This window comes from Dendrobates tinctorius, unplaced genomic scaffold (genome assembly GCF_039654945.1).
Source record: "Dendrobates tinctorius isolate UK_male_01 unplaced genomic scaffold, ASM3965494v1 ptg000019l, whole genome shotgun sequence".
Classification (NCBI taxonomy): domain Eukaryota; kingdom Metazoa; phylum Chordata; class Amphibia; order Anura; family Dendrobatidae; genus Dendrobates; species Dendrobates tinctorius.
In genome coordinates, this window is record NW_027361687.1 from 65,812,197 (window position 1) to 65,884,285 (window position 72,089).

At 46.8% G+C, this 72,089-nt stretch overlaps 1 long non-coding RNA gene across 1 annotated transcript; it reads right to left on the reverse strand.

Moving 5' to 3' along the window:
• Window positions 1–5,770: 5,770 nt before the first annotated feature.
• On the reverse strand, window positions 5,771–54,681 carry LOC141082723 (uncharacterized). Its single transcript, XR_012230559.1, has 2 exons — window positions 54,623–54,681; window positions 5,771–6,142 (listed from the first exon to the last, which is right to left on the reverse strand). It is a non-coding gene; the product is annotated as an uncharacterized lncRNA (long non-coding RNA).
• Between the last annotated feature and the right edge of the window lie 17,408 nt (window positions 54,682–72,089).

A 72,089-nucleotide genomic window follows, 5' to 3' on the forward strand; every position in this document is an offset into this window, starting at 1 on the left:
GAAACATGATTGCGGATAAGTACAGAGATATCCTGGATGAAAACCTCTTCCAGAGTGCTCTGGACCTCAGACTTGGCCGATGGTTCACCTTCAAACAAGACAATGACCCCTAAGCACACAGCTAAAATAACAAAGGAGTGGCTTCAGAACAACTCTGTGACCATTCTTGATTGGCCCAGCCAGAGCCCTGACCTAAACCCAATTGAGCATCTCTGGAGAGACCTGAAAATGGCTGTCCACCAACAATCACCATCCAACCTGATGGAACTGGAGAGGATCTGCAAGGAAGAATGGCAGAGGATCCCCAAATCCAGGTGTGAAAAACTTGTTGCTTCATTCCCAAGAATTCTCATGACTGTACTAGCTCAAAAGGGTGTTTCTACTTAATACTGAGCAAAGGGTCTGAACACTCATACCATACTTACGGGCAGCACAGTGGCTCAGTGGTTAGCACTGCAGCCTTTCAGCACTGGAGTCCTGGATTTGAATCCCACCAAGGACAACATCTGCAAGGAGTTTGTATGTTCTCCCCGTGTTTGTGTGGGTTTCCTCTGGGTACTCCGGTTTCCTCCCACATTCCAAAGACATTAGTGATAGGCAATTTAGATTGTGAGCCCCATCGGGGACTGATGATAATGTGTGCAAACTGTAAAGCGCTGCGGAATATGTTAGTGCTGTATAAAAATAAAGATTATTATGTGATATTTCAATTTTTCTTTTTTATTAAATTTGCTAAACTTTCTACATTTGTGGCTTTTTTCAGTCAAGATGGGGTGCAGAGACATTAATGAGAAAAAAGTGAACTTTTGAACTTTTTTGAATTTACCAAATGGCTGCAATGCAACAAAGAGTGAAAAATTTAAAGGGGTCTGAATACTTTCCGTACCCACTGTAAGGTAACTGTCATGCCATACAATTTGTTTCTGCTCAGCCTTGAGAACAATTCCAGGTGGATCTGCCCTTTAAGAAATAATGTCTGAACGTTATAAACTCCATGCAGCATCTATAAATTTTCATCATGATCTTTTAAGTTTGATTAATGGAAAGCCTCATTTCGCAGACAGACCACCATGTCACCACCACTTTTTTTTTTTCCATTTTTCTCATCAAGAAACCTTCTCCGAAACATCAGGATTTATGTCCTGGTGGAAAAATGAGGCGAAAGTGCATGAATATTCCAGTCCCAGGAATGAGATCTCACGTCTGTACATGTTTTATGACTTCTGTGAACAATATGAAGAGGTACAGAAGGATGATTATACATCTCAGGACCTTGAGATTTGAATATATAGTGCAGTTAAAGTGCGAGATCATGGAAACCACCAAAAGAGTACAGGAAAAGATGGTAAATGCCAAGTAGAATTATTCCGCTGATTCCTGAGTTAACCCTTTCATCCTTGCGAAGTGACACATTATCCAGATGCTATTTGAGCGGTATTATGTTACATAGGCTTATCACATGAGAGACTGAAATTTGTGCCATAAGCCCCAGGTACTGCTGCTGGAAGCTGTATTTTGGAAGTGAATTATGGGAGGCCTAGTTTTGACTCTTCATCTGAAGCAATCGCTAGAGTGTCCAACAGCAACTTTTTTTTATATTCTGAGATTAGATTTGATTCACTAATCCTGTCCATGAACCTTAACAATGGACCTGTCACCAGGAAAAAGTGGACTATTTTTGCTCTTATTTTATTCATGCTGCTCCTCTGAGTATTCCTTTATTTAAAATCCACCACAAGGGTACAGAGCTTATGGGCCTTATTTAACCCTCCGTCAGGAACAATGGATCTGACAGGCGCAGCTCTTCTACTTTCATTTCTCCCTTGTCACCAGATTTTCAGGAAACCCCCTCCCTCTAGATAGTCTCCTGGCTCTAGCTGCTGTGTGAAACCTGATACCACAGTTGGTCTGCAGAGCTTCAGGAAGGAAGATATAGCTGTGCTGGCTTCTCAGGCTCATTGGACCCGTACACATCACACTTTATAAGGTTGGTATGTAATGTTTTTAGTCATTACTATTGTTTATTTAGCTTGTATTATGAATGGATAGAGAAAGGTTTGTGGATATTTCATATAAATAAGGCAGATTATCTTACAAATGAAAATGTACTTCTCAGGAGTTTTGAAATTTGTGTATATCAAAGTTATTACTTTTATGTTGAGTAAATGGGTTTGTTTTGCACCTGATAATGTGTAGTCTCTTTTATTACATCCCTATGAAGGTCTCTGATCACTTTTAGATCACTGAAATTGAGAAAATTAGATATTCTAGGCATTTTTCTAGCCTGCGTTTGACAGGCACATTGTTCCATTACGAGTTAGTGCGAATATTGTTCCTGACGGAGGGTTAATGATCTTTACCAAGATGTGTGGCTCAGAGGGTAACAATACAAATCAGCAAAAAGCCTCGCCCCCAAAAACTACTGTGCCCAACTCTTCATGCGTAGAGACCTTACAAATTAGCATACTAAACATAAAAGCTCATCTCTTTGGAACCGTATGGCAGATTTAAAAAAAGAAAAATAGTGGAATACTCAGTCGATACAGCACAGAAAGAGGACTTGAAAATCCACCAATAATATAAAACAGCAGAGAGGTTTACCCGTCCAGGCCTCCAGACAAATGCACTATCAGGATGCAGTGGACCCATATAATTAAGATGACAACACAGGTGCAAGAATACCGATAAAACAACCGCTCGCAGCCTACCAATACATGGAGGGGGCGGTTGCCTGGTATGTTAATGCACAATTTCAGTGTTAGGATTTAGTGTTAGGTACCCGTAAACGTGGAGACCTTTGGCGCAGGTTACTGGCTCACGTATTTTGGCCAAAATATCAGCTAATACTCCACATTTTTTTAATGTGTTTTTTGCACTTTTTATCCAGGGTGCAGTTGGGCCCATTTGGTCTTGCAAACTGCGGCGTCTGTTCACATGGCATGCATTTTGATAGCGCTGGGCCAGCCCGCCTGAGCTAATAGAAGGGTGTCACTACTAGGCTGGCCTGGATGCTGTGCGGGCCATAGCGTGAACAGTGCCGCATACAAGTGTTTTGTTGTGCATTAACATACCAGGCAACCGCCCCCTCCATGTATTGGTAGGCTGCGAGCGGTTGTTTTATCGGTATTCTTGCACCTGTGTTGCCATCTTAATTATATGGGTCCGCTGCATCCTTATAGTGCATTTGTGTGGAGGCCTGGACAGGTAAAGCTCTTTGCTCTTTTGCTGTTTTATATTATTGGTGAATTTTCAAGTCCTCTTTCTGTGCTGTATCAGTGTTAGGATTTAGTGTTAGGTAGCCGTAAACGTGGAGATCTTTGACGCAGGTTACGGGCTCACGTATTTTGGCCAAAATATCAGCTAATACTCCACATTTTTTTAATGTGTTTTTTTGCACTTTTTATTCAGGATGCAGTTGGGCTTATTTGGTCTTGTAAACTGCAGCGTCTGTTCACATGGCATGCATTTTGATAGCGCTGGGCCAGCCCGCCTGAGCTAATAGAAGGGTGTCACTACTAGGCTGGCCTGGATACTGTGCATGGCCATAGTGTGAACAGCACCGCATACAAGTGTATTGTTATGCATTAACATACCAGGCAACCGCCCCCTCCATGTATTGGTAGGCTGCGAACGGTTGTTTCATCGGTATTCTTGCACCTGTGTTGTCTTCTTAATTATATGGGTCCACTGCATCCTGATAGTGCATTTGTCTGGAGGCCTGTACGGGTAAACCTCTTTGCTCTTTTGCTGGAATCACTGCATGGCTTCCCATCTCCCATCTTACTCACCACTGCGGGCCATGCTGTGAATTCTGTCCTCTGCTGGCTCCATGCTCTGGGCCTCATGTTCTTGCTTGCTGCATACTTCCTGGCTGTATACTTAGGGGGGCAGTGCCGGCTCTCCCTGACTCTTATAGAGACAGCGTGCACCTTCCTATGTGTCCCCAGCCAATTGTCAAGAGGCCTCAGATACTTAAGGCATCCCTGCCCATAGGGGGATGCCTGAGCAACTATTTCCCTGAGTCAGTGTCTTACTACTGAGGTGCCAGTTGCTGTCCTGTTCCGCCTTCTCTGAGTGCTGCATACCCAGACCTGTCTCTGTGCTTTGAGTGTCTTGTTTCCTGCCTTCCTGAGGGCTTCATGCTCAGTCTTGTATCCTAGATCCTGTCCTTTTTCCTGTACCTAACTTTGTCTGAAATAAGTCCTAACCTGTACCTGTTTCTATCCTTGTCTGTGCCTTCCTTTCCCTGCTGTGTGTATCCTTGTGTTTACTCCGTCTGCTTTGCTCTCGCTCCGCACCTTGCGGTTCTGCTTTGCTCTCGCTCCGCACCTTGCGGTTCTGCTTTGCTCTCGCTCCGTACCTTGCGGTTCTGCTTTGCTCTCGCTCCGCACCTTGTGGTTCTGCGTTGCTCTCGTTCCGCACCTTGCGGTTCTGCTTTGCTCTCGTTCCGCACCTTGCGGTTCTGCTTTTCTCGCTCCACACCTTGCGGTTTGGCTTTGCTCTCGCTCCGTACCTTGCGGTTCTGCTTTGCTCTCGCTCTGCACCTTGTGGCTCTGCTTTGCTCTCACTCCGCACCTTGCAGTTCTGCTTTGCTTTCGCTCAGCACCTTGCGGTTCTGCTCTTGCTCCACTATCCTGCAGTTCTGCTCTTGCTCCGCAACCCTGCAGTTCTGCTCTTGCTCCACAATCCTGCGGTTCTGATCTTCCTCCGAAATCCTGCAGTTCTGCTCTTTCGCCGCAATCCTGAGGTTCTGCTCTTGCTCCGCAACCCTGAGGTTCTGCTCTTGCTCCGCAATCCTGCGGTTCTGCTCTTGCTCCGCAATCCTGCGGTCCCATTCTTGCTCTGCAATCCTGCGGAACTGCTCTGCTTCCGTTCCGCATCCTACGGGGCTTTATCTCTCCTGTCTGAACTATTTCCTAACAGTTCCTGTCCCTCCTGTCTGAATTGGCTTCTAACTTTTCCCACACACTATTCATACCTGTCTGTTTACCTGTCCTTCCTGAATCAGTTCCGGTCTGAACAGGTCTCTATCTGTTACCATATACCCTCCAGTCTGAACAGGCCCCTAACTGTTTCCATATATTACTCATACCTGCCTGCGTTCCTGTCCCTACCAAGTCAGTACCTGTCCCGCCTGTCCTGCCAGAGTGCCAGCCTTGCCCGCCTGTCCTGCCAGAGTGCCAGCCGTGCCCGCCTGTCCAGCCAGATTGCCAGCAGTGCCCGCCTGTCCTGCCAGAGTGCCAGCCGTGCCTGCCAGAGTACCAGTCATACCTGTCTGTACTTGCCCACAACTGCTATCAGTGTTCAGTCCCTCAGTGGGATCAGCTGCTACAGCCAGACACTGCCATGGAGTGGTACCTGGCAGCTATCTGCCACACAAGCCTGACCTCACCATCAGAGGCTCTAGTGAACACTTAGGTAGCTGCTTAGTTTCGCCCCATCCAGGGTAGTCTGGTTTGTGGCACAGTGGAGCCACAGTCCCACGCTCGTGCCAACCAGTCAGGGCGCGAGCATATCAATGAGAATGAAATAAGAGCAAAAACTGGCCACTTTTGTTGGGCTGACAGGTTCTCTTTAGGTTGCCCACATTATAAAAGAAAACAACATTTTTCTTGACCAGGGAACAATTACATAGAATTTCCTGTCCTACATTACACAGACAACCAACTATTTTGACTAGGCTCTGTGTAATACTTAACTTCCCCAGTGGTGGCGCTGCAGGGAAACTGAGGAAACTGAGTGTAACGAATGGAAGCGGAGGCAGAGATGGTGAAGTTCACATTAGTTTTTTATTTTTAAAGTGGAACCTTGGGACCACGGTCCGGAGGGCTCCGAAGGGGGTGTAACTAGTGAGCCCCGGGTACCCGTAGTAAAGTCCCTCAGACAGGACCAGAGTGGATTACCCGGAGTGCTACCTCCAGTTAGACCCCGGATACATGGCAGCTGTCCCAGCGGGACCAAAAGGGATTACATAAGTAATTCAGAGTCCGTAATGAGACGGGTCCTAGATCCGGGTAGTTGGTAGATAGCAGGCTCCAGTAACCTTTGCACAGTCCTTGGACTCGGATGGCTGTTGGCGGAACGGGACAGCTTTTGCACAGATGATAGCTGAGATAGCCAGGGTAATCAGGATACAGATATTCTGTGGAGACAGACAGCATGAGAGAATGCACAGAGACTGCAAACGCAGCGCAGACAGGTTAGCAACATAACCGGATGTAGCAATGATTGCTACTCGTTGCTCCGGTGCTCTCCCTATGGAGGAGGCATGAGGTGAGTGCCCTGAACAGGGAGCAGCGGCAGACCGGGGCGCAGAGCCAGGACAGGGACCGGATGTAACACTGTGCACCTTCAGCCAAGTTTTCCTATTTAGATTACAAATCATTGTGGTGCTAGAGGAGGGACGTTAGGTTATCAATTATTTTACTAGTGACCTTCTAGCAGAACCTTCTAAACCCACTTCAATGGGGTTTTCCAAGTTATCTCCTATCCATATATAGGAAACGGGTCCAGAGCCACATGTTGAATAGATTGATGGTATGCCTACTTGACCTTCACTCCATTCATCATCTATGGGACTGCCAAAGAAAGCCAAATGCAGCACTAGGCTGTTTCCAGAAGTATCACTGATAATGAATAGAGTGGAGGCCAAGTGTGGTGCCCCTGAGGCTCAGTCGCCACAGAGGTACTGCACCTCCTCCTGAGGTGTGGTATCCCACCATCCAGGTAAGATGGAGACACCTGACCACACTCCAACACCTGCACCCCACACCACAAAGTAGTGTAGCAATGCACCTTCGGCGGCTCCCTGCTTGGAGTATAGCAAAGCACCCATTGGTGGCTCCCTGCTTGGAACACGAAACGTGCTGGGGTGGGTGGAGTTTAGTTGACACTAAAAGAGCAGGAAGAGTTTAGGATAGAGAGTCAGTTGGTTAGGGAGTTGGAGAGAAGATCCCTGGAGAGAGGGATAGATCGATGGAAGTGCTGCAGCAGATCCCAGTGACCTGGGTCTGCTGGCACAGGAAAGGAAGAGAGAGAGAGCAACATAGACTGAAAGCCTGATTTTCCATAGAAAGAAGGATTAGTACGGAACGTGAGGAGTAAAAGGGAACAGAGGACGTGGGTTAGAAGAGAACCCTTCCTAGAAGTTCCAAGCGCAAGGCCGCTGCCCGGTCCCCGAGGTTGTATGGATACTAATGGTTCTGCAGCAGACACCGGAGGAATAGAAGTAGTGACCACTTTATTCCCACACAAGACTTGGGGGCACAACAGCAACTGGATAGTGAGCCGGGACATAGCAAGAAGTCCCCGAAGCAGGCTACAGCTGTCTGCCATACAAGTAGAGTTCATAAGAACATCGAATAGGAGGAACTCCAGTGTAAATTAGTACTAGGAGTACTTCATTTAAAGGCGCTTTAAGAGGAGACGTTCAGAAAGGCACATGTTGGCGGAGTGTTGGAGAGGAGTATTCCATCTGGCCTGGAGGTTGACTGAGTCCCTGACCCGGAGGACATGGCACGGAGGCAGGCACCTGTTGTACAACAGACTGTGAGTAAAGCTTTGGAACTACATGACCTGGTGTCCTCCACTTATTCCCTTCGCCATCCCGCCTAGCACAGCTGCCACCTCTGCGCCTGACACTACACCATCTACGTGTCACTTCACCTACACTGCCCTGGGACTCCAGCCCTGTCTGTGGAGGGCTATAACATCACTGCTGCACCACACCATCTGTCCCAGAGGATCAGTCTGCAGCGTCGGCTTACATCTTCATTGCCGAACACCACAGGTGGCGTCACGAATCACTTATAAACTTTCATCACCATAAGCATACTGAAACAACCCCTTTTACAATGGGCGCCCAGGGCCACGGGCCGGGTCACAGCTGCCGTGACATCTCCCGTTGAAGCTCATCGGACCCGGTACCGAGTACCCCACAGCCCTGGGTGTGAGGGCGACCCACAAGCAGGTGAACCTCAGCTCGGGCCACATTTTCAGGTATCCAGGAATCAAATGATTGATGGAGTCCCAGCAAACGAACCATGAGTGAACAGCAAGTTATCCCCTATCCTGTGGAGTGAAACTCTTTTGAATTCACAGAGACAACAATCCATCTAGTTCAACCTACGCCCCTGGGTCGCCCCCGTCCCAGGGCTGTGGGGTACTCGGTACCGGGCCGGTGTCAGTGGGATGTGTCACGGCAGCTGTGACCTGGTCCGTGGCCCTGGGCGCCCAAATCAATGGTGGTTTGTAATATAGTTTATGTGATAGTTTGTGACTCCACCTGTGGTGTTTGGCAAGCAAGATGTTAAGCCAACGCTGCGTGCAGATCCTCTGGGGCTGATGGTGTGTTACAGCATAGATGGGGTAGCTCCCCACAGGTGAAGCTGTAACCCCAGGGCAGTGTATAGGCGCAGGCGGTGTGAGGAGTGTTGGTATCCAGATGTAGCAGTGCTGACGGTGTTGGCACACAAATGAATAGAAGACACCAGGGCCTGCAGTTCCAAAGCTTTACTCACAGTTCATGGTACACACTGGTGCCTGCCTCCGTGCCGTGTCCTCCGGGGTAGAGACTCAATCAACCTCCCGGGCAAGTCAGGAGTCTCCTCTCCAACACTCCGCCAACATGTACCTTTCCTGAACGACTCCTCTATTGCGCTTTTTAGTGTGAAGAGCTCCAGTACCATGGTACTCTGAAGTTCCTCCTGTCAGATGTTCCTAACAACTCTACTTGTATGACAGACAGCTGTAGCCTCTCTCGGGGACTCCCTTCTCCGGAGTCCTGGCTCTCTATTCAGTTGCTGTTGTGCCCCAAGTCTTAGATGGGAGTAGTGCATTTACAGCCAACTACTCCACCGGTGTCTGCTGCAGAACCATAAGTGTCCATACAACCTCGGGGACCGGGCCCCGGCCTTGCGCTGAGAACCTATAGGCAGGGTTCCTCTTCCGACCCACAACTCCTTTATGTTCTCCTACTCCTTCGTTCCGCGCTGTTCCTTCTCTCTCTTATGGAAGCTTAGGTTGCAGTTCTATGTCTTCCTCCTTCTGTTCTTTTCCCGTGCCAGCTGGCTCAGGTCACTGAGGCAGCTGCAGCACTCCTTCCTCCATCCCTCTTCCAGGGATCCCCACTCCTCCCGAGTGGCCTCCTCTGACTGACCTCCAGACTGATCTGTAATTCTAAACCTTCCAACCCTTTATATATCTCAACTCCACACACCTCCCAGCACATCTCGTGTTACGAAGCAAGGACTCACGAAAGGTGCTCTGCTACCCTCTAAGCATGGAGCCGCAATGTGGTCAGTGCTGAGCTATCCTGTGTGTGGGGTGCAGGTGTTGGAGCGTGGAAAGGAGTTCACAACTTACCTAGTTGGTGGGGCACTACACCTTAGGAGAAGGTGCAGTACCTCTGTGGCGACTGAGCCTCAGGGGCGCCACACCCCTGATCCAAAGAACAGCAAAGTGATCATTATGAGACCATTTGCTTTCTTTTCTTATCATGACTAGGCCTTGGGGCCATAAAGCCTGAAACCCGGCAAAGAAAGAAAATTCCCAAAAATGACATTGCATGATTGAGGAAGAAGGAAAGACCCTAGACAAAGCAGTGGACCGCAGCATGACAGGTAATTGGCAAATTAACGGAGGTTGGAGGGGGTTCACCCCTTTTTCTGGCCCTCTACAATTCAGGCTTCAGGAGAGCAACTTTTTGTGAAATTTGTAGCGAATTTAATATTCTTCATGCAAATCCACTCATCTCTAGTGTCCATATAAACTAAGTATCAGTTTGTGCAGAGGTGTGTCCAGAAAGGTTAAGCATGGGTGTGTCCAATCAATAGACACACCTCTAAAGAGCCAGGGATAAAAAAAATCTAAAAAACAAAGCTTAATGTGTATAAAGCTTTCTAATTAAAATGTATTGTGCCTACAGGAGAAGGAGCTGTCACCACCAATATTACATAAGTTTCCGTGACATGGGTCATGCCAAACTATTCCACCTCCACATCCCTTTACTCTGAACTGTCATCTGCCCACCAGGCACACGCATCACTCATTCATTCAGTGTCCTCTGCCTGTTTAGTTAATTTTCACAAAAGTAACTGAGACATGAGATGCTGGATCAGCGATGAGAATGGTCTCCCGGGACTTCAAAGACTCTGTTACCCGCGTGCCTGAGCTGTTGATGGCCCACGATAACTGAGATTTTCAGCGTCTTTGCCAAGAAATTGTTATTTTAGTGGAAAATCTGCTACTTCAAACAGGACGACGTGACTGGAAACTATTTCACAGATATTACTTGCCATATTACAAAACAAATCCACCCTTAAGTTAAACCAACACCGTACATGTTAAAAGGGAATGCTTCCTTAAAGGGGTTGTGAGGAATTAGAAAAACGTGTGCTTTCTTCTAGGAATAGCTTGCCATCTGTCCACTTGTTAGGTATATTACAACTCGGCTCTAATGAAGATAATGAAGTTGAGCCGCAATGCCACAAAGAAGCTGTGGACTGGCATGGCACTTTTGTTGGAGCTATGGAGGAGCAGAGGTAAAAGTCACACCCGACCCTGTTGTCTGTGAGGGCCCTAAAGTCTTTTTGCCACATAAGTAGATATCAGTGTTAGGTTGGGGCCCTTTTACTAATTTTCTTTAGGGCCAAACATTTTTTGCCATTGATGCCATTGCTTCATAAATTATTGCCACTTTGGGTTTGGCGGCGTAATAATGCACCCTTTGACACTATATAGGCTTTGTAGGGCATCATATACAAGACCTAATGACCAATGCCCCCCATGGGAAAATCCTATGTATGGTCACATGATTAGCCATCTACACATTCCTCATACGTTTAGAAAAATGTACATAATTTGCATGGCCTCCAACGCTACTGCCCAGATGCTCCGAGCAGTGGAATCCAGCGGCTTCAAAGTGACTCAGATTAATACCAGAGCAGCAACAAGGGCTGCAGGAGGAGATGAAACCTCATATATGCGCCGTACACATTTGTGGACTGGTTGGAGTAGAAGGAGTGTGTGATTTATGCCAAGAAAGTGAGAAGAAAGTCATAGTTTCTATATTTGTGCCCGCTTCAAACATCTAACCTTGGAACCAGCAGTTTAAAGGAACAGAATGTGAATATACACTGTTGTGTGATTCTCTTTGACTGTAGATTCATAGCACACCAGATATGCTTAGATACACTGGCTCAGAAGGCTGAGCAGGCATATAATACACTTACAGTGTGTACGGAAAGTATTAAGACCTCTTTAAATTTTTCACTCTGTTTCATTGCAGCCATTTGGTAAATTCAAAAAAGTTTACTTTTTTCTTATTAATATACACTCTGCACCCCATCTTGACTGAAAAAAGCCACAAATGTAGAAATTTTTGCAAATTTATTAAAAAAGAAAAACTGAAATATCACATGGTCATAAGTATTCAGACCGTTTGCTCAGTATTGAGTTGAAGCTCCCTTTTGAGCTAGTACAGCCATGAGTCTTCTTGGTTTTCATCCAGGATATATCTTTACTTGGACACATGCATGTTTCCTTCAATTGCAACCAGTCGTCCTGTCCCTGCAGCTAAAAAATACCCCCATAGCATGATGCTGCCACCACCATGTTTCACTGTTGGGATTGTATTGGGCAGGTGATGAGCAGTGCCAGGTTTTCTGCACACATACCGCTTAGAATTATCACCAAAAAGTTCTATCTTCATCTCATCACACCAAAGAATCTTATTTCTCATAGTCTGGGAGTCCTTCACGTGTTTTTTTGAGCAAACTCTATGCGGGTTTTCATATGTCTGGCACTGAGGAGAGGCTTCCGTCGGGCCACTCTGCCATAAAGACCCGACTGGTGGAGGGCTGCAGTGATAGTTGACTTTGTGGAACTTTCTTCCATCTCCCTACTGCATCTGTGGAGCTCAGCCACAGTGATCTTGGGGTTCTTCTTTACCCTCTCCCACCAAGGCTCTTCTCCCACGATAGCTCAGTTTGGCTGGATGGTCAGGTCTAGAAAGACTTCTGGTGGTCCCAAACTTCTTCCATTTAAGGATTATGGAGGCCACTGTGCTCTTAGGAACCTTGAGTACTGCAGAAATTCTTTTGTATCCTTGGCCCGATCTGTGCCACAGTTCGGTCTCTGAGCTCTTTGGCCGGTTCCTTTGACCTCATGATCCTCATTTAGTCTGACATGCACTGTGAGCTGTGAGATCTTATATAGACAGGTGTGTGCCTTTACAAATCAAGTCCTATCAGTTTAATTAAACACAGCTGGACTCCAATGAAGGAATAGAACCATCTCAAGGAGGATCACAAGGAAAGCATGTGACTTAAATATGAGTGTCTGAGCAAAGGGTCTGAATACTTATGACCATGTGATATTTCAGTTTTTCTTTTTTAATAAATTTGCAAAAATTTCTACATTTGTTTTTTTTCAGTCAAAATCGGGTGCAGAGTGTACATTAATGAGAAAAAAATGAACTTTTTTGAATTTACCAATGAAACAGAGTGAAAAATGTAAAGGGCTCTGAATACTTTCAGTACCCACATATAATACATAAGGCATAACACATATATTACATAAGGCATATAATACACTTAATATAATACATAAGACATATATATATAATATAATAATAGGCATATAATACATAAGGCATATAATACACTTAGACTTGGATCCAGACATCTTCTGCAAAGACAGCAAACCTGCACTTGGAGCCTGAGTGATAAATACTCTGGCAGCTGAGCCATATAGAGGGATAAGCCCTCCTAGAGCCTTGTGTTTATCCGCCCCCACAATCTCATACTTTAAATGTATCCCAAATCTCCTTGTGACGCTGCATCCTAGATGAGCTTCTCATTTCCACATATTTAAAACCCAGAGTCAGCTGCATCTCTCTCTATTAAGCAAAATCCCCTCAACTTCCAGAATAAGAAAAGAGGGTTTATCGAGAAGAAAGGAAAGAATTCAGGAATGCTTTCCAGATGTGTTGTCCCCTGTGCTCAACACGCTGGACAATTTTATTATTACTAGATGGTGGCCCGATTCTAACACATCGGGTATTCTAGTATATGTATGTAGTTTATTTAAAGGGAATCTGTCACCCCATTTTTGCCCCATAAGCTGGGGCCACCGCCATCAGGGGCTTATCTACAGCATTCTGTAATGCTGTAGATAAGCCCCCGATGAAACCTGAAAAATAAGAAAAACACGTTAGATTATACTCACCGGGGGGCGGGGGCGGGAGCGGTGGGTGTCGCGGTCCGGTCCGGCGCCCCCTATCTTCATACGATGATGTCCTCCTCCTTGCTTCTCCCTGGTCTCCTGCGCACGCATACTTTATCTGCCCTGTTGAGGACAGAGTAAAGTACTGCAGTGCGCAGGCGCCGGCAAAGGTCAGAGAGGTCTGGCGCCTGCGCACTGCAGTACTCTGCTCTGCCCTCAACAGGGCAGATAAAGTATGCGTGCGCAGGAGCTGAGTGAGAAGCAAGGAGGAGGACGTGATCGTATGAAGATGGGAGGTGCCCGACGGGACGGCGACACCCATCGGACCGGACCGAACACCGGGGTGAGTATAATCTAACTCTTTTTTCTTATCTTTCAGGTTTCATCGGGGGCTTAGCTACAGCATTACGAATGCATTACAGAATGCTGTAGATAAGCCCCTGATGGCGGTGGCTGCAGCTGATAGGCCAAAAATTCCACGCCAATATCGCTGATTGCGGCAAATCCGTGCGGCAGGAGATGACCCGCGGCAACCGTCGGGAGATCAGCAGCTAGCACCGCAGATCTTCCGACGGTAGCGGTGGCGTGCTTCGTTCGAATTCCGCGCCAATTCAAGACCAGACTGCGCCTGTCGCTGATTGGTCACGCCCAGCCGGCCGCAACCAATCAGCGAAGCGGGATTTCCGTTACAAAGAGACAGACAGAATTAGACTATTATATAGTAGATAATGACCAGTTATATGGGACAGAGCGAATCCATTGCACACTGATCCACTGGGGCTCACTATTTAAATTCTAAACTATCTATCTATTCAATATCTATCTTCTATGTGTTAGTACTCACCTGGTGAGATATATTTATGAAGTCACAGGTTAGGTGAATACATGGACCCAGCATGTTGGCACAGCAGGCCGTAAAGCAAGTGGAAAGGATCCAAATGACAGGCTATGTTAGATGGCAAGAAAACAAGTAAAGCAAGGCACACCATAAACCACAGAACCAGGAGGGAAGATAAGAGCAGGAAAGGAGATGACAAAGGAAACCAGTAGGTCTGAAGCAGATTTTAGAAACTACAGGAGTCTACGGAAAAGTGCCGACAGTGTAATATGAAAAGTCTATGAATTGTAGTTCGTAATGCTTACAATAAATGATAGGTTAACCAGCAGGTCTCGGAAGAAGTAGATATAGATTGTAAAATCAACAGTAAATTGTATTGTAATGTGAAAAATCTCTAGCAACAGTTCCTAATGCTTACAGAAAATGATGGATTTACCAGCAGGTCTCAGAAAGCAGTTTACACCTAAGATGAAGCTGAAGGAACTGGATGGTGGCTAGTCCAAGACGTTTAGTAACTGAACACAACACTAATGGTATGTTTCCAAGTTGGCGTATTGGCAGCGCTTTGTATGCAGCTCCACCCAAAGTGCTGCCCCATTTTATATGTGTAGGCGGCAGCCAGGGTCGTAGTCATGGCCCGCTATGATGTCTGCTTTAGCGCAACCTAGCCACCCGCACCACATACAAACAGTCCCACTGACTTACTGGCCTGGTTCCCAGAGTACTCCCCAAGACGCAGAGACACTTCTTCCTTTGATCTGGCACATAAAGAGACAGAGTTCAATTCGCAGCAAGTCCACATCAGTTACAGCATCAACGCAGAGTTCTGCACAGTTCACATCCCTTACTTTCCCTGTGCTCTTCCCTATGTCCTTCAGTTTGTGCCCGGGTCGTACCGTCTCGACCAGTACTGCAGCGTCCTCCCTGCTCAGCTTCACTACGTTCAGGATTTCCCTTGTCCGTTTCACCCCAGACATGAGGGCATCTGCCCATGTAGTAAGCTGACACATATTAGAGTGACCTGTGTGTCACTACTGCTTCACTTCTGGCCCAAGGGCCTTAGACAGCTGGGCTTCCCACTTCCCAATGTGATGGAGCTAACCGCCCTGTCCGGGCTATGCAGCCCTACTAACTAGGAAAAGGAAAACCCTCTATCTTATCCACAGTTCACTCCTCCTATGTAAACTATGTACACTATTGTACCCCATCTAGTGTCCACCTTGAAGTACTGTACTTTCCCTATCTACACAACATATCTAATATATAAAGCTCAATGTGTGTGTGTGTGTATGTATGTATGTGTGTATGTCTGGGATTGGCATCTGCACCGTCGCAGCTACAGCCACAAAATTTTGCACAGTCACACGTCTGGACCCCAAGAGCGTCATAGGCTATGTTGTGAGGCAAAATTTTAACCCTGTGCATTCCAATTCACCAAACAATTTTGCCCCTAGGTACATAATGGGGAAAAAGTGTATGTATGTATGTATGTTTGTATGTCCAGGAATGGCATGTGCACCATCGCAGCTACAGCCACAAAATTTTGCACAGTCACACGTCTGGACCCCGAGAGCGTCATAGGCTATTTTGTAAGATGAAATTTTAACACCGCGCGTTCCAATTCAAACGATTTTGCCTAGTATTCTTATCATTTCTATGGCATTATCGTCCCTCTGTAAAGCTAGAAATAACACAATTTATTACCGTGCCAACACAGACCACCCTCTGTCACAGACTGCAGGGGGAGCCCAGTATCACACAGGATAGGATTAGATACATGGCTCAGCAGTCAGTATCACACAGGATAGGATTAGATACACAGCTCACCAGTCAGTATCACACAGGAGATGATTAGACACATGGATCAGCAGTCAGTATCACACAGGATATGATTAGATACACAGCTCAGCAGTCAGTATAACACAGGATAGGATTAGATACACAGCTCAGCAGTCAGTATCACACAGGGTAGGAATAGATACACGGCTCAGCAGACAGTATCACACAGAATAGGATTAGATACACAGCTCAGCACACAGTATCACACAGAATAGTATTAGATAGACGGCTCAGGAGACAGTACCACCCAGGATAGGATTAGATACATGGTTCAGCAGTCAGTATCACACAGGATAGGATTAGACACATGGCTGAGCAGTCAGTAACACACAGGATAGGATTAGATACACTGCTCAGCAGTCAGTATCACTCAGGATCGGATTAGATACACTGCTCAGCAGTCAGTATCACACAGGATAGGATAAGATACACGGCTGAGCAGTCAGTAACACACGATAGGATTAGATACACAGCTCAGCAGAAAGTATCGCACAGGAGAGGATTAGGTACACAGCTCAGCAGACATTATCACACAGGATAGAGTTAGATACACAGCTCAGAAACAGGATGTGCCAAAGGAGAGAACATTTTCATTCCAAGAATTCCACTCATTCCATCTGATTTGTTTTTTGATTTTAAACGCCTCCAGTTTCCAGTTCAACTGCTATTTGCAATGTCCATTAACAGTGCTCAGGGACAGTCCTTGAAAGTAGTAGGGATCGATTTGCAATCTCCATGCTTTTCTCATGGTCAACTTTACGTGATCTGTTCAAGAGTTGGAACTGCCAAAAATCTGTTCATCTTTGCACCGAAAGGAAAAACCAAACATGTTGTTTATTAAAAGGCTCTTGAATGAGTTGAAAATAAAATACTATCAATACTTGGGTAATCGTTTAGTTAATTTGTGTTGCAAATCTGTAGTGTTGAATGTATGATGTGAAATGTTTTTATGTGCAATATAATCATTATAATTTGGTATAACTAACCACAGTTGGTTACTATGCCCAGGCAACGCCAGGCTCTTCAGTTAGTAATATATATATATAATATATATACATAGCAGCATCAGAAACATTATACATACAATACACGCAGTACAATATCAACATAAGGAAAGGGAGTGGAGCATCGCACGGTCCCGGTACACCCCTTACATATAATGGGTGATTCCACATGTATTCATTTCATCCTATACATAGGCTGTGTAATTTATCTTATGGAGACTGAGCATCTCCGGAAGATAAATAGACATGCTGTGGTCTATAAAGACGCGCAGCATGTGCGTATACGCAGGTCTGCCACCTGCATCTTTGAACATATAGTGGAGATGGGATTTCATAAAATCCCCTCCACTATGCTGTAACATCTGGACGCTGTGGCTGTACGCAGTGTCCAATCTGCAGCGTTTCCTGACCGTGGAAACATACCCTTACACTAACCGACTACTCTAACACCTCTGATGTGTCTAAGTAAACATTAAAAGGCCTTGAATGATGATCTCATTTTCTATAAACAGACATGGAACAAAGCAAAAGGTGGATGTCAAAGTGGAAGGGAGAGGAGACTAGGCCAGTTATGATTGGTAACGTACATAGTCTTATGAACCATCATGGCATTCCTTGAAGGCCCTTATTGCACTTTTCCCAGGCTGGAAAGCATCCTGTTGTATAGCTAAATGACACATGTTTTGGCCAACACCATCCTAAATTATTTCTATCTGAAGACTATTCAAGGTAGTCTCAAACGCCTTCAGTTATGCACAGTTGCAACATTTCATTTATATTGCGGTACTTAATAAAAGTAATGGTATAATAGAAATAGAATATGGTCCATGAAAAGTCTAGTATTAATTTTACAAATGTTGCAAGAATAGTCCAGTCATGTTGTATGGCTTACTTCTTCTGTTCCTTCTTCATGGTCAATTTGTGGGGTGGGTTACTTCTTGTGACGCTCCTTCATAACCAACATGCTGGATGGCTTACTAATGATCTTCCTCCATTGCCATTTAATGGAGACCACTACTGAGCTTTTTGAAGGCTGATGTATTTTCTAATAGTCAAAACCAAATTTAATCATTGGTTTCGAAGGACCATTCATTGTCGTTTCAAACTTCTTCAGATCTCCACATTTACCACTTTACATTTATATTAAATAAAATAATGTTGCGATGGAATGAGAATATAATCCTTGAAAAGTCTAGTATTAATTTGACAAATATTTCAATAGGTGTGTGGGAACCAGCCCAATTCTCAAGAATTTCAGGCTGACAGCTCTAAGAGTTAATGAACGGGTTAAAAACTACCTGGAGGATCCATAACACATCCATAAATAGAGTTGGCACTGGCAGCACTAGGAGGGGGCACGGTGGGGGAGTCCAGGCAAAAAGGAGGTCATCGGTGGGATAGGAGTGAAAGCTTGGTGAGGAAATACTGAATTTCAAGACTGCATTAATTCCAGGGTAACTTTATGACTTTCCTGGCTTAATGTGTGTCACTAAACCTGCTGACCTTGTGTAAAACCTGAGAGGTGATCAAAATCAAGAAAAATTGCCTGCCGTCCTAGCCTGGTCCTTTATGTTTCCTGTGGGAAAATTGGAATTTATAAGAAACATGAATTGAGCTATGCTTGACGGGAGGTAGAGGAGTGAACGTGCCAAGGGAGGCTCTGTAAATACTTATATATGGATATACACCATAGAAATGAGAGTGGACCATTCTAAGACATTATATGTCCCATCGTAATGAACCGTTCAAGCCACAGCTGGTTTTGCTCAATGGTACTATGGAACTGAAAAAAAGACATCTGTTTTTTATGATAAACCAGAGATAAACTGATGGAGGAACATAGAGCAACATCAAATTGTCTTCCCACTCTGGGACAATGACTTTATATAAACACCTCATATCTTCTAGATTCTAGACCTTGGGAGAAGCAAACAGTGGGAAGCCTACTCCAAATTGTCCAACTAACATTGAACATTTCCACTAAGAAAACTTTAAGGTGGTCTTGGAACTAGAGAGCAATGAGTCGATTTGTAGGACCCTGGCCAAGACCACATCAGTAGTTTATGGTCCCCCAGAGCAACATCATCATTAAACACACATAATCAGAAGAGATGTCTTGGAAGTCGGTAGGTAGGAGGCAGTTTTCAAGACTCCAATCCATTGGGCATGGAATACTGACCAGTCTTGCACTCATCTCGTCTTGAAACATTTTAGAAATTTAAAGACTATTAGATCAAAATTGATGACTTAGGCTAGTTTCACACTTGCTTTTTTTTGCAGCGCGTTTTTCCCGCAAAAAAACGCATTAAAAAAACGCATACAAAAGCATACAACTGCTGCGTTTTTTTCAAGCATTTGTATGAGCATGCATGAAAAAAACGCAGCGTTTTTATGCGTTTGTATGCGTTTTTAGTGCGTTTTTACCGCGTTTGCGTTTTTTCCAACATTAGGTGGCCCCTCACACTAACCCAAACCATGACTTTACTAACCCTAACCCTGACCCTAACCCTAACCCTAACCCTAACCCTAACTAACCCTAACCCTAACCCTAACCCTGACCCTAACCCTTAACCAAACCATACTTAACCATAACCCAAACCCTAAACCCTAACTAACCCTAACCCTGACCCTGACCCTAACCCTAACCCTAACCTAACTAACCCTAACCCTAACCCTAACTAACCCTAACCCTAACCCTAACTAACCCTAACCCTAACCCTGACCCTAACCCTTAACCAAACCATACTTAACCCTAACCCTAACCCTGACCCTAACCCTTAACCAAACCATACTTAACCCTAACCCTGACCCTAACCCCAACCCTAACCCTGACCCTGACCCTAACCCTAACCCTAAACCCCTTTAACTAACCCTAACTCTAACCCAAACCCCTAAATTCCATGGTTAAAAAAAAAAACCGCTTGTGCAAAAAAACGCATACATAAGCATGCCAATGCGCACATATGCGCACCCATAGGCTATAATGGCCATTTTTAGCGCAAAACGTGCGCATATGTGCGCATGCGCTTTTTTGCAGGGCCAAAAAATGCAACATGCTGCGTCTGGAAAATACCAACGCACACCCCAAAAAAACGCAGCGCATGAAAATCGCATACGTGCGCATGCCAGCGCGCAGGTATGCGCACCCATGTTAAATATAGGGGAAAAAACGCATGCGCACGTATGCGTTTTTTTCCAGCGCAAAAAAACGCAAATGTGAAACCAGCCTTAGAAAAGTTGACGTTATTCAGCTTAGGTCTGGATATTGGTCAAGAATCGGGTGGCCAATCTAATTGACAAATCAATCTCCTTAGCTATCCGGAGCAGCGCCATAGACTTTGAATGGAGCTGCATCACACTTGAGCAGCTTCCGCCTCATTCAAACTGAAGTCACAGGAACTCCTTTATCGCGATTTGCATAGCTCCTCTTGCTGCTTGTTCTTATGCAGAACCAAATATATGATATTCTATGAAAATTGAGCAATAGGGAAATTGTATCCAACAAAGATCTTGAAGTACCAAAAAAAGCCTCCTATACAAAATAGATAGTTATCATTCGAACAATGGTTCTGCTGATCATTTGTCTGACAGCTATTTTTCCTGACTCCACCATACACAGAAGGGTTCTGTCTGCAGCTTATCTTACCAAGAACAAAGTGTCACGGATGTGTCAGAGGCTGCAGACTGTTGCACTGCATCTGTCTGCAGAAGGTCTCAGCAGTTTGCTTTGCAGACTAGTGACCACCTCCACCGGCGGTAATGGACACATCAGGACCTGGGTGATTTTAACTCCCAACTTTCTGTCAGGAGTTGCGGCTGATATTTCCTATTTGCACTTCTCTGTTGAGGCTTTGAGCTGTAGCAGTCTGCTAGTGTCCTCTTGTAGTTTGGAGGGCTTCGGCGTTTCTCTCTTAGTCTACTCAAGCTAAGTGTCCCCCTTGTTTCATTTATCCTTGCTGTCTTTAGAGTTAGTGAGATTGACTAGCGCTTATTCTGTCCTTCTCGGTGCAGGGCTTATCACCAGGGTCACACAGGGATTAGGTATTCTGCTCAGCGATAGGGTGCGGAACCTATATAGGGATGGTGGGACAGACAGGGTGATGTTAGATCTGTCTAGGGGTCTCCCCCTTCACTAGTGTTTGGTTCCCCTTCCCTTATCCCTTTGTGCATGACACTGTGCGTGACACAAAGGATCGGCAGTCCAAAATCAAAAATGCCATCTCTACCACATTATCTATCAGGGGAGAATTGTGAAGTCCCCATACAGATTTGACTGTTGGATGAATTCTCTTATATCAGTGGGTTTGGCAGATGCTAGTCTAATATGTGTAACTAGAGTTGAGCGAAACAGGTCGGTCATATTCAAAAGTCAGCGACTTTCACTGAAGTCGGGTTTCATGAAACGAAACTCGGCCATAGCGTGAGGTCGGCCACAAGGTCGGCGACTAGAGCGCCAAAGTCGCGTTTCAAAAGATGCTTCCAGCGCCCTTTTTCAGCCAATGATGGAGGACGCACACTGTGGGCAACTTGATGACATAGGCATCGGTCACCACCATCTTTGAGAAGGGCATGCAAGTGATTGGCTTGCTTTGTGTGGCATCACAGGGGCTATAAAAGGGCGTGAACACCGACCTCCATCTTACTTCTGCCGATATTAGCATTAGGGAGAGGTTGTTGCTGTTGATTCAGAATAAGGGAGAGCGTTAGGCAGGGAAGAAGAACCAAAAAACTGCTTCTGCTGTTAGCGATTTCCACTTACAACACAACACTTTGTGTGCAGTGACAGGGGAGGCTCTATTTTTGTGCATCAGCTCTTTTGGTTATTAGGCTGCCTTTTAAGGCTCCCTGATAGCTGCATTGCTGTTTGCACACTGCTGTGCAAACTGCTTTTTTAAAAGCAAAAATACTTTTCTTCCTCTTTTCTGTACAGTTACCAAGCGTTCATTTTTCCACCCTTTTGTGTGTGCAGCAGTCCTGCTTATTAGGCTGCCTGCGTCCATACGTGAACTGAGAGCATCATTGTCAGCGTCCTCCTATCTCTAGTGAGATCCAAATTCTCACCAATCCTATAGACACCCTCCACCTTGTCATACACCATCCAATTTCCAAAACAAATATCCTGGAATAAAAAAGTAAAAAAAATATATTGCAAAAATTGCATGAAGGTAGTAATAATAGTAATAATAAGGGTATTTAGTTAACATAATTTTGATCAAAATAATGTAGAAGCCATCCCGCCACGTCACGGCAACCCTTGTGGGACAGTCCTAACTCTTGTATTTAAAACCTTTCCACTTGTCAAGTGACGTAAATGTGAACAAGGACAGAGGGACTGAACCACCAGTAATAGTGTGGGCCAGACAGGATGGATTTTCCAACTCAGAAACAGGGCGGTCAAAATTATGTTAACTAAATACCCTTATTATTACTATTATTACTACCTTCATGCAATTTTTGCAATATATTTTTTTTACTTTTTTATTCCAGGATATTTGTTTTGTGTTTTGTTTTTGGTTTTCTCTGTGTAAAGGTCATGTGTTCATATGCAATTACATTTTGCATGCACATTAATTTACTTTTTCTGCTCAGACCCAGTTTCTCATTTGTTTCATTGTGCATTCTGTGCATATAAGGGTGTGACCGCCCTGTTTCTGAGTTGGAAAATCCATCCTGTCTGGCCCACACTATTACTGGTGGTTCAGTCCCTCTGTCCTTGTTCACATTTACGTCACTTGACAAGTGGAAAGGTTTTAAATACAAGAGTTAGGACTGTCCCACAAGGGTTGCCGTGACGTGGCGGGATGGCTTCTACATTATTTTGATCAAAATTATGTTAACTAAATACCCTTATTATTACTATTATTACTACCTTCATGCAATTTTTGCAATATATTTTTTTTACTTTTTTATTCCAGGATATTTGTTTTGTGTTTTGTTTTTGGTTTTCTCTGTGTAAAGGTCATGTGTTCATATGCAATTACATTTTGCATGCACATTAATTTACTTTTTCTGCTCAGACCCAGTTTCTCATTTGTTTCATTGTGCATTCTGTGCATATAAGGGTGTGACCGCCCTGTTTCTGAGTTGGAAAATCCATCCTGTCTGGCCCACACTATTACTGGTGGTTCAGTCCCTCTGTCCTTGTTCACATTTACGTCACTTGACAAGTGGAAAGGTTTTAAATACAAGAGTTAGGACTGTCCCACAAGGGTTGCCGTGACGTGGCGGGATGGCTTCTACATTATTTTGATCAAAATTATGTTAACTAAATACCCTTATTATTACTATTATTACTACCTTCATGCAATTTTTGCAATATATTTTTTTTACTTTTTTATTCCAGGATATTTGTTTTGTGTTTTGTTTTTGGTTTTCTCTGTGTAAAGGTCATGTGTTCATATGCAATTACATTTTGCATGCACATTAATTTACTTTTTCTGCTCAGACCCAGTTTCTCATTTGTTTCATTGTGCATTCTGTGCATATAAGGGTGTGACCGCCCTGTTTCTGAGTTGGAAAATCCATCCTGTCTGGCCCACACTATTACTGGTGGTTCAGTCCCTCTGTCCTTGTTCACATTTACGTCACTTGACAAGTGGAAAGGTTTTAAATACAAGAGTTAGGACTGTCCCACAAGGGTTGCCGTGACGTGGCGGGATGGCTTCTACATTATTTTGATCAAAATTATGTTAACTAAATACCCTTATTATTACTACCTTCATGCAATTTTTGCAATATATTTTTTTTTTACTTTTTTATTCCAGGATATTTGTTTTGTGTTTTGTTTTTGGTTTTCTCTGTGTAAAGGTCATGTGTTCATATGCAATTACATTTTGCATGCACATTAATTTACTTTTTCTGCTCAGACCCAGTTTCTCATTTGTTTCATTGTGCATTCTGTGCATATAAGGGTGTGACCGCCCTGTTTCTGAGTTGGAAAATCCATCCTGTCTGGCCCACACTATTACTGGTGGTTCAGTCCCTCTGTCCTTGTTCACATTTACGTCACTTGACAAGTGGAAAGGTTTTAAATACAAGAGTTAGGACTGTCCCACAAGGGTTGCCGTGACGTGGCGGGATGGCTTCTACATTATTTTGATCAAAATTATGTTAACTAAATACCCTTATTATTACTATTATTACTACCTTCATGCAATTTTTGCAATATATTTTTTTTACTTTTTTATTCCAGGATATTTGTTTTGTGTTTTGTTTTTGGTTTTACCATCCAATTTCTGCCTGTTACATTGAGGTGTAATCTCTACTGGGCCTGAGACAATAGTTCAGCGTCTTCAAATCTATAGTGAGATTCAAATTCTCACCAATCCTATAGACACCCTCCACCTTGTCATGCACCATCCAATTTCAGCCTGTTACATTGAAGTGTAATCTCTCCTGGGCCTGAGACAATAGTTCAGCGTCCTCAAATCTATAGATTCTCACCAATAGTAGATACACCTTCTACCTTGTTTTACAGTACCATATAGCTGGTGGTATTTTGGGTACATTTTCACAAAAATGAGGAAGTATGGTGGAAGACGCCATGGAAGTGGGCGGGGGTTGCCAGCTGGTCCCGATGGTGGTGGTGGTGGTGTTGCATCTGTTGGTAGTGGCAAAAGCACAATAGCACCTAAGGCAGGAGGTGTTGAGCCTGCGTCATCGTCTGGCTCCGCAAGGCCTCGAAGGCTCTCTTTTCTGGGAGTAGGTAAACCACTTTTAAAGCCGGAGCTTCAGGAACAAGTTTTGGCTTACATTGCTGACACAGCCTCCAGCTCTCTCGCCTCCTCTTCTGAAGTTTCAAAAAATAAAAGCACTGAATCGACAGTGGAGGCTCCTGGTCAGGAACAACACCTTTCCTTGTGTCCTTCACCCCTACCAAAAGTGAAGGATGTGGCACGCCACACTACCGATTACTCCATGGAGCTCTTTTCACATACCATGCCTGGGTTAGCAAGTCAAATCGTGAATTCCCCAGTCCAAGATGAATCTGACATGGTGTGCACTGATGCACAGCCACTGCTAGATTTTTCGGCTGGTACATTCACTCAGAACACTACATTGTCCTTGCAGTGTACTGAGGCAGAATCAGACCCTGATGAAACTCAGGTGCCCCTTCACGCCTACTATAGCACCTTACACGGTGACAAAGAGGAAGTTGCAGATGAAAGTGCAGGTTCCTTGAGCAGGTGGGGGGGGCATACTCATGGGCGATGGCACTGGCACAGGGCCCCTCATAGTACGCAAAAGTGTCTCTGCCGGTGGGAGGGCCACCCGCCGTCATACACACCGCCGTACTATGAGGGGCCCTGTGCCAGTGCCGTCGCCAATGAGTGGGCCCTCCTGCTTGCTCAGGATCACAGCACTTGCAAAGTTGAAATACTTACCTCTCCCTGCTCCACCGCCGTGACGTCTTCCGCATTTCCTGACTGTGACATTCTGGTCAGAGAGCGCGATGACATCACGTCTGTATGCCCTCTGCCTAAACAGTCCAAGTGCAGTGAGATGGAAGATGGGGACGACGAGGAGTCCAGACTAGTACAGGGATTCCATAGCGAGAAGACTTATTTAATTGTTTTCAATGGTGGGACAGCTATTTTTAGGGAGCACTATACTCTGGAGAATGATATATGAGGCCCACCATACACTGGAGCATTCCAAAGGTGGACATCAGACACTGGAGCAGCATTTACAGGGCCCATTATGCACTGGAGCATTAGAAATGGGTCCCATTATATATGGAGCATTATTTGGGCCCATAACACAGTGGAGCCATGGGTCCATGGGGACCAACATATGCTATTATGTGGAGCTCATCATACGTATACTGTTTCAAACATTATATGGGACCAATGATTCTGCATGGAGAAATATATGGGCCTCATTACTCTGTATAGCGCACTGTGCGGTGGCCTTAATACTGTATGGAGTAATATACTGTCCGTTTTTGGAGCTATTGGAGAATTTAAAATGGATATCAGTCATGAGATGTAAGAAGTGAAGTATTTTTCATTGTACTATACCGTTATTTCTCTGCCTTATCAGAGGATCATGAATTGTGGCATGTGTTAAAAGAGCCCAGTAACACTCTTTGGCCCAGGGCCCACGAAAATCTGGAGCCAGCCCTACCCCCCCACAACTTTAGCCAAATAACCCCCAGTTTTCAATGCCTAACTGTTGTTATAAAGTAAATTAAGGTTGACAAGTAATAAGAATTGATGTTTTTGGCATTAAAATGGGCACTGTAGGTGTGTTTCCTGTCCTCCACTCCCTGCCGAACTTGGTTCCCCATTGACTTGCATTGGGTTTCGTGTTTCTGTCGCCTTCGACTTTTCACAATAATCGGCCGATTTCATTCGACCCGACTTTTGAGAAAGTCGGGTTTTATGAAACCCGACTCGACCCGAAAAGAGGCAAAGTCGCTCATCTCTATGTGTAACAATTATGTGGGTACTATGGAATCTGATTGCGTGGGATAAAACGAAACTGAAACCAAAGCTGAGAAAAACAAATGTATTTAACAAAGTAAGAAATTGAACAGAATCTAACATAGATCTTCCTGCAATAGTAACAAAGTGCTCAGCATAATATAGAAATAATCAACAAACTAAATAGCATGGCGCGACCACTAATACCAACCAGTCCAGCAGTAATATGACGCAGGAGTGCACACAGCACTTAAACGTGGAAGTCAAGCAATAATATTAATGAAAATGCACACAGTACTTAAACGTGGGAGTCCAGCAAGAATATGATGACAAGTGCGCAACTTAAACGTGGAAGTCCAGAAATACAAGTGGAGCATTAATAGGAGAAGGTCTCTATATGTACCTTTTGGGCTGAAAAGTCCCACACAGGTTCAGCACTGTAGCCCAACAGATACAGTCCAAGAAGCGATAATGATGTCAGAATTTCTTACTGACCACAGTAGTTCAGAGGAGAGTAGCTCCTCACTAGAAGTCCTGGACAATAGGTAACTCAGGTCAGGATCAAGGAGCCACACAGAGGATTGAAGCTCAGGAGCTCAACAGCAACAAAATACTCAGGCAAGGAGGAACACCCATTCGGACTTAAATAGCAGGACAGACAGGAAGTTGCAGGACAGAGCGAGGTACAAGATTCCATCTTGGACAAGGACAAACAGGCTCAATGGAAAATCCGGAATCCTTACAATATGTTTAAGGGGCCTTTAGTGTTCCTGACTTATTGGAAATAGGGTATTTTTCTTACTAAAGAGTCATGAAAGACAGTGATGAAAAACATCTTGTGACCATGCTTGGTTTTTAGCAATGGCTGCGGGAGTTCATTGAAGGAAGGGAATTTTCCCCACAACACAGTCAGGCTCATCTTACAAGGGATCATTCCAGTGAATTTTGTAAAATGAAACATGCCATGGAAACTTTCATTTTTGATGAACGGCCTGCATTGAGGACCCCCAAAATGATCCAATAGATGCCATCATTTTTCATGGACTCATGTCCCCACCATCAAAGACTCCAAGAATCCAAAGTTCTAAATATTGACCATCACCTTGATCAGACAACCATGCAATGATCTTTTCTTCAAAACTCTGAATTTTCCCATGAACTGTGGGAAACCATATGGACTATGGACACCCTTATTGCAATGAATTTTTCACATTAGGTCTTATCCTTGACAAGCTGACTCCTATCTGAAACTAATTTATGAAATATTTGTATTGCGAATTAAAAGCTTAATATAATAATAATAAATAAAAGCTTAAAGTACAAAAAAGAGTGTATATTTGGAAAATCCAAGATATTTAGGACTCAATCCTACTGTGTGTGGTCGATTAGGTTAATATGCCGTATTATTATCTTTAGCTGTGAGACACTGAAACCCTTAACTGCTTACATTCAAGCTTTTGGCTCAGATGGAGAGATTTTTTTTTCAAAAACACAAATTTCCATTGGCAGTCAATGTTGAACCCTGAACTAAGGGCTGGGTAGTAGTGTTTGTTGTGCTACAGGCAGGAGGGATGTATTATATTTTGATCTTTTAACCTGGAATAGTTCTGTATCTGCTTGAGGGCATGTGTTGTTATCTTGCTGAGAAACCTCATGTTGGACGAATGTTTAAAGTATCTGGAATCCCACATATCTTCAATGATGAAATTTATAAGTGGAAGAAGATTGATTAATTGTGAAATGTTCCTGAGATTTCATATTTTTGACATGTCAATTAGATATGATGGGGTTGAGAGAGTTGACTTGTTGACGAGGCTTGTACAGGTCAATTATGAAAACTCATCAAATTTAATAAGTCATTATGGTTCTAAATTTAGGGCTGCAACTATGGAAACACCTAGAAGAAGCCAAATACCAAAAAGTGCAGGGATAATTTCCCGTATGGCCACGACAAGGATTCCAACTCATAGACTCCTCCAATGTGCAACCCCTTTGCAGTATACATAATATTACACTGTCCATTCAGTCTGAAGTCTGAAGGATATGCTTTGGTTGACGTGTGCTTATACTGGTGTAAGCAGGTGCCCTGATGCAGTAACGCAGGGAATGCAGAGCAAGGTCCAACACAGTGCTATTTAATTTATAACAATAGTGAACTCCTCGCAGGGAGATAACAGTGAATTAACAGTAGAATTATGATATAACACTACAGTCTTATTATTAAACTTCTCTTGTCGTGATTTCTCTGTCCTTAACCGCATGCAGTCCGATGAGAGTTGTAATACCGGCCACAGCCGTCCCGGCGTTCTCAGATGCATCTTGCCAACAAACGGTCCAGTTTATGGCGGCAACGGACAGTCACTGGTTTTGCCCGTTTAGCCCAAAGTCCATCAATCTGTAAAGCCTGGATGGGAAGTGCCGTAGAAGTCTCTGCCTGGTGCGTGCTCTGCTGCACGCCTGCCAAGGAGGGGGAACGCACCTCACTATCCTGCACCTGGCACTCGCTTCTCAATGCGAGCACTGCACACTGTTTGGCTGGCCGCCCGACACTCTGCATGCTCACTGACTCTCGGGGGTCCTCAGGTAACCTGTACCAGGGAGCGGCTCTGCAATCTTTCTCTTTCTGCGGAGCGCTGTACACCTCTGCTTCCTCTCCCTGCAGACGGGAAACTGAACTTTTTTCCCCGCGTTTACTGCTCTCTCCCCGGTCTCACCACGCCTCCTCTCACCAAGTCATGGGTCCTGTCCGGTTCCCCATTCTTTTCCCCCCGGGAACACTGGACGCAGCCTCGACAGTTCCGGACACGGCATTGCACAGGTACCTGCAGCCCAGTCTTTCTCCTTACACTGGCGAAGTATGAAAAATCATTGCTTTCCAAGGGTTATCCGGCCATACATTAGAGACTTACAATCCATTGCAAGAGCTGGTTTTCCCAATTTGGATAATTAATACTATTCAACCACAAAGAGGCTGATTTATGCTATGTAGAGAGCTGGGAACCTTTGCTTTAAGGCAGTGGTTGGGTTACCAAATCATGGACTCTTCCAATAGTGTGTTTCTGGGTTTGGCTATTCTATGCTATCCAGATGCCAAGTTGAAGCAAATTAGTGCAAAAGACATCAAGCCATAACACAGTAAGTCATTGTAACACTCATACAGGTGGATGAAGCATCCAGATCAGGCTGTTGTCTTGAATAGAGAGAAGAAAGTCTTCTGCTATGACCCTTGTGCCCCACCATGACGCCAGATCTCAGTAGACATGCAAAGAAAAGTGGTGCTGGGATCCAATACTTTATCATCAGCCAAATATTTTATTCTAATGGTGTGGTTTTGGAGGAATAAGGAGGAGGACAAGAATGTTTGGGGAGAATGGGGTCAAGCAGTTGACTTTGTTGAAGTTTTATTCGAATTCTACTATGCGAATGCAAAATTCTATTTCTATGAAAATCCAACAGAGAAATTGACATGATGAGTGAAAAGACTAAGGGAAAAAGGGTGAGAAAATGTAAAAATAACGTGAAATATGAAATGATCCCTCTTAAATGGATCCAAAATCATCTCTGGTTTTCCGTCAGGAAATTGCAGAGTCCTGATCGGTCTTCTCCCAGCTCAACATCACGCTAACTATTTGTGATTGAGGAATGTAAAACAACCTCCTGTTATTCCTCCATGGGCTTCAGGGAAAGTTCATGCAATACGTAGTAATAATAATCTGTAGATGAAAGAGATTTCCTAAATTTGAGCATTTGAAAAGGAAACTTTTGGTCAGATGTTTAAAGGGGATCAATCCCCTTAATACCTTCACGACATATCACGCATATTTTTCATGTCGTGTCCCTGTCTTTGGGCTCATACTCACTTGCGAGTGACTCGCACGATTCTTGTGCGAGTCTTCCGCATGAAAACCTGGCACTGCCACCGGCACTCGGACCAAAGCGTGCAGCTACATATATTTCTATGAAGCCGCACGCTCCAGTCCTAGTGCCAGCGGCAGTGCCAGATTTTCATGCAAAAGACTCGCACGACAATCGTGTGAGTCTCTCACAACTGAATATGAACCCTTTGATGCGGGCTCACATGCTGAGCTCGCATCTTTCTCAGCACATGACAGCTGATTTCATAGCTGTGGAGCTCCACCTGCGTGTCATGATCCATGCTGGATTATGACAGGTTTTGAATAAGTAACATTTTTTTTCCTTTGAGCTGGTTGCTTGGAGTTGGCTTTGCCCCCAGTGGCCATTGGGGTTATTGCACGATGGTGTCTTTTGTTCTAGTTTGCCCCCAGTCGTGGTTAGTGTTATTGCACATGATAATAAAGCAGGTGTGATTCCTTGGGTCCTGACTATAAAGGTGTAGCAGGTGGTTTCACTCACTGTTGGTGATATTGCTCATTTCCAACCAAGACTGGTGAAGGAAGGAACTTCACAGAGCAGCTCAGGGGAGCTCTGGTGTAAAGTCTGGTGAAGGAATTACAGAGAGGTGTTCCTTGCAGCTCTGACGAAGTTTGGAGAAGTAGCAGCTATTCTGTAGGAAAGCTGCATTCTGGTGGTGAACTCTGTTGCTGGGAGCAATAGCAACAGAGCAAAGCTAAGTGGTGTTTACCTGTTTGTCACTTTCCTCAATGTGTGTTTTAGTGCAGTGATGGGATTAGTTTCTGCACCGTCCACTTCACTAGTAAGGGATTGGTTCAGGGCGAGCTAGGGATTTCAGGTATCCTGATTGGCGCCCGCTGCGGAACCGGCCTAGGGATCGTTAGGAGTGTAGAGACACTGACTCTGGGGAGTACAGGAGGTCTCCACGTCCCCATTCCCTATCGCAGGGCCACCATTGTAATTTTTTTTTTTTCTGGTTTTCCCCTTTATTCTGAAATTCGCCCTGCTGGAGGCGGTGTATCCAGACATACGTGTACTACTGAAATTCGCCTGCTGGAGGCGGTGTATCCGGCTGCACGTTCTATTATTTAAATTTGCCCTGCTGGAGGCGGTGTATCCAGGGTCACGCGTGTCATATAAATTCGCCCTGCTGGAGGTGGTGTGTCCAGTCACACGTGACCATAACATTATCACCAACCTATAACATTTTTTCTGCTGAGCCATGGACCCAAGGCAGACCTTTGCTCAAATGCTGCAAATCTTTACTGATGAGATTAGGGGGCTGCGCGGTGAGTTGGTGCAGCAGCTGCAGCTGTTGGTGGGCTTTGGGGGTCTGGTTCAGGCACAGGCTCAGCCAGAACCCAAGATATCCCTCCCTGACAGGTTTTCTGGAGGGAGAGATCAATTCTTGGTATATCAGCAAGCCTGTAAACTATACTTCAGGCTGCGCCCTCGTTCATCAGGGAGTGAAGAGCAATGGGTGGTAATCATTATGTCCCTTCTTAAGGGGGATCCCCAATCCTGGGCCTTCTCCCTGCCGGACGATTCACCAGCATTAGAGTCCGTGGACGTGTTTTTTTGCGGCTTTGGAGCTAGTGTATGGGGATCCTGATGGCGTTGCCCTGGCGGAATCCCGACTCCATAGGTGTAAACAGGGAGCCCGGGTTGCTGAGGAGTACTCCTCAGAGTTTAGGAGGTGGGCCACTGACACTCAGTGGAATGACCCTGCACTTAGGAATCATTTTGTGCAGGGTCTGTCTACAAAGTTGCAGGATACTCTGGTGCAGTACGCCGCCCCCAGGTCGCTGGAGGCCGCCATGTCCCTTGCCATCTGGGTGGATAGACGCCTTAGGGAGAGACATACACAAAATGTGCCTCTTGTTGTCCTCGCTAGGGAGGAGGACCCACCAGTGCGGACGGAGGAACCCAGACAGCCCGGTGTTGTTGGTACTAAAAATAGGGTGTCTGCGGCTCGTCGTGGTAGGGGGGTATGTTTTTCATGTGGGAAGCCGGGCCATTTCACGGGAGCCTGCCCAGTATGTGCCAAGTCTCCAGACGAACCCATGAGAGTAGGAGGAGCTAGTTTGTGCATGGAGCTGCCTATGATTCAGGGAGTGGTGTCGGCATGTTTTTACTGTAGGCAGACTGGTCATGTTGTGAAGGCTTGCCCAATGCGCGCCAAATTATCTATGCCATCTCAGAAGCCGCATTCCCCTGGTCGCTTGGAGGGAGGCGACCAGGGAGTGTATATTTTCTCCATTTTGCCCTCCCAAGGTACTAAGTCAGCAGAGGTGTTGGCTGGCGGGGTACCGGAGGTGATACCGGTGCTTGTGGACAGCGGAACAGGAGTCAGTCTGGTGGATGCTCGCTTTGTTCAGACTCATGGCCTGAGGTGTAGGACACTAGCCCAACCTATAAGCGTCCAGGCCATAAACTCTGCTCCTCTGAGCCAGGGGAGCTTGACCCAACTCATAGAAAATATCCATCTACGTATAGGACATCATGAGGAGTCCTTGTCATGCTACGTCTTGGAGGGAATGCCAGTACCTATCGTTTTAGGCCTCCCTTGGCTGAAAAAACACAACCCGGTAATAGATTGGTGGGCGAGAGAAGTGGTCAGCTGGGGGCAGTCGTGTGAGGGCTGCTGCCTAGGGACTACTGTCTCTGCCGTCTTTCTTCAACCGACCCCTTTCTCTCCAGTGAGAGCAGCAGATGTGCTGCAGGAGAGTAGGAGCAAGTCTCAACCCTCGCCATTAGCCAACCCTGGGAGGTGCAGACCTCGTGGTGGAAGGGGTTGGAGGGTGGTGTACCCCGTGGTGAATTGCGGGGGTGTGAGTGTGGTGACACAGGGGGACGCCTCTGTTGTCAGTTCCAGAAAGAGTTCACCATATTGTGACAAACGAATGTGTGGCAATAAACGTTCAGATCCGGACCTGTGTGTGAAAGAGCATGTATGGGTGGCCACCAAAAAACATCCAGTGGAAGTGTGTTGCGGAGTCTTACCAGCTCAAGTTACCCCCAAACATACACATACACAACTCGTTCCCCAGGTCGGCGCTTCAGAGATCTGTGGTGCCTCCAGAACATATATTACCAATACCAGCGGTGCTCGTTTGTCATCAACCTGATGTGCAGGTAGTTGCAGGGGTGAACTCTGGATCTGGGCATCCCCTCTGTATGTGGTTCCCTGGTGAGGAGCGGTCTTGAGGGTCCGGAGGACCCTCATTAAGGGGAGGGTACTGTCATGATCCATGCTGGATTATGACAGGTTTTGAATAAGTAACCTTTTATTCCTTTGAGCTGGTTGCTTGGAGTAGGTTTTGCCCCAGTGGCCATTAGGGTTATTGCACGGTGGTGTCTTTTGTTCTAGTTTGCCCCCGGTGGTGGTTAGTGTTATTGCACATGATAATAAAGCAGGTGTGATTCCTTGGGTCCTGACTATAAAGGTGTAGCAGGTGGTTTCACTCACTGTTGGTGATATTGCTCATTTCCAACCAAGACTGGTGAAGGAAGGAACTACAGAGAGCAGCTCAGGGGAGCTCTGGTGTAAAGTCTGGTGAAGGAATTACAGAGAGGTGTGTTGTGAGTTCATTCTCTGGTTCACCAGTTGTGAGTTCTCCTTCCAGACTCCCTCTGGTGGTAACAGGAGGTAGTGAGGCTGACTTGATCGGTGGAGATCTGCCACCAGAGGATGAGGATGACGATTGGACCTCAGGAGTCTCAGATTGGATTTAAGACAGCCGACGCCCTATTCAGTTGCTGGTGATTTCTTCTGGCTTGTCAGCTCTTGGTTTTCAGCTCTGTTCCAGTCATCTAAAGCTAAGTTTTTCTGCTAATGTACACACTTGATTTTGTTGGTCTATTCAGTTTTTTGTGTGGTCACCCTGCCCCGGCTGGGGGCTGTGCTGAATTTCCACTCTTATTTATCAGTATTTTGCCAATTTGCTTTTTGTCCCTTACTAGTTTGGTCTCTTTTTGCTCTGTCTCAGAATATTTCAGAGTGCTGATATAGTGGGAGAAGTCTAGTGACTTCAGGGTTAATTTTTCTATCAGAAGTGTTGGACATTATTTTTGTAGGGTTTTTTGCAGGTTGCAGACAGTGTCTTTCCTTTCCTTTCTAGTTAGGTTGGGCCCCATCGTTTGCTCAGCCCATTTTCCTGCCTGTGTTTGTGCCTTCATCTTGTTTCACCGTCAATACATGTATGGGGGCTATCTATTCCTTTGGGGTCTGCTCTGGGGCAGTTAGTTTTCCCCTTTTCATGCTTCAGGCTTATTTAGTCCTCCGGCTGTGACGAAGCGTCTAGGAACATCGTAGGTACGCTCCACGGCTGCTGCTAGTTGTGTGGTAGGAGCAGGGATCTGCAATCTGCATAGTTACCAACCTCTCTGGTTTTCTGTGACTTAGCTTGTTTTGCTTTTTTCTCCTCGGTGACCCATTCATAACAGAATCACCAGCCATACCGCAGATTCTAGGGTACTCAAAAGCAGGAAGAAGTTGTTAAAAAAAAAAAAAAGTGTCAGAATTTTTTTTTTTATATATTTTTTCCTCTTTTTCTCTGGGGCCGTAGGAGGATTTTTTTTCTTTTTCCTAATGGAGATTAAGCAATTGTCTGATCGTGTGGAGCAGCTGGCTGCTGAAGTGCAGGGAATTTCCACCTACCTCATTCAGTCACATGCTGCTGAACCTAAGATCCCTACTCCTGATGTGTTTTCTGGGGATCGGTCTAAATTTCTGAATTTTAAGAATAATTCTAAATTATTTCTGGCCTTGAAGCCTAACTCATCGGGGAACTCTGTGCAGCAGGTTAAAATTGTCATCTGCTTGCTGCGCGGCGATCCCCAGGATTGGGCTTTCTCTCTGACACCTGAAAATCCTATTCTGACTAATGTGGATGCATTTTTTCAAGCCTTGGGGTTGTTGTATGATGAACCTAATGCTGTTGATCAAGCTGAGAGAACCCTGTTGGCATTAAACCAGGGTCAGGATTCTGCAGAGTTATACTGTCAAAAATTCTGAAAGTGGGCGGTCCTTACTACATGGAATGATGTGCATTGGCAGCTCTCTTTCGGAAGGGTTTATGTTATGGATGAGTCACCGAAGGAGGAAAAAACAAAAATAATAGCTAAGTCCAGAAAACCAGAGAAGTTGGCAGCTATCGGATTGCAGACCCCTGAACCTATCCACAACAACTAGCAGTAGCCGTGGGGGGTTCCTACGGTGCCCTAGACCCCTCGATCACAGCCGGAGAACTAAATTAGCCTAAAGACAGAAAGGGGAAATCTAAACTGCCCCAGAGCAGACCCCAAAGCAATAGGCAGCCCCCAACATTTAATGACTGTGAAGCAAGATGAAAAACACTAACACAGATAGAAAGATAGGTTGAGCAAATGATGGGGCCCAAGCTAACTAAATAGGACAGGATAGAAAAGCTGCTGTCTGCAATCCGCAAAAACCCTATCCAAAAATGTACCAACAGACTGATAAGAAAAACAGGCCCTGAAGTCGCTAGGCTTCAAAAAGACTATATCAGCACTCAGGTATATTCTGAAGACAGAGCCAGAGATCAACCTATCAGAGACAAAAATGGAATTCAGCTCACCCCCGGCCGGGGATGGCTGAACTCCAAAAAACAAGGCAAACAAAACCAGAACTAAAGTGTACAAAAGGCAGAGCAAAACTTAGCTTTGAGAATCAGAAATCAGACTGGTCTCCAAGAATCCAGCAGGAAAATCACCAGCAAGGCAGCAGGGCGTCAGCTGCCTTATATCCAGTCATCAGTTCCTGTGACCCAGTCATCATCTACCTGCTCAGCTGTTTGGTAATCAGCCTCACTACCTTCCTTCGCCAGAAGAGGGAGTTCATCAGACCTCACTGGTGAAGGGAAAAATTAACTCACAACAGTACCTCCCTCTTGAGGAGGGGTCACCGAACCCTCATCCATGCCACCAGGGCGATCAGGGTGAGCCCGATGAAAGGCACGCACCAATCTTTCAGCATGAATATCAGAGGCAGAGACCCAGGAATTATCCTCCTGACCATAACCCTTCCACTTAACCAAATACTGGAGTCTCCGTCTAGCCAGACGGGAATCCAGTATCTTCTCTACCTCATACTCCATGTTACCTTCAACCAATACAGGGTCAGGAGGTGACACCCCAGGAACTACTGGTTCAACAAACCTCTTCAACAAGGACTTATGGAACACATTATGAATCTTAAACGTGACAGGAAGAGCCAGCCGAAAAGAGACCAGATTAATAATCTCCAAAATCTTGTAAGGTCCAATAAATCTAGGCTTAAACTTAGGAGAAGCCACCTTCATAGCGATATTTTTTGATGACAACCAAACCATATCACCCACCTTAAACTGGGGACCAATGGTCCTATGCCGGTTGGAAAACCGCTGGGCCTTTTCCTGGGAGAGAGACAACTTATCCACCACTTGGTCCCAGATCTGGTGCATTCTCTCCACCACAGTGTCAACACCTGGGCAGGCAGAAGGCTCCACGTGCCCTGAAGAAAATCGAGGATGAAACCCAAAGTTACAAAAAAAAGGTGACATCAAAGTGGCAGAACTAGCTCTATTATTTAAAGCAAATTCGGCCAAGGGCAAAAATGAAACCCAATCATCCTGATCAGCTGAAATAAAACATCTCAAATACGACTCCAAAGTCTGGTTTGTTCTCTCCATCTGCCCGTTGGTCTGAGGGCGAAACGCAGAGGAGAAGGACAACTGAATTCCCAGCTTGGAACAGAAAGTCCTCCAAAATCTAGACACAAACTGAACTCCTCTGTCAGACACAATGTTCTCAGGAATCCCGTGCAAGCGAACTACCTGTTGCAAAAACAAGGGCACCAACTCAGAGGAAGATGGCAACTTAGGGAGTGGTACAAGATGGACCATCTTAGAGAATCTATCACAAATCACCCAAATAACAGTCATTCTCTGAGAGACAGGCATATCAGAGATAAAATCCATTGAAATATGGGTCCATGGCCTCTTGGGCACCGGCAAAGGCATCAACAACCCACTAGAGCGAGAACAAGGTTTAGACCGGGAGCAAGTCCCACAGGACTGCACAAAATTCCTGACATCACGAGACAAGGCGGGCCACCAAAAAGACCGACTTACCAGATCTCTAGTACCAAAAATACCTGGATGACCAGCCAATGCAGAGCAATGAACTTCAGACATCACTCTCTTCCTCCACTGGTCAGGAACATACAACTTTCCACTGGGACAACGCTCAGGTTTGTCCTCCTGAAACTCTTCCAGAGCACGTCTCAAATTGGGCGAGATGGCAGAAAGAACTATCCCCTCACCTAAGATGGTAGCAGGCTTGGTCACAACAGGAGAATCAGCAAAGAATTTCCTAGAGAGGGCGTCTGCCTTGACATTCGTAGTGCCAGGAAGAAAAGAGACCACAAAATCAAAACGTGTGAAAAAAAAGGCCCACCTAGCCTGCCTAGGATTCAAGCGTTTGGCCGACTCCAGGTAAATCAAATTCTTGTGGTCAGTAAAGACCACGACCTGGTGTTTAGCTCCCTCCAACCAATGTCTCCACTCCTCAAATGCCCATTTCATGGCCAACAGTTTCCGATTCCCCACATCATAGTTACGTTCGGATGGGGCGAACTTTCGGGAAAAGAAAACACAGGGATTCATTTTAGATGTCACAGATCTTTTTGGGACAAAACAGCTCCTGCACCAATCTCAGAGTCGTCCACCTCTACCTGAAATGGGAGTGAGACATCAGGTTGCCGCAGAACCGGAGCGGAAGTGAATCTTCGCTTCAGCTCCTGAAAGGAAGAAACAGCCTCCGGAGACCAATTCAGCACATCAGCACCCTTCTTAGTCAAATCAGTCAATGGTTTGGCAATACCAGAAAAATTATCTATAAATTTACGATAAAAATTAGCAAAACCCAAAAACTTCTGGAGGGCCTTCAAAGAAATGGGCTCAACCCAATCATAAATGGCCTGTACCTTGGCCGGGTCCATTTCAATAGTTGACGGAGACAAAATAAATCCCAAAAATGAAATCCTCTGTACACCAAAAAGGCATTTAGATCCCTTGACATACAGGGAATTCTCCCTCAAAATCCGGAACACAGTCCGAACATGTTCCATATGAGAGTCCCAATCCTTGGAAAAGATCAAAATATCATCCAGATAGATGATTGAAAATGTATCCACCAAGTCTCGGAAAATATCATTCATGAAGCACTGGAAGACAGAAGGGGCATTAGTGAGCCCAAAAGGCATCACCAGGTACTCAAAATGTCCCTCCGGAGTATTAAACGCCGTCTTCCATTCATCCCCATGCTTAATGCGAATAAGATTATACGCCCCCCTGAGGTCAAGCTTTGTAAACCAGCAAGCACCTTTAACTCTGGAGAATAGATCAGAAATCAGGGGTAACGGATACTGATATTTAACAGTAATTTTGTTGAGGGAACGATAGTCAATACAAGGCCTTAATGACCCATCTTTCTTAGCCACGAAAAAAAAACCAGCACCTAAGGGTGAAGAGGATGGTCTAATATGACCCTTCTCCAACGACTCCTTAATATAGGATTGCATAGCCTCGTGCTCAGGTACAGATAAATTGAAAAGTCGACCCTTGGGAAATTTACACCCAGGGCTCAGCTCAATTGCACAGTCATAACTCCTATGAGGAGGCAAAGACGCAGACTCATTCTCACTAAATACATCATAAAAATCAGCCAAATAGTCAGGAACATCATGCGACTGGGGAGAGGTAGAGAAAACAGGAGCATCACTAAGGGCACACCGACAACCCCAACTCACTACAGACACAGATTTCCAATCCAAAACTGGATTATGGATTTGCAACCAGGGAAACCCCAGAACAATGGTATCATGCAAATTATGCAACACCAAAAATCTGCAATTCTCTTGATGGTCTGGGGCGACCTGCATTACCACCTGGGTCCAAAACTGAGGTTTATTCTAGGCGTCCGCAGAGGTGTCATAGGAAATCCACAACGTTTAGCAAAATCCAAGTCCATCAGGTTCAGAGCTGCTCCCGAATCCACAAAAGCCTTAGCGGAAAATGTGGACAGAGAGCAGATCAGAGTAATTGCCAGAAGAAACTTAGGTTGAACACCACCCACAGCAAATGTGTGTGCAAAACGTTTCTCTCGTTTAGGGCAGACAGAAATAATATGCGGGGCATCACCACAGAAGAAACACAGCTTATTACGCCTTCTGAACTCCTGACGTTGCGCTCTAGACAAAACTATATCACATTGCATAGGTTCAGACATTTGTTCACCAGGTGGCAACACCTTTCGTGCGGTTTTGCGCTCACGCAAACGCCGATCAACCTGAATGGCTAATGACATAGAATCGTCAAGACCAGAGGGAACAGGAAATCCCACCATAGTATCTTTTACGGTTTCTGACAAACCCTTCTGAAAGAGAGCTGCCAAGGCACCATCATTCCAGGTAGTAAGTACCGCCCACTTTTGGAATTTTTGACAGTACAACTCTGCAGAATCCCGACCCTGGCTCAATGCCAACAGGGCCTTTTCAGCCTGATCAATAGCATTAGGTTCATCATACAATAACCCCAAGGCTTGAAAAAATGCGTTCACATTAGTAAGAATAGGATCATCAGGTTTCAAAGAAAACGCCCAATCCTGGGGATCGCCGCGCAGCAAAGAGATGACAATTTTAACCTGCTGCGCGGAGCTCCCCGACGAGTTAGGCTTCAAGGCAAAAAATAATTTACAATTATTCTTAAAATTCAAAAATTTAGACCGATCCCCAAAAAACACATCAGGAGTAGGGATCTTTGGTTCAGCAGCATGTGAATGAGCAAGATAGGCGGAAATTCCCCGCACTTCAGCAGTGAGCTGCTCCACACGATCACACAATTGCTTCATCTCCATTGAGAAAGAAAAAAAAATTCCCCCTACGGCCTCAGAGACATAGAGTAAAAAATATACACAAAAAAAAAATTCTGACAAACTCTTTTTTTTTTTCTTTTTTTTTTAACAATTCTTTCCTGCTATTGAGTACCCTAGGATCTGCGGTATGGCTGGTGATTCTGTTATGAATGAGTCACCGAAGGAGGGAAAAACAAAAATACAAGCTAAGTCCAGAAAACCGGAGAGGTTGGTAGCTATCGGATTGCAGACCCCTGATCCTATCCACAACAACTAACAGTAGCCGTGGAGGGTTCCTACGATGCCCTAGACTCCTCGATCACAGCCGGAGAACTAAATAGGCCTAAAGAAAGAAAGGGGAAATCTAAACTGCCCCAGAGCAGACCCCAAAGCAATAGGCAGCCCCCAACATATAAAGATGGTGAAGCAAGATGAAAACACTAACACAGATAGAAAGATAGGTTGAGCAAACGATGGGGCCCAAGCTAACTAAAAAGGACAGGATAGAAAAGCTGCTGTCTGCAATCCGTAAAAAACCCTACCAAAAAATGTCCCAACCGTCTGAAAGGAAAAACAGGCCCTGAAGTCACTAGCACTTCAAAATGACTATATCAGCACTCAGGTAAATTCTGAAGACAGAGCAAAGAGACAAACTGATCAGAGACAAAAATGGAACTCAGCACACCCCCGACCGGGGATAGCTGAACTCCAAAAAACAAGGTAAACAAAACAAAACTAATAAGTTCAATAGCAGAGCAAAAACTTATCTTTGGGAAGCAGGAATCAGACTGGTCTCCAAGAATCCAGCAGAGAAATCACCAGCGACTCAGAAGGGTGTCGGCTGCCTTATATCCAGTCAGAAGTTCCTGGTACCCAGTCATCATCTACCAGATCAGGTGTTTGGTAATCAGCCTCACTACCTTCCTTCACCAGAAGAGGGAGTTCATCAGACATCGACGGAGAAGGGGAAAATGAACTCACAACAACTGAGTTACACTGGAGTTCCTCCTGTCTGATGTTCTTATGAACTCTACTTGTATGGCAGACAGCTGTAGCCTGCTTCGGGGACTCCTTGCTACTAAGTCCCGGCTCACTATCGAGTTGCTGTTGTGGCCCCAAGTCTTGTGTGGGAATAACGCGGTCACTACTTCTATTCCTCCGGTGTCTGCTGCAGGACCATTAGTAGCCATACAACCTCGGGGACCGGGCCCCGGCCTTGCGCTTGGAACTTCTAGGAAGGGTTCTCTTCTCAACCACGTCCTCTGTTCCCTTTTACGCCTCACGTTCCGTACTAATCTTTCTTTCTATGGAAAATCAGGCTTTCAGTCTATGTTGCTCTCTCTCTCTTCCTTTCCTGTGCCAGCAGACCCAGGTCACTGGGATCTGCTGCAGCACTTCCATCCATCTATCCCTCTCTCTGGGGATCTTCTCCCTTCTTACTCCAGAACTCACTTCCTCCACAACTGACCTCTCTCCTCAACTCTTACCACTCTTTTAGTGCAAACTAATCTCCACCCACCTCCCAGCACGTTTCGTGTTCCAAGCAGGGAGTCACAAAGGGGTGCTATGCTACACTCCAAGCAGGGAGCCGCCGAAGGTGCTTTGCTACACTACTTTGTGGTGTGGGGGTGCGGGTGTTGGAGCGTGGTCAGGAGTCTCCACCTTTCCTGGATGGTGGGATACCACACTTCAGGAGGAGGTGCAGTACCTCTGTGTCGACTGAGCCTCAGGGGCGCCACAGATATCAGTCATGTAATGTAAAAAGTGAAGTATTTGTCATTGCACTATACCAATATTTCTCTGACGTATCGGAGCATCATGAATTGTGGTATGTGTTAAAGGGGCCCACTGACACTCTTTCGCCTGGGGCACACATAAACCTGGAGCCAGCTTTACCCCCCCACAACTTTAGCCAAATAACCCCCAGTTTTCAGTGTGTAACTATAATTATAAAGTAAATTAAGGTTGACAAGCTTAAGTAATAAGAATTGATGTCGTTAGCATTGAAATTGGCACTGTAATAATAATAATAATAAATTTTATTTCTATAGCGCTGACATATTCCGCAGCACTTTACATTTCAGAGGGGACTTGTACAGACAATATACATTACAGCATAACAATAATCACATAGATCATAACAGATGCCAAGAGGAATGAGGGCCCTGCTCGCAAGCTTACAATCTATGAGGAAAAAAGGGGAGACACGAAAGGTGGGTGGTAACAGTTGCCCTGATTGTATGGACCAGCCATAATGTTAAGTGTGTAACAGTACGGATGCAGAGGGCTAATGGATGCATAAAGCATGTGGGAACATGATGGGGGAACCTGGTTATTGTAATGCTTTTGGCTGTGCCACACAGGGATAGATTAGGTTAATATGTTGAGGCGATAGGCCAGTCTGAATAATTGCGTTTTCAGGGCACGCTTAAAATTGTGGGGGTTGAGGACTAATCGTATTGACCTGGGAAGTGCATTCCAAAGAATTGGCGCAGCACGTGTATAGTCTTGAAGACGGGAGTGGGAGGTTCTGATTATTGAGGATGCTAACCTCAGGTCATCAGCAGAACGGAGGGCGCGGGTAGGATGGTATACTGAAACAAGGGAGGAGATGTACACCTACACACTGTAGGTGTGTTTACTGTCCTCCACACCCTGACGACTTTGCTTCCCCATTGACTTGCATTGGGTTTCGTGTTTCAGTCGGACGTCCGACTTTTCACGATAGTCGGCTGATTTCGTTCGACTCGACTTTTGAGAAACCCGACTTGACCCTAAAAAAGGCAAAGTCGCTCATCTCTACACAGCAGCTCTTCTTAACGATTCCAGCCTGCGTCCCTGAGTTCTGCATTGCCAACGAGGTCGCTCGTCGGGTCAAACACAGCGATGCGCGCTGGTCAGCGGGACGCCGACGACGAAAAAATGGCCCAGGACATTCGAGCACGATCAGCAATATCCAGCGGTGGGGGGGGGGGGTCACTGCTGCTTGTCATATGTAGTGAGATCGCTGGCGAGGTCGCTGTTGCGTCACAAAATCGGTGACGCTTCAGTGATCTCACTAGCGATCTCGCTATGTGAGAAAGGGGCTTAAGGCTATGTGGTCCCTCTCTCTGTTATGCTTGTGGTTCACTTCGAAGGTGTGGACCGCGTCGAGTAACTTCCTGTGAAGGACCTAGGAACCAGCAGGCAGCCCATCCCACCTGCAGCCCAGCACATACATGGTCGATTATCAATCCGTTAATTTTCATGATCCATATCTCTTGTTCTACCACTATTTGCATTTGCATATCTGACCATTGTATATGTACAGTATAACCATCATGTACATAGTGTATTGTCTAGTGTTCACTTAAGGCAATTACATATATAACTTGATTCCAGCTCACCCACCTATTCTCATCCACCTGGAGCTCAGACACCAACCTCGCCTTGGCCTCACATCAAGGAAAATAGAAAAAACTGGAGTTCGGCTCAACAGGACTGGATTTACCTTATCTTTTTCTTTTGTATGCACTATATTTTCTTTTAAAAATAAAAAGAAAAGGAAAATCCAGTCCTGTTGAGCCGCACTTCAATTTTTTCTATTTTCCTTGATTAAATATATAATTTAACCTTGGGCTGCTCTTTTATCTTGATCCACGAATCCATAAGTCCGTTTTTCGGCTTAGGCCTCTTTCACACATCAGTTTTTTGCCGTCAGGCGCGATCCGGCTTTTTTTTGTAAAACCGGATCCGGCGAAATGCAATGCTGGATCCAGTTTTTCCCCATTGACTTGCATTAGCGCCGGATCGCGCCGGATGGCATTGTGTTTCATCTGTTTTTTGCCGGATCCGGCTACTTGTCTCATTCCGGCATCTGGAAAAAACGGCTACTGTAACGTTTTTTGCCTCCGGCGAAAAAGCCGGAAGCGCCGGATCCGACGCTTCCGGCTTTTTACCACAATGAAAGTCTATGGGCGCCGGAATGCGCCGGATCCAGAAAAAGACGGATCCAGCCACCGGATCCGTTTTTTTAAGTCTGCGCATGCTCAGATCCAATTGGCCAGCCCCCAGGAAACAGATATAACCTTCTAGACGGATCCAGCAGAAAAACGGATCCGTTTCTACAGTTCTCCAAAATTTATGCCGGATCCGTTTTTTCTAAAAATAGCCGGATCCTGCCTGACGGCAAAAAACTGATGTGTGAAAGTAGCCTTATCCCTCCATGCTACCAGGGCTTGTTTCTGGCCTGATATAATCCCAATAATGGACTAGGCTTATACCTAACAAGGAACTTGTGGCAGTCAATCTTACTGGTCTGACCAGGTGCTGTTTCGCTGGTGCTAGAGAAAGGGGCCCCTTAGCCTGTCAGGGTTCTGAGCGAGTATGGCGCCATGCCAGTGACTGCGTGGGCCACATCCTCTCACTCCCTGTGTCTCCCGTGTGGACAGAGGGTGTCTGTAAAACTGTACCAAGCTGACCTTGTGTGCCCCCAGTGGATGTGGAACGTCACGTTGGTGAAAGTTGGGAGTCAACAATGCGTGATCCTTCTGACATAATAGTCAGGCGACACTTTGAGGTGTCGGTTCCTCAAAGGTGCAAAAAACGAAAACTAAAAAATGAAAACTGACTATGGTGTGACGGGGTTAAGGGTTTCTGAATATTGACAACTACGGCGCCTAATAAATGTCCAGCAAAGTGTGGGTCAGGTCAGGTGAAGGCATCACCCCTTACACTGAAAGAAATAAATTACTTATTTTTCAACTCTGTTGAACGACTGAGATTATGTACAAAGGGGAAGGGCATTTGTTACAAATGATACACTTATACCCTTTATAGAGAATAGTATTAGGACACCTCCACATCCCCTATAGAAGCACCACGTATCTCCGTGAAGTCACCTGCATATGAGCCTACAAAGTAGCTGTATGTAGGTGGCAGATTTTTAACCTAATCTGTTCGCAAATGTATATTTAGCAGAGAAAATTGGGGAAAACTCTTGGCAAACCACTGGCATACTGTTGACAATAAGTAAAGGTCTTGGCAGGGTAGATCGTGTAAAGCCAACAAGCAGGTCCTACAAGTGAAATGTGTTTCAATTACACAGGTCTGACTGTAGACAGCGTAGTGTTTCGCAAGAGGCGCCTGACTACGTGTGAATAGGACAGACAGCTGGAACACAGACGAGACGCTCACATCACTTATGCTTTCCAGCTGCTGAAAGACGGAAACTGGAAGCTGACGTCAAATAAGGATCTCACTGCCCATCATCTAATCTTCTCCACCTGTATTCTAACTCAGAATATGACTGGCTGCTCTTATATGCATATCTATCATAGTCGTAGAAACAATCAGCATGGAGCAAGTCTCAGCCTTTTCAGCACCATTAACCTCTAGGTTTAAGATATGTGGGGGACAAGAAGAGACAACTTAAACCTAGATGTTAGCCACCGATCCATCAATTATCTGAGAATATAAGGGAAAACCTTGAAAATCAATTTGTATAATACCTATTAGGGAATTTTGAATCAGTGATGTAGTATGGGGTAGTAGAGCCAGAGCGGCAGTTTCACTGGGCATTAAAGTTTATGCGGTGTAAAATTTATTAGGATAAGGACTAGGGTTAGAGTGAGGGATAGAAATAGGCTAAGAGTGATATTAGCATGAGAGCTAGGGTTAGGGTGAGGTCTAGAGTTAGGGGTAGGATTAGGGTGAAGGGTAGAGATTGAGTTATGGTGAGGGCTAGAGTTAGGGCTAGGGTTAGGGTGAAGGTTAGAGTTAGGGATAGGATGAGGGCTAATGTTAGGGCTAGAGTTAGGGCTAGAGATAGGGTTGGCGTGAGGGCAAGAGTTAGGGCAAAGGCTAGAGATAGGGTTAGGATGAGCACTAGAGTTAGAGTGAAGCCTAGAGATAGGGTTAGAGTGAGGGATAGGGTTAGGGTAAAGGCTAGAGATAGAGTTCAGATGAGGGCTAGAGTTAGGGTGAAGATAAGAGATAGTGTTAAAGTGAGGGCTAGGGTTAAGGGGGTTTTACACTAAGCGATATCGCTAGCAATATCGCTAAAACGTCACTGGTTTTGTGACGTTATAGCGATATTGCTAGCGATATCGCTATGTGTGATACTTACCAGCGACCGGCTCCCCCGCTGTCCATCGCTGATCGCGCGAGAATGTCCGGCTCCATTTCTCGTCGTCTGCTTCCTGCTGAGACTTCCTGCTGTGACGTCCAGCGACGCGTGGAGGCGGGCGGGAGGACGCAGGATCGCTGTGTGTGAATGGTAAGTATCGTGCGCTGCGTCGCTGCTGCATCGCTGTGAGATCTTTCTGTATGAAAGCTCACTAGCGATCATTTAGCGATGCACCAGCGATCCTGACCGGGTCGGATCGCTGGTTGGATCGCTGGTGCATCGCTAAATGTAAAAGGGCCTTTAGGGTGAGGTCTAGAGTTAGGGCTAGGGTTAGGGTGAAGGGTAGTGAATGAGTTAGGGTGAGGGCTAGAGTTAGGGCTAGGATTAGGGTGAAGGCTAGAGTTAGGGATAGGATGAGGGCTAATGTTAGTTAGGGCTTGGGTTAGGGTGAAGTGTAGCGATAGGGTTCGGATGAGGTCTAGAGTTAGGGTGAAGCCTAGAGATAGGGTTAGACTGAGGGCTAGAGTTAGGGCTAGGGATTGGATGAGGGTTAAGGTAATTAGACTGTTACATAAAAAGAAAATAAAGCAAACAGAAAGCAAATAAATATAACAATGTATAACTTTGTTTTTAAAATTTTTGCAAAAATCAGAAAAAAACTAGGAGATCAAAGCGCAAATTATAATTTCACAAGTATTTTCCTCAAATTATAATATATGTTCTTGAAGGAAAAGGGGTTCAATACTGTATTGCAGGAAGGGACTCCAATCATACTAACCACTGTACTTTCCTTGCCCTAGTTGCAATAGCAACCAACACTACACCATTGATCTGAAGTAATACAGGGAGGTCCCATGATCAGGCCCTCATCTATCAGCTAGAGGAGAGTGGCCTCAAGAAGTCCCTCGCAATCTGGAGGACTCAACATATCAATACATTACTCATTGACGTCAATGGAAACTACTGTATGTAATTCATTATTTTGCCTGTGGTAGCGCTGTAAAGAAATTGAACACTCAGGGCCAGATTCCTGCTGATGTAAAGGAGTCTTAGCAGAAACACATCCCTTGAACAGCTAATCATTAGGGGGGGGCTTGTAAAAAAAAAAAAAAAAGCACTTTTAGCAAATTTTTGTACAGACTCATCCAAAAATGTTGATCGATTTCACCAGAAGTCTACCCTAGTCTTCCGACCACCATGGTGGAAATATTTGCACACAAAGTTCTCCAAGTGAGAGAAATCATTCACGATCACGATCCAATGTGTGCTTCAAGGTAGAAGCCACAAGGGGGCAACAAGCCGCAAACAAAGCTGTATCCTAAAATCATATTCGGTCCCTATAGTCCTAAAATGGCATATAAGGGTGTGCGCAGTCAAGAGAAATATTTGGAAGAAAGGTCTGTAAAAATGTGCTCGTCATATATAGAGTGAGAAAAAGTCAAAGTAATATTGTCCAAAATAATACCATTGTACAACATCATATAACAGTACCATAAAGTGCTTCACAATACTGCCCTATAGTTCCCATATAACAGAGGAAAAAGGCCTTCAAATAACAGCAGTAAAGAGTGCCCAAGTAATGCCGGGAAGTGATGTCTACATAATAGTGCCAAACATTGTGTGCTTAGTATGTTGTACAAATTATGCTGCTATACAGTGACAGTACCATACAGCGCTAACATCATGCCTACATAACAGTTCTTAACAGGTAACAGCGTCCTAAACAAAGAGCTGAAATTCTAATATATGACACACAAATTATACTTCTACTCAGAGACAAATAACAGTAACATATGGTGCCCACATAAAGCTGATGCGTTCCTATATAACAGTGCCTAATGAGTAACAGTGTAGTACACAACAAGCTAAAATTATATATTGATAAATAACTGTACCATATGGTGCAGAAATATAATGTCTACATAACAGTGCCTAAAAAGTAACAAAGTACCAAAGAGATAAAATAATACTACTATACAGTGAAAGATAACAGCACCATGTGGTGCCGACAAGTGGTACCTACATAACAGTGCTTGGCAGGTAATGAAGTAGTAACCAGAATGAAGAATATAAAGCTATACAGTGACAAATAACAGTATTGTAAGAGTATGAGCAGGAACGCGGGATGCAGTGACGGGTCGCAGGCAGAATAAGGGTTAACAGGTTTATTTACAGGGGAATGTAATAATAATAATAATCTTTATATAGCACCAACATATTCCGCAGTGCTCTACAATTTAACAGTTTCAAACACAACAAAGTAACAACTTTAACAATAATACAATGATTAAAGCAAAATAAGACGACCCTGCTCGTGAGAGCTTACAATCTAAAATGAGGTGGGGGAGATACAGAGTACAGGTGTGTATTTACAATGGTGTATTTACAATGATGGTCCAGCCATCTTGAGGGAGTGATGGATAGATGGAGATAGTGAATGGGCTACTTACACATAAAATGAATGATTAGGGAACGGGATAGGCTGCTCTGAACAAATGTGTTTTGAGGGAGTGCCTAAAACTGTGCAAGTTGTGGCTGGTCCTAATTTGTTGGGGTAGAGCATTCCTGAGGATTGGTGCAGCGCGGGAGAAGACTTGGAGTCGGGAGTGGGAGGTACGGATTAGTGCAGATGTTAGTCGAAAGTCGTTTGCAAAGTGCAGCGGTCAGTTAGGCCAGTGGCGGATCTTAATAGGGGCGGATGGGGCGGTCACCCCAGGCCCAAGGTTTTTTGGGGGCCCAGGGGCCAATCCGGAGCTTCCCCCAATAGTCGCGTGTCGCGGCAATTGTCGGCGGCTGCGCTGCGCCGAATGGCTGGCTCAGTCACCTGATCCTCCTCCCCTCTCTCTGCAGCGTCCGCGCTCATTCCGGCCAGCAACTGGCTTCAGTTGGCTGCATCAGAGTGACGCTGGCCACTCACACTCTGGCAGCGGCTCCTCTGTTCCCTCCCCTTTGTTGGTGTCCATAGATACAGGGGGGCCCGGCAACTGACAGCCCAGCCGACGCCGTGTATTACAGGAGGAAGAAGAACTCTCTGGTGCCTGGTGGACAGTGTTGCAGCAGCAGCACTGTCTGTTCCTCACCTCTCCGAACTTGGGGGTAAGTCGCAGCAGGGTGGGGCGGAGGTATGTCATGACTGATTCATGTGGATGTGGGGAAAAACACTCTTTGTTATACATGTATTTTAGCCCTATGTTGATTGCTCATTAAATATTATAAACTGAATGTACATTTCCTGCCTATTGATGATTACCCTCTAAGAGTACACCGCATAACATCTGGGCCTCCGTCCTTGATTGCCGGCACACGTGTTTTAGCCCTTAGTTGCCTACCACATCTTTCTCTCACCTACTTTATGTGGATGTGGGGGGCATGGGGGGGTGGGCAGGGGGGCCTTGGTCAAGAGGGGTGCCGAGTGCCCAGACTTTAGGAACAGCCTCGGACCAGTGAGCAGTGCACTGCACGCATTATGTAACATAACCCATTCAGGTCCTCACATCACGTCCCCTATGGCCAGGTTCACGTTGGGCGATTTTGTGCGTATTGGCCGCAGGCCTACAGCTTATGTGCAACGTCTTTTTAGGCCATGTCCACACGTGGCGAAATGGTGGCGGGTTTTCCGTACGGACCCGCAGCAAACCAAGTGCTGCGGTCCGTACGGCTGTCAATTCCCGCACGGGGACCGCAGCGCTCAGCTAGCTGTATTTATGCATGATGGTTTCAAACTGCACAGGTGAGAGATCCTTTTCAAAACTTAAACGAATTAAAAATGAGTTGAGGAGTCAAATGGGACAAGACAGACTCAATCATCTCTCTTTAATGAGCATTGAACAAGAGCTTTTGAAGAGTCTAGACCTCTCAGAAATCATCAACGACTTTAGCACCAAAAAATCTCGCCGAAAAAGTCTGTGAGCAGTTTATGATCTTCAGTGTAAAAAAAAATCCAAGTTTCTAGTCCATTAAGAAATTGTTGCCTGTGCTCATTGCACTTTTCCTGTTAGGCTACCACCCACACAGATATACATCTGTATAGATAAATAATTATGTTGAATTATTGTTTAATATTATGTTTACATGTTCTTATTTGCACTTACATGTGGTACGGTGAATGTAGCCTTATGTTTACCTTGTATGAAGAAATACAGGCCAGTATATACCACATTATATGTTTTAACTGGAATATTTAATATTATTTATATTGTTTGACCATACAATACAATTTCTTGTGATAAAAAAGTAATTTTTCTTTGTTTTTATGGTCTAATAAATGTTACAATTTGTATACCTAAAAATCAGCATATGCAGTGTTTTTGTGAGAAGAGCCACAAAATTTTGACAGAAAATGTTTTCCTGGGAAGGGGGGTACTGGGGCCCAGGTTTTATGAACAGCCCCGGGCCCATGGTCCACTTAATCCGCCACTGGGTTAGGCCGATAGATAGAAATGAAGGAGGAGATGTAATGGGGTGCGGCATCATGGAGAGCGTTGTGGGTGAGAACAAGTACTTTGAATTGGATCCTATAATGAATGGGCAGCCAGCGTAACGACTGGCGAAGAGCGGACGCGTCCGAGTACCGATTAGCCAGATGAATGACCCTGGCTGCTGCATTAAGGGCCCCGTCACACATAGCGATCTCGCTAGCGAGATCGTTGCTGAGTCACAAGTTTTGTGACACAACAGCGATCTCACCAACGAGATCGCTGTGTGTGACAGCGATCAGCGACCGACCCCCCTGCCGGTATCGCTGATCGCTGCAGGAAAGACCAGGACATTACTTTCATCGCTGATCTCCCACTGGCCAGCATGCTGAGTGTGACAGGCGGGAGACCAGCGATCAGCTGGTAACTAACGTACACATCGTGCGTCCCTTAGATAGCCGATGTGTACCTTAGTTACAAGCGAGTTACAGGTGCCGCCGCAGCTGCCGCCACACGCTCGGGACCAGGAGGCAGCAGGACGCCGCCCGCGGAGAGGCCGGGGATATAGGCGCGCCCTCTGCTGGTGGAGGACTGGAACAGCAGGCGCCTGTATCAGCGGAGCAGTGGGGAGATTCTCCCAGTGCCCTGCGCCAGTCACTCATCCTGATCCCGGCTGCACATCACCTCCCGCCTCTGCATCAGCGCGCTGGTAAGTAACGAACACAGCTACGCCGCACGCTTGGCATCGCTGGTCCTGATCGCTGGTGAAGCTGTCTGTTTGACAGCTCACCAGCGATCATGTAGCGATTCACCAGCGATCCTGACACGTTGATATCATTGTCAGGATAGCTGGTGAGTCGCTATGTGTGACGGGGCCTTAAGGATGGACTGGAGAGGGGAAAGTTGAGTGATGGGGAGGCCAATTAATAGAGCATTACAGTACTCCATGCAGGGAATGAGGGATTGTATGGTGATGATATGGAATGGGGCAGAACTGGGAGAGAGGCAGGGTAGGTCAGGGATGAACAAAAGTTCAGTAATAAAGAGGTGAAACTTATCAGTCTGTAGTCTTCTTGGGTGCAGCTCCTCAGGGTTCCAACGTTGGCACCGACAACAGCGGCACATGACGTCTCGGTAAGGTCTGTAACAGGCGGGGATCCAACGGTGGCAACGACAACAGTGGCGCGATGTCCTTTCCAGTGGGGCCAAGTAACTGACAATACCTCGTCTTCTGGAGACAGTAGTCGATCTCCAGTACCTTCCAGTGCCCCTAGTCCATATACTGTAATGGCTAAACAACGGTAAGGGCCACAGTCCTGTACGAGCCCAGAGTGGCTCTGCAAATATATGAAGGCCAAGTCAAGTCACAAGTGTCTGGGGCTGAGATTTACTAGCACAGTCAAGGTGTATGTTACGGTCACGCTACCAGTCTCTTTCAGGCGGCACACGCACGGTATTCACAATCCTGAAGTGTCTGGCTCCTGGCTTTATGTCGGTCACCGGGCACACACTGCCCGTCTCTCTCTGGTCCCCACGGTTGGCGGCGGGCGACAACGGTCGCTGGTCTGTGTGGGGCTGATGCTCCCCAGACGGTGCACCTCTCTCTCTCGCTGCTGCAACACTGGGCCCAGTTCTGCTCTGTGTGCACGGCTCTGCTCTGCACAGCTCTTTCTGCAGGCGAAGGGGGCTCCTTCTATATGGCCTGTCGCCACACCGGTACTCTCTGGTGGAGAAAGCAGAGCGCGCTGCTCACCGCTCTGTGCGCTGCTCTCTGCGCTGCTCTCCGCCGGCGGCAGACTGCCCCGCTTTGCGCGCTTTTTCCTTTTATGCCTCTGCTGCTGCGTGCCCTTTTCTGGCTCTCCCTGCCTCTCTGTGTCTGCAGGAAGGTCCCTCCCACTTAGGCTTCCCTCAGACTGCAGGGGAAGGTCCGCCCCACTCAGGCTTCCCCCCGGGAACAAAGGATGCAGCCTCTCTAGTTCCGGACCTGGCATGCAGGTACCCACGATCCGGTCTGTCTCCTTACAATATCATATTGTGCTCAAATTATAACAGCCATACGGTGAACATTAACAAGTAAACATGGAACAGCACCAAAATATTAGTGCAATACTATGCCAAATAACAGTATTTACATATAGTGAACATTAACAAGTAAAAATTTCACAATACCAAAATAATAGTGCAATACAGTGTCAAATAACAGTACTATACATATGGTGAACATTAACAAGTAAACATTTAACAATATCAAAATATTAGTGCAATACAGTGCCAAACAACATTACTATACATATGGTGAACATTAACAAGTAAACATGTAACAGTACCAAAATAATAGTGCAATACAGTGCCAAATAACAGTACTATACATATGGTGAACATTAACAAGTAAACAATAACATGTAACAGTACCAAAATAATAGTGCAATACAGTGCCAAATAACAATACTATACATATGATGAACATTAACAAGTAAACAATAACATGTAACAGTACCAAAATAATAGTGCAATACAGTGCCAAATAACAATACTATACATATGGTGAACATTAACAAGTAAACAATAACATGTAACAGTACCAAAATAATAGTGCAATACAGTGTCAAATAACAGTACTATACATATGGTGAACATTAACAAGTAAACATTTAACAATATCAAAATATTAGTGCAATACAGTGCCAAATAACAGTACTATACATATTATTATTATTATGTATTTATATAGCTCCATCTATTCCATGGCGCTTTACATGTGAAAAGGGGTAATATAGACAAGTATAGTAAACATGTGTAAGACAAGGGACACACAAGTACATAAGGAGAGGGTACCCTGCCCGCGAGGGCTCACAGTCTACATATGGTGAACATAACATGTAACAGTACCAAAATAATAGTGCAATACAGTGCCAAATAATACTATACATATGGTGAACATTAACAAGTAAACAATAACATGTAACATTACCAAAATATTAGTGCAATACAGTGCCAAATAACAGTAGTACACATATGGTGAACATTAACAAGTAAACATGTAACAGTACCAAAATAATAGTGTGATACAGTGCCAAATAACAGTGCTATACAACTCCCACACAAAACTACTATGCCGGACCCCATCATATCGCCACATGAGGAACATATTTACTCATGTCTGAGTGTGGTGGAGACTCCAGGGAAATTGTCCTTTAACCCAGAGTCCCATAATCCAGCCATTACGTTAAAAAAGCCGTAACAGGGCTTTTTTTTAATGAATACATAAAATATCTTTCATAAAGAAGATGGGGATTAAATCTGACAGATTGTTGGGCCTAGTGGGAAGTGTTCACAGCACAGTACATATGTTCTTCTCCACCAGAACTTGTTTGGGCAAGTTTCCACCCTGACACAATGAACAGTAAACTCTCAGCGCTGTCTGTATTTACTTTGCATCCTCAAGGTTCAGTGGCAATAACAAATTTGGCGAGGCATCTCACATTACCCACCGCCTTGTTAATGGAGAGCCACTTGAGATTAACCCTTCATGTAGAGGAAAAATAAGAGCAGCCTTCTACCGGCTGAGGTTCATTTCTGACCTTAATCATCAATGGTTCCTATTTGTAGAACAGGATGTGAATACTCAACATTAGAATCTTATCAAATTTAGGGTGATGTTAGGTTGGAACTTCAACGGTTCATGCACCCCAATGCAAAATCGGTAACAGATCTCAACCCTACCATGTTCAATTTAAAATTCCAGTGTCATAGTGCATGGATGTAACTACTAGCTCGAGCCCCGCCCCTGAGGATCACTATCTGTTCAGTAGCCATGCAGGACTCTGAGCAGAACATACATAGTGTTGGGGGTCAAGAGTAGGATAAGAAACTTTCTCAGAAAACCACCTACCTGTAATTTCAAAATGGTCCAAAAAATAACCAACTGAGCCTGAATAACCAGATTCTTGGTGCTGAAAAAGTAGAGACCTTCTATAAATTACCTTAACGGGTGGTGGAGGTCTCTTTTAAATATTCTGCAGACCCTCGGAGCAGTATCTGGAAAAGGAGAACAATATGGAGTCTGAGGGTTCTTGTAATCCAGTCTTTTATTATATTATTTTGTTTGTTATTAGATATAGTCATATACTCATGAAAGGTTATCCTTTCTATAAGTTTAGGTTTTGGAACTGGTGGGAGATTTAGCCCAAACAATGTTACTCAACTGGCCAAATTTTCATGGTAATACCATTTAATCCAAGCAATAACAAATGTAAGTATTTACTATATAACCCCCTTTCCTTATTTTTTTTTATTCTTGAGTTCAAGGGCCACCAAAAACAAAATAAACCCCCAAACAATGCTGCAGGGATTGATTAGTTTAAGAGTAATCTTATCATACTTCCTCTGTTTAGAATGTCTTGGTCTGGAGTCATTAGCCCATTATTCCTATTGTTTATTCTACTCAGAAGCCACCTGCTGGCTGGGGCAAGGGTCTACACAGCTTATATGGAAAAAACGCTTATGAGGATTAGCATGTGTAATTACGGCATTTACATGTGAATGAGGCTTTAGTGCTATTCTCTAACCCGCTGTTTATGGAGCAGTCTTGCAAAGTGATGCCTAAAGGCCACTTTACATTTAGCGATGCACCAGCGATCCCGACCACGATATAACCCGGTCAGGATCGCTGGTGCATCGCTAAATGGTCGCTAGTGAGCTGGCAAACAGGCAGATCTCACTAGCGATGCAGCAGCGGTCGGCAGTCGCACTTACCTTTCAGACACGGCGAGGGTGACAGTCTTCCGCCTGCGTCCATGGCTCGCTCGTCGGCGCCAGCAGAAAGCCGAAGATGAGAAATGGACCAGGCCGATCTCGCGCGATCAGCGATAGCCAGCGGGGGAGCCGGTCGGAGGTAAGTATCACATGTATCACATGTGACGCTTTAGCGATATTGCGAGCAATATCGCTAAGTGTAAAGCCCCCTTAAAACTATAGCTTAGATTTACATTTTAACCACCCCGCCACAATGCTGCAAAATGAAAAGATGTATCATGGAGAGCAGAATGTGTAGATATACAAGGGATCATAAATAAGTGCCAACTCAAAAGATAATCCCATATGAAGATGCCCTTTAAGCCTATATGATTTGCCTCATTTCCAGTGACCAGTGGGAGTTATGAGGGGTCACACATAGTGAACCAGTTCAAAGAAATCAAAGTTCAAAGAAATCTTAATTCATGACAATGATGGGGGGTCAATAATGCCAGAACCCCATATATGTGAACTTTGGAGTGGAAACACTCTAAGCCAATGCAATTTGGTTCTTCTCTTCATCTAAAAGGTTTAACCCACTAGTACCTAAATAATACATAAACTGTATAGAGCAGTGAAGGTCAGGAGCCAAAGGCATTGTCATCTGCTTTTGGACACATGAAGTCCTTCATGACGGTGTAGGACAGAGAGCCCCCACTGTGTAACCAGGCCGGAACTAAGGGGGCTGTCACTTAGGTTCCCAGGGGGTATGTTCCCGAGGGAAGTAATTACAGGCCGGGATAGAGACTCTTCTGGAAAGTGTGGGGGCGAGGCGACTATAAAAGGAGCACAGGAGACCAGCAGGGGGCACTCAGCAAGCAGCAAGGAGAGAGACAAAAGGCAGGAAAGAGGAGCTTAGGTGGCGCTGGAGAGCAGGAGGGAGCCAGTGTCTTCCAGAGAGATAGGACGGGGGCTCACCTAACCCAGAGAGAAGACGGTACCGAGCGACGCGAGGAAAAGACACAGCGCTGAGACCTGCGGCCACCTCTGCTCCATCCCGTGGCTGCGGCCTGTATGCTGCCACCCGTGGCCGCCTCTGACCCGCTCCATCTCGCAGCTGTGGCCTGTATTCTGCCACCCGTGGCCGCCTCTGCCCCGCTCCACACCGCGGCTGCGGCCCAGATGCTGAGACCCGCGGCTGCCACCACCTCACCTCCGAGGGGCAATCCCGATGCTGGGGAACTCTCCTAGGGCCTGTTGTGCGCCTTCTGCACCTGGGCGTAGGAACGCCCGAAGCCTCCGACAACTCCTCGTCGGCTGGGCCCAGCGGCTGAGACGCCGAACAGATACCTCCCGGACAACAACTCTGCAGGAAGTCAGAGAAGGATGTGACTTTCAGTTGATTGTTAATTTATAGTTCCAGGACTCGTAGTCGGCCACATAGCGGCCAAACAGTTGCTGGCACTTGCCGAGTAGTCTAATACCGTGTTTTGATGTAGTAGTGTCTAGCTTCCCTGCGTGGAAAACTATTGTCAGTCTTATCGTTTATCCATATAATCCACATATAAAGGTTGAATTTAAGCTTGCTCGGTCTCTGGCTCGTCATTGCATGCTGCGTACCTGCGAGTACCACAACAGGAATTCCCATTCTTTAGGAAGAAGGTTCCAAGACCCAAGTCCCCCTTTCTTCATGAAGTTACAACCAAGAAACATGTTCCCCTACTTACAGGAAGCTAAACCCAAGAATCATATCTCCCTTACTGCGCAAAACTCAACCCAAGAACAGTGTCCCCCTTTTCTTCACAAAGCTAAACAAAAAAAACATGCCCCCATCTCTTCATGAAGCTAAATCCAAGAGACAGGTGCAGCTGCAGCCCCCAGAGCGCTGTAAGATCTGGCAACTGCCGCTGCAGTCCCTATAATGCCGCTATCAATGCCATATATACCGGGAGCGGCCTGGCTACCGCAGTACTCAGGGGAGTTACATACCCTGAGTGATTTCAAGGAGAGACTGTGCAGTTTATTTGAAGTGTTCCCCCTGTCTGAAAGCCAAAAAGTAAACATTCTCCTTGGACAGTTAACCGCTGCAGCTCAAAGAGAAGTAAAGTCCTGGCAGGACACTGATAAAGAGACTGTTAAGCAAGTTCTGGCTAAGTTGAGGAACACCTTTGACACCCGCCTGCTGCAGAAATAAAAATGAGGTTCTTTGGGTGCAAACAAAGGGTGCAGGACAGTATACAGGACTATACTCTTAACCTTCAGGAGGCACTGTGGGCCGTAAAGCAGATTAACCCAGACAGTGTGCAGGTTGGAGACAGATTGTTAAAGGAGCAATTCATTGAGAGATTCCTGTCCAGCACTCACAGGACACAGCTGTGCATCATGGCCCTGCAAAATCCTGATCTGAACTTTGCAGACTTCAAAGATAGGGCTATCCGGGTGCTGCATGAACCAAATGTTGGCCGCCCAGTGCCCCCTAGGCGCCCAGCAATTACCTACCACCAAGAAGCAGCATCCTTCCCTCAGACCCCTGTTGAGGCCGACGCACAGACCCTAGATAATGATCCATCTGTAGAATTACGTCTTCAGATCCAGGAGCTGACCAAAAGTATGGCTGCAATAGCCAAAACTGTGCAGTCCATGCAAGTGCCCCCAAAGGAGAAGATCCAGCTGGCCTCCAGTCCGTCCCGTGGCTACGGCGGAAGAGGATCCTACCGATCAGAGGGAGAGACAATGATCGCTATGACCAGAACAGATGACCCATTTGCTGCCGCAGAGCGGGACACATCGCAAGATTCTGCCATTTAAACAAGCAACCCCTGGGGCAGAGGGCCAACCCCCAGGAGTAGGGAGACCAGGCCCCCAGAACTGGCGAGCCAAGTAAGTCGGAGGATGACCGGTCCTCCCAGTAGTGATTGACGGCATCCCCATGAATGCTTTACTGGACACGGGCTCTCAGGTGACAACTATGCCATATACTCTTTACAAACGGTATTGGGCTGACTCTGAACTTACTCGCGGCCCAGAAGATGAGCTGACAGTAGTTGCCAGCAATGGTCAGCCTTTGCCACAAGTGGGGTGTAAGGAGGTGACCATTAAGGTGGGGCAAGTAGAATTAAAAGCCCAAGGTTTGATAATTGTAGACATTGATCGACGAGAATGTAACCCAATAGTGACCTTAGGCAGTAATTTGATGGAAAATTGTCTTGCCGAGGTTATTGTTTTGTTGCAACAGGTAGCCGAAACTGCTGGTTCCAGTGAGCAATGGGTCCTGCAAAAGGAAATCAAGGCCCTGATGCAAAGACAGCAGGTAGAGCTATCTGGTGGAGAAGTCGGCAGCGTCAGAGTGAGTGATTCATGCCGCATTGCGATACCCCCAATGAGTGAAATGTTAATTTGGTGTCGAGCAGCCATAGGCCTCAGGGGAAGAGACTACAAAGCCCTGGTAGAACCAGTGTATTCTGATAGTAGGCCCACTGTCCTGACAGCTAGAGGGGTAGTTGATGTCCGCAAGGGGAGAGTACCTGTACCCATCTTAAATTGTGAGGAGGAGGAGGCCACACTACCTTGGTGGTATGCCACAGTTGCTAAGCTGTTCACTGTCAGTCACAATGCAATTCAGACAGCAGAACCTTTGGTCTCATCCGATCAGGCGGAGGACCATGGCTCTGCAAAACAGCTGGAGGATTGGTGTTAGCAGCTGCAAGTAGGCACTGACTCCACCCTTCCACACCAAAAGAATGTGGTTTACCGAGTAGTCTAAGAGTTTGAACGGGTTTTCACTAAACACCCTTTAGACTTTGGGCAGGTAAAAGGAGTCCAACATCATATCCCCACTGGAAATCATCCACCCATTAAAGAGAGGTACCGGCCTGTACCCCCAGCTCATTATCAATGTGCCAAAAGTATGTTACGAGAGATGTAGGAGGCTGGGGTGATCAGAGACAGTTGTAGCCCCTGGGCAGCTCCGCAAGTCCTCATTAGAAAGAAAGATTGGACAATGAGGATGTGTGTTGACTACAGAAAATTTAACAGCATTACCCACAAGGATGCCTATCCATTACCTATGATAGAGGAATCACTAGCTACATTGAGAACTGCTATTTCTCAACCTTAGATCTCACTAGTGGGTGTTGGCAGGTTCCCGTGGCAGAGGCGGACAAAGAGAAGACCGCCTTCGCAACACCAATGGGCTTCTCAGAATTCAACTACTGTACATGTCATTTGAGCTTTGCAACGCGCCAGGGACGTTCCAGAGGTTGATGGAGTGCTGCCTTGGACACAAGAGCTTCGAGACAGTTCTGTTGCACCTTGATGACATCATTGTCTTCTCCAAGACTTATGAAGACCATTTGGAGCACCTGGCCGAGGTGTTCGAAGCCCTGTCCAACTTTGGCCTGAAAGTGAAGCCGTGCAAATGCCACCTCCTGAAGCCCAAGGTGCCATACCTGGGCCACATAGTGAACACGGAAGGTGTGGCCCCAGACCCTGACAAAGTCACAGTAATCCGGGACTGGCAGAGGCCCAGCAACATTCATGAAATACGTCAGTTCCTCGGGTTGGTAGGCTACTAACGAAGGTTCATCAAGGGCTTTACTGAAATAGCCGCACCCCTGCAAAACCTTCTCGCGGGCCAGCCCAAGAAGGCCAGGAAGAAGAGTCCTACCTTTGACTGGAATGATGAACTGGAAAAATCCTTCACTCGGTTGAAGTTGGCTCTCATGGGGGGGATGAAGTTCTGGCCTACCCAGATTATGATCAACCATTCATCCTCTATACTGATGCCAGCAACGTGTGTGATGCTCAGGGAATGACGGGCGTCTGAGAGTGGACCCTCTGGATCGCGATACTGGAGCTCCCGAGAGCGAGCAGACCAGGTGGAGCCGACCCCTATGCAGGGATCGTTAGGGGTAGACTCGCGGGAGACAGACACCATGACAGCTGGAACCAAGAGGGACGGCTTGAGGGACTAAGGTAACGCTACGGGCCGGACTAGGAAATAGATACCCTAGACCCGGTCAGAGCAGCAGGCTCAATTTACCAAAGCGAAGCGGAAGAGGTCAGGGTGACTGGACAGGACGGAGCAGAAGGAGCGGGACGGAGCACAGGACCCAGGATACAGGGCAGAAGGTACAGGATGGAGCTCAGGGACCAGGATATAGGGCAGGAGGTACAGAACGGAGCACAAGACCCAGGATACAGGGCAGAAGGTACAGGATTACAGGGCAAACCCCTATAACGCAGCCAGGATTAGTGCACGATATGCACAGGATAATCAGGTGCCTCCAACAAGGAGGATCCGCCTGATATATCCTGTGCCAGCAGGTTATTGGACAACAGAGGCTTGTGGGCAGGCGTTGAAGGGTTAAGAAACCTGCAGAGCGCGCGCTTGCGGCCTAAGGCGCATGCGTGGGGCCGCAGCTGGCCAGGAGGAAAAGAAGGAGGAGGAGACAGGCGGGACTCTCCAGGCACGGCGTGACGTGGGTTGTTGAGTAGGGGTGGCAGCGGCCCCTGCTGCTGATAAAACGGCGGCAGGCACAGCTGCCGACGTGACAACATCGGACTGGGAGCAGTACTGTCACAGGTACAGAATGGCAGAAAAAGAGTGATCTCCTACGCCAGCAAGAAGCTTCGTCCCATTGAAAGGAACCCTGACAACTACAGCTCCTTTAAACTGGAGTTCCTCGCTATAGTCTGGGCTGTGACCGAGCGATTTAAACACTTCCTTGCTGCAGCCAAGTTTACCATCTTCACAGACAACAATCCCGACTCACTTGGAAACCGCAAAGCTAGGTGCACTGGAGCAGCGATGGATGGCCCGGCTGTCCAACTATGAGTTTACCATCAAGTACCAAGCGGGACATAAGAACGCTAATGCTGATGCGCTGTCCAGAATGCCCAGCTTGCCAGATGGGGGAGAAGATCCGGAAACACTTGAAGAAATCGAGTTACCAGCCTTTCACCGGCCAGTTGCGGCCCAACGCGCCCAAGGGGTAAAAAACAAGCGCTATGTCGTGAAAGAGGCCACGCTAAACCCATTGCCTCACCATGAGTGGGCAGAGATGCAGGATAGCAACCCAGCAGTCCGCCTGGTAAAGGAGCTATTGACGCAAGCTGACTCGCGCCCTGGTCCAGTTGCTCCACAAGAGACTCAACAATTGTGGAAGGAGAAGGGTAGGTTGTTCATCTATGAGAGTATGAGGGAAAGCTGTGTCAGAGGAGTGTCAACGCTCGAACTCATGAACTGGTCTGGCAGGTGGTAGTCCCGAAGCGAGATGCATCAATGGTCTTGGAAGCGTACCACGATGGAGCAGGACACTTCAGATGGAAGAAGTTTGAGGTCCTACTTCGAGAGAGATTCTACTGGGCTGGTATGAAGAAGGCCATTGAAGATTGGTGCCGAGAGTGTGGACCATGCAACCCGTGCAGGAAGGACCGTAACAGCCAATAATCACCAAACAGCCTCTTGAGTTGGTAGCCTTAGACCATGTGAAGCTGGTCCCAAGCCGTTCAGGCTATGTCTACGCCCTCCCCATCGTTGTCCATTACTCAAGGTTCCTGGTAGTCATGCATGTCAAGGACCAAACAGCAAAGACAGCGGCCAAAGCATTTCAACAACACTTTTGTCGACCACACGGTTACCCTGAACGAGTGCTTATGGGACGCCCCTCACACCCAGGGCTGTGGGGTACTCGGTACCGGGCTCGGTGGATCTCAATGGAAGTTGTCACAGTAGCTGTGACCCGGCCCGTGGCCCTGGGCGCCCATTGTAAATGTTCAGTGTGAATGAATAAGTCATGACGCCACCTGTGGTGTTCGGCAATGTAGATGTTAGGCCGACGCTACAGACAGATCCTCTGTGACAGATGGTGTGGTGCAGCAGTGATGGTATAGCCCTCGACAGGCAGGGCTGTTGTCCCAGGGCAGAGTAGGTATGGTGACACTTAGGTGGGATAGTGTCAGGCGCAGGGGATGTAGCAGTGCCGGGCAGGTTGACGCAGGAATAAGTGGAGGACACCAGGGCATGTAGTTCCAAAGCTTTACTCACAGTCTGTTGTACCAACAGGTGCCCGCTTCCGTGCCGTGTCCTCCGGGTCTGGGACTCAGTCAACCCCCAGGCCAGATGGAATACTCCTTTCCAACACTCCGCCACTTGTGCCTTTCTGAACGTCTCCTCTTATAGCGCCTTTAGATGAAGTACTCCTAGTACTGAGTTACACTGGAGTTCCTCTGTCTGATGTTCCTATGAACTCTACTTGTACGGCAGACAGCTGTAGCCTACTTCGGGGACTCCTTGCTACTAAGTCCCGGCTCACTATCCAGTTGCTGTTGTGCCACCAAGTCTTGTGTGGGAATAAAGTGGTCACTACTTCTATTCCTCCGGTGTCTGCTGCAGGACCATTAGTATCCGTACAACCTCGGGGACCGGGCCACGGCCTTGCGCTTAGAACTTCTAGGAAGGGTTCTCTTCTCACCCACGTCCTCTGTTCTCTTTTACTCCTCACGTTCCGTACTAATCCTTTCTTTCTATGGAGAGTCAAGCTTTCAGTCTAGTCTATGTTGCTCTCTTTCTCCCTTTCCCATGCCAGAAGACCCAGATCACTGGGATCTGCTGCAGCACTTCCATCCATCTATCCCTCTCTCTAGGGATCTTCTTCTCTCTCCAACCAACTACTGACTAACTAACTTAAACTCTTCCCGCTCCTTGAAATGTAATATATCTCCACCCACCTTCCAGCACGTTTCGTGTTCCAAGCAGGGAGCCATCAATGGGTGCTTTGCTGTACTCCAAGCAGGGAGCCGCCGAAGGTGCTTTGCTACACTATTTTGTGGTGTGGGGTGCAGGCGTTGGAGCGTGGTCAGGAGTTTCCACCTTACCTGGATGGTGGGGCACCACACCTCAGGAGGAGGTGCAGTACCTCTGTGGCAACCGAGCCTCAGGGGTGCCACATACCCCCCCGTTAAACACAGCACGTCCGCGGGCTGCAAGGCAAACAAAGTTGACAAACACGGGAACATACAAAATTTTTGCAATGCTTAGTAAACAATCCTTATCTAATCTTCTCAATGTGAGAGGCACTCATTCTTGAACGTTGCAAACAATTCTTAATTAACTACCTAAAGTCTTAATTCAAAAGTGCAAGTTTCATCATCAACATATTTCTTCATCATCTTTCCTTTTTCACATTTTCTACTTTTCTGTCATTAGCTTAAAGTGATAACCGTTGATACCTGGTTCATCACCTACATTTTCCAAATCTTCATTCTTTATTCAAATCTCTCATCTCTTTATTAAAACATTCCTACATCTTATATAAAAGCTATCATAAGACACATTATCAAATACTTCACATTAAAACTTTCAATAATTCTTGTAAGTGCTGGACACCGCTCCCAGCCGGGATCTCTTGCAGTGTCCTTTGATTGTAGTCATGCTCCAGATGAGGTAGGACCTTATCTTCGCAAAGTGTCTATGTAAAACCAAGAGAGGGCACCTAAAGAGGTGCAACTATTTACAAACACAGTTCCGGATCATTCAGTGTCCATGATCTCCACAGTTCCAAATGACGAAACGCTGCAAATCAAACTGGGCAACAAAGTTAGTTATTTTGCAGGTTCTGGCTAGTTGTCCCCTCCTGGGGTACTGGAAGCTGTGGACTTGGGCTGCTGCTTCCAGGGAAGAACTTTTTGATGATTTCTTCCTGCTGCTGGATTGACATGAGATGAAGTGGTGGTGACACCTGGGGGTACATATACCTTCTTTCCTGTATAGGTTGCCAGTAGCTCTTCAGGTATGCGGCGGATATTCATAGCATACCACCCTCTCAACCCCTCATGCCAGGTGAAAGTCACATACTCCCCTGGCTGCAGGTCTCTATCAGGGTGCCCATTCCTCAGGTGCGACTCCACATCCTGCCGATTGAAGAATAGGTCGCTAATCCTTTTGGGGTCTGCAATGAACCCGAAGCCTCTCTCGTGGTTCACATTTAGGACTTGCCCCCATCCAGCTGCATCCAGGGGACCATAATGGCCAGCATGGACCTTCTCCTTCCGGTCCAGATCAGGACCCAACACAGCCAGTCTCTGCTGTTCCCTCTCCCTCTGCTCCGCTGCCAGTTGGCGGAGGGTCTACTGACAATATGACTCCGTCTCCTCTTCCTCCTCCCGGGACTTGCTTTTACCCATGGTGGGCAAGGGTGCCGCCGCCGGGGGTTCGGATGTCTCCCCCCAGGGTTCAGCATTCCGGTCCCAGACTAGGTCCAGCATGACCTGTCCTGACGCTGCCACGGGCATACACCCCAGGGCCTTCCCAGGTGCAGGGGCGGCAGATATACTTGGGGCCTCCTGGCGGTGTTCTGGTGCAGGCTTGAGACAGTGGGCAGCTGCAGGGATATCCACCAGAATGGCTGGTCCGGGTGCCGGCGGTGGTGGAGCAGATGGTGGCTCCGGGTCTGCAGGGGCCTCCGGTGGGACCTGCACAGCCGCGTCAGGTCCAGGCGGGAGCACGGCCTCGGCTCCCGGGGTCTCCGGTGACTCCCCCGGACAGGCGGCGACCAGCCGTATGGACAGCGTGGAGGTGTAGACTTGCGCTGCCTGAGGACAGTCAGGTTCAGCGATGACAGGTACCACTGGTGAAGGTACCGGGTCCAGAGGTGCCGATGGTGTAGGCCCCTCCTGGGCGTGCTGCCTGCTCAACCTCCGTAAGGCCTCCTGCCTCAGTCGCAGACGGCACATCAGCTGGGTTATTTCATCTTCCAGCTGTTGGCGGTTCATCCCGGAGATGGGGTCGGAGCCTTCAGCCATGGCGCTGGGGAGATCCGACTCAACCTCCGTGCGCTCTACAGGCCTCCTCCCTTCTCCTTCCAAGATGGCATTCTCGCGTTCTTCTTCCTGTCTCAGCTCTTTTCCCGCCACTGGCCTTCGCCCCTCCTTCTGAGGGCGGCGCCTTTTTCCTACTCCTCCATACAAAGCCAGTACACGAACCCCTCAGGGGGTGGGCCATGTTGCAGTTGCATAGAAGTTTAGACAGGGGAGGCCCAAAACAGTTCGCGGTCTTTTCTTAGGACCACCCATGTTGTCACGCCCTTCTTCACTGCGCCAGCGGCCATTTTTAGCGTTCATTTTACAGTCTATCAAATAGGGTCTTCGGCACATCTCCACAAACTTTTAAGTTCAATAAATCGTAGGCACACAGAACCCGACGACATCGGGTCTCGTCATCCAAGTTGGGACGCCCCTCACACCCAGGGCTGTGGGGTACTCGGTACCGGGCCCGGTGGATCTCAATGGAAGTTGTCACAGTAGCTGTGACCCGGCCCGTGGCCCTGGGTGCCCATTGTAAATGTTCAGTGTGAATGAATAAGTCGTGACGCCACCTGTGGTGTTCGGCAATGTAGATGTTAGGCCGACGCTACAGACAGATCCTCTGGGACAGATGGTGTGGTGCAGCAGTGATGGTATAGCCCTCGACAGGCAGGGCTGTTGTCCCAGGGCAGAGTAGGTATGGTGACACTTAGGTGGGGTAGTGTCAGGCGCAGGGGATGTAGCAGTACCGGGCAGGTTGACGCAGGAATAAGTGGAGGACATCAGGGCATGTAGTTCCAAAGCTTTACTCACAGTCTGTTGTACCAACAGGTGCCCGCTTCCGTGCCGTGTCCTCCGGGTCTGGGACGCAGTCAACCCCCAGGCCAGATGGAATACTCCATTCCAACACTCCGCCACTTGTGCCTTTCTGAACGTCTCCTCTTATAGCGCCTTTAGATGAAGTACTCCTAGTACTGAGTTACACTGGAGTTCCTCTGTCTGATGTTCCTATGAACTCTACTTGTACGGCAGACAGCTGTAGCCTGCTTCGGGGACTCCTTGCTACTAAGTCCCGGCTCACTATCCAGTTGCTGTTGTGCCACCAAGTCTTGTGTGGGAATAAAGTGGTCACTACTTCTATTCTTCAGGTGTCTGCTGCAGGACCATTAGTATCCGTACAACCTCGGGGACCGGGCCACGGCCTTGCGCTTAGAACTTCTAGGAAGGGTTCTCTTCTCACCCACGTCCTCTGTTCTCTTTTACTCCTCACGTTCCGTACTAATCCTTTCTTTCTATGGAGAGTCAAGCTTTCAGTCTAGTCTATGTTGCTCTCTTTCTCCCTTTCCCATGCCAGAAGACCCAGATCACTGGGATCTGCTGCAGCACTTCCATCCATCTATCCCTCTCTCTAGGGATCTTCTTCTCTCTCCAACCAACTACTGACTAACTAACTTAAACTCTTCCCGCTCCTTGAAATGTAATATATCTCCACCCACCTTCCAGCACGTTTCGTGTTCCAAGCAGGGAGCCACCAATGGGTGCTTTGCTGTACTCCAAGCAGGGAGCCGCCGAAGGTGCTTTGCTACACTATTTTGTGGTGTGGGGTGCAGGCGTTGGAGCGTGGTCAGGAGTTTCCACCTTACCTGGATGGTGGGGCACCACACCTCAGGAGGAGGTGCAGTACCTCTGTGGCAACCGAGCCTCAGGGGTGCCACATACCCCCCCGTTAAACACAGCACGTCCGCGGGCTGCAAGGCAAACAAAGTTGACAAACACGGGAACATACAAAATTTTTGCAATGCTTAGTAAACAATCCTTATCTAATCTTCTCAATGTGAGAGGCACTCATTCTTGAACGTTGCAAACAATTCTTAATTAACTACCTAAAGTCTTAATTCAAAAGTGCAAGTTTCATCATCAACATATTTCTTCATCATCTTTCCTTTTTCACATTTTCTACTTTTCTGTCATTAGCTTAAAGTGATAACCGTTGATACCTGGTTCATCACCTACATTTTCCAAATCTTCATTCTTTATTCAAATCTCTCATCTCTTTATTAAAACATTCCTACATCTTATATAAAAGCTATCATAAGACACATTATCAAATACTTCACATTAAAACTTTCAATAATTCTTGTAAGTGCTGGACACCGCTCCCAGCCGGGATCTCTTGCAGTGTCCTTTGATTGTAGTCATGCTCCAGATGAGGTAGGACCTTATCTTCGCAAAGTGTCTATGTAAAACCAAGAGAGGGCACCTAAAGAGGTGCAACTATTTACAAACACAGTTCCGGATCATTCAGTGTCCATGATCTCCACAGTTCCAAATGACGAAACGCTGCAAATCAAACTGGGCAACAAAGTTAGTTATTTTGCAGGTTCTGGCTAGTTGTCCCCTCCTGGGGTACTGGAAGCTGTGGACTTGGGTTGCTGCTTCCAGGGAAGAACTTTTTGATGATTTCTTCCTGCTGCTGGATTGACATGAGATGAAGTGGTGGTGACACCTGGGGGTACATATACCTTCTTTCCTGTATAGGTTGCCAGTAGCTCTTCAGGTATGCGGCGGATATTCATAGCATACCACCCTCTCAACCCCTCATGCCAGGTGAAAGTCACATACTCCCCTGGCTGCAGGTCTCTATCAGGGTGCCCATTCCTCAGGTGCGACTCCACATCCTGCCGATTGAAGAATAGGTCGCTAATCCTTTTGGGGTCTGCAATGAACCCGAAGCCTCTCTCGTGATTCACATTTAGGACTTGCCCCCATCCAGCTGCATCCAGGGGACCATAATGGCCAGCATGGACCTTCTCCTTCCGGTCCAGATCAGGACCCAACACAGCCAGTCTCTGCTGTTCCCTCTCCCTCTGCTCCGCTGCCAGTTGGCGGAGGGTCTACTGACAATATGACTCCGTCTCCTCTTCCTCCTCCTGGGACTTGCTTTTACCCATGGTGGGCAAGGGTGCCGCCGCCGGGGGTTCGGATGTCTCCCCCCAGGGTTCAGCATTCCGGTCCCAGACTAGGTCCAGCATGACCTGTCCTGACGCTGCCACGGGCATACACCCCAGGGCCTTCCCAGGTGCAGGGGCGGCAGACATACTTGGGGCCTCCTGGCGGTGTTCCGGTGCAGGCTTGAGACAGTGGGCAGCTGCAGGGATATCCACCAGAATGGCTGGTCCGGGTGCCGGCGGTGGTGGAGCAGATGGTGGCTCCGGGTCTGCAGGGGCCTCCGGTGGGACCTGCACAGCCGCGTCAGGTCCAGGCGGGAGCACGGCCTCGGCTCCCGGGGTCTCCGGTGACTCCCCCGGACAGGCGGCGACCAGCCGTATGGACAGCGTGGAGGTGTAGACTTGCGCTGCCTGAGGACAGTCAGGTTCAGCGATGACAGGTACCACTGGTGAAGGTACCGGGTCCAGAGGTGCCGATGGTGTAGGCCCCTCCTGGGCGTGCTGCCTGCTCAACCTCCGTAAGGCCTCCTGCCTCAGTCGCAGACGGCACATCAGCTGGGTTATTTCATCTTCCAGCTGTTGGCGGTTCATCCCGGAGATGGGGTCGGAGCCTTCAGCCATGGCGCTGGGGAGATCCGACTCAACCTCCGTGCGCTCTACAGGCCTCCTCCCTTCTCCTTCCAAGATGGCATTCTCGCGTTCTTCTTCCTGTCTCAGCTCTTTTCCCGCCACTGGCCTTCGCCCCTCCTTCTGAGGGCGGCGCCTTTTTCCTACTCCTCCATACAAAGCCAGTACACGAACCCCTCAGGGGGTGGGCCATGTTGCAGTTGCATAGAAGTTTAGACAGGGGAGGCCCAAAACAGTTCGCGGTCTTTTCTTAGGACCACCCATGTTGTCACGCCCTTCTTCACTGCGCCAGCGGCCATTTTTAGCGTTCATTTTACAGTCTATCAAATAGGGTCTTCGGCACATCTCCACAAACTTTTAAGTTCAATAAATCGTAGGCACACAGAACCCGACAACATCGGGTCTCGTCATCCAAGTTGGGACGCCCCTCACACCCAGGGCTGTGGGGTACTCGGTACCGGGCCCGGTGGATCTCAATGGAAGTTGTCACAGTAGCTGTGACCCGGCCCGTGGCCCTGGGTGCCCATTGTAAATGTTCAGTGTGAATGAATAAGTCGTGACGCCACCTGTGGTGTTCGGCAATGTAGATGTTAGGCCGACGCTACAGACAGATCCTCTGGGACAGATGGTGTGGTGCAGCAGTGATGGTATAGCCCTCGACAGGCAGGGCTGTTGTCCCAGGGCAGAGTAGGTATGGTGACACTTAGGTGGGGTAGTGTCAGGCGCAGGGGATGTAGCAGTACCGGGCAGGTTGACGCAGGAATAAGTGGAGGACATCAGGGCATGTAGTTCCAAAGCTTTACTCACAGTCTGTTGTACCAACAGGTGCCCGCTTCCGTGCCGTGTCCTCCGGGTCTGGGACGCAGTCAACCCCCAGGCCAGATGGAATACTCCATTCCAACACTCCGCCACTTGTGCCTTTCTGAACGTCTCCTCTTATAGCGCCTTTAGATGAAGTACTCCTAGTACTGAGTTACACTGGAGTTCCTCTGTCTGATGTTCCTATGAACTCTACTTGTACGGCAGACAACTGTAGCCTGCTTCGGGGACTCCTTGCTACTAAGTCCCGGCTCACTATCCAGTTGCTGTTGTGCCACCAAGTCTTGTGTGGGAATAAAGTGGTCACTACTTCTATTCTTCAGGTGTCTGCTGCAGGACCATTAGTATCCGTACAACCTCGGGGACCGGGCCACGGCCTTGCGCTTAGAACTTCTAGGAAGGGTTCTCTTCTCACCCACGTCCTCTGTTCTCTTTTACTCCTCACGTTCCGTACTAATCCTTTCTTTCTATGGAGAGTCAAGCTTTCAGTCTAGTCTATGTTGCTCTCTTTCTCCCTTTCCCATGCCAGAAGACCCAGATCACTGGGATCTGCTGCAGCACTTCCATCCATCTATCCCTCTCTCTAGGGATCTTCTTCTCTCTCCAACCAACTACTGACTAACTAACTTAAACTCTACCCGCTCCTTGAAATGTAATCTAACTCCACCCACCTCCCAGCATGTTTCATGTTCCAAGCAGGGAGCCACCAATGGGTGCTTTGCTACACTCCAAGCAGGAAGCCACCGAAGGTGCTTTGCTACACTACTTTGTGGTGTGGGGTGCAGGCGTTGGAGCGTGGTCAAGAGTTTCCACCTTACCTGGATGGTGGGGCACCACACCTCAGGAGGAGGTGCAGTACCTCTGTGGCGACCGAGCCTCAGGGGCGCCACACTTACCGACCAAGGCCCAGCCTTTGAATCAGGTGTTTAAGGAGTACTGTAATCTGTACGGCTACAAGAAAATCAGGACAATGCCATATCATCCACAGACCAATGGCATGTGTGAGAAAATGAACCAAGTGGTAATTGACCTATTGAAGACCTTGCCCTTGGAAGAGAGAAACCTGTGGCCAGAGAAGTTGCCAGATCTTGGTAGATCTCTACAATCATATCCCTGTAAACGCCACCAACTGTTCTCCAGCCTACTTGATGAGAGCAAGACCTGGCAAGTTGCCCATTGACTTGGACATGGGAGGCCTGACACCTGAGGTAACAGCACCATATGCAGATTGGGATACAGAGCGGCAGTAGCAATATCGCAAAGTGTAAGAATGCGTAGAGAAGAGTCTAGCCCAAGCAGGACAGAAGCAAAAAAGAAGTTACAATCAGCACGCGCCTGCAGTTCCCTTGTCGCCTGAAGAACAGGTACTCAAAAGAAAGAGACGAGTACACAAACTTGATGATCAGTGGGAAGCTGAACCATATACCATCATGCCTTCAGACTTTGATAACACCAAGGTGTGCCTCATCAGCAAAGATAGAGGAGACACGGAAGTGTCAAGGAATCACCTAAAACCATGCCCTGACCAACTGAAGGAAAAGATTGGAGATAAGGACATTCTTCAGCCAGTAAAAGAAGAAAAGGTCAGCACTGTACTCGGTGAGTTCCCTTCAAATTGGACAAGAGTGAATCAGGCCATAGTAGTGCCCAATTTGACCTTTCCCCAACTGGTAGTGCCAGAAAGAGATGTGAGTCAACACCAGAGTGAAGATTAACAAGCTCAAGCAGCAGATGCCACACCAGCAGTGGAGCAAGAGAATCCTCAACCTGCCAGCGGTGAACCTGCCGTGCCCACAGTGAGCAAAAGTGGACCTAGAAAATCAGGTATACCTGTGCTACGTAGAGTCACCCGTAGCGTAGCCAGTAAAGAGCGCACTACACCAGTAGTAGCACAGTGAATCCGACAAGGTCACCAACACCAGTGCTACGTAGGTCTATCCGTACTACCAAAGGCCTACCCCCTATGAGGTTCTGCATATAAATAGACTGTGTATTTAGGAAATGTAAATAAGTTAAAAATGTTTATAACTGCAACTACTAAGCATATAAGCCTACGGAGACTACTGTAAGAACTTTTGAACATTCTTATGTACGATTGGGTCACTGGACTCGTAGTGACCAGGACATTGCTTGTAAATAGTTAGCACTAATGATCACAGAACAAAAACCGTCTGGCATGGCCGAAGATGTGGTCCAAAAGGGAGACCAGCCATGCCTTGTAGCCTGCCCAAGGCCTACGTTGAGGGTTGGAGACGGGTTCCCTTATGTTGTACTTTTTAGGGTGAAAAGGACACCCCATTTCAGGACTTTGCCAAAATTTAAATATCTGTTGTTAAAAATCTGTAAAATTTATGCTTTATTTCTCTTTTATGCTTCCTCAGTCCGGGAGTACTGAATTGCACTAGGGGGAATGTGGTGCCACAGTGTTAGCGTGGGTAGTCTGGAGCCGGAAACTTCAGGAGTGGGCCCTCTGGACCGTGGCACCGAGGGGCCCCGGGCGAGCTGCCAGGTGGAACCG